At 32.6% G+C, this 72,089-nt stretch overlaps 3 protein-coding genes and 1 pseudogene across 4 annotated transcripts in view; all 4 read right to left on the bottom strand.

Annotated features, from left to right (window-relative positions):
- The window catches only part of LOC143248173 (hyaluronidase-1-like), a 5,370-nt pseudogene extending 560 nt beyond the window's left edge, over nucleotides 1-4,810 (bottom strand). Inside the window, exons 1-3 of the transcript XR_013026811.1 lie at nucleotides 4,408-4,810; nucleotides 2,196-2,440; nucleotides 1,254-1,406 (exon numbers count right to left, since the gene is read on the bottom strand). The product of XR_013026811.1 is annotated as a hyaluronidase-1-like (transcript). The remainder of the gene's footprint in view (nucleotides 1-1,253; nucleotides 1,407-2,195; nucleotides 2,441-4,407) is intronic.
- Nucleotides 4,811-18,184: 13,374 nt separating this feature from the next.
- LOC143249747 (hyaluronidase-1-like) lies at nucleotides 18,185-23,876 on the bottom strand. The gene is made up of 5 exons (XM_076500093.1): nucleotides 23,474-23,876; nucleotides 21,262-21,505; nucleotides 20,320-20,472; nucleotides 18,833-19,037; nucleotides 18,185-18,622 (listed from the first exon to the last, which is right to left on the bottom strand). The coding sequence occupies exons 1-3, from the start codon at nucleotides 23,762-23,764 to the stop codon at nucleotides 20,333-20,335; spliced, it is 675 nt and encodes a 224-aa protein (XP_076356208.1). The 5' UTR covers nucleotides 23,765-23,876; the 3' UTR covers nucleotides 18,185-18,622; nucleotides 18,833-19,037; nucleotides 20,320-20,332.
- A 10,220-nt stretch (nucleotides 23,877-34,096) lies between these two features.
- On the bottom strand, nucleotides 34,097-40,193 carry LOC143248174 (hyaluronidase-1-like). The gene is made up of 5 exons (XM_076496606.1): nucleotides 39,885-40,193; nucleotides 37,526-37,752; nucleotides 36,144-36,297; nucleotides 34,882-35,109; nucleotides 34,097-34,672 (listed from the first exon to the last, which is right to left on the bottom strand). The coding sequence occupies exons 1-5, from the start codon at nucleotides 40,176-40,178 to the stop codon at nucleotides 34,361-34,363; spliced, it is 1,215 nt and encodes a 404-aa protein (XP_076352721.1). The 5' UTR covers nucleotides 40,179-40,193; the 3' UTR covers nucleotides 34,097-34,360.
- Nucleotides 40,194-66,153: 25,960 nt separating this feature from the next.
- The window catches only part of LOC143249748 (myosin light chain 1-like), a 7,137-nt gene continuing 1,201 nt past the window's right edge, over nucleotides 66,154-72,089 (bottom strand). Inside the window, exons 3-6 of the mRNA XM_076500094.1 lie at nucleotides 69,236-69,376; nucleotides 67,884-68,051; nucleotides 66,774-66,860; nucleotides 66,154-66,444 (exon numbers count right to left, since the gene is read on the bottom strand). Coding sequence (XP_076356209.1) covers nucleotides 66,398-66,444; nucleotides 66,774-66,860; nucleotides 67,884-68,051; nucleotides 69,236-69,376 — 443 coding nt within the window. The 3' untranslated portion in view covers nucleotides 66,154-66,397. The remainder of the gene's footprint in view (nucleotides 66,445-66,773; nucleotides 66,861-67,883; nucleotides 68,052-69,235; nucleotides 69,377-72,089) is intronic.

Here is a 72,089-nt window from a genome sequence, read left to right on the forward strand (position 1 = left end):
AGACATTTCCAATAATTATTTCAGTCTTTATAAATTTTAGTGTTGAGACATAATTAACTTAACTAAAACAAAAGTGGTTTATGTTGTTTTACAACAACTAAAATATGAAAGCTAAATATTCATCAACCATAAACGAAATACATTTCAAAAGTTAAACTTATGCAAACAAGAAACATGAGACTGAGTAACACCAGATATTTTATCAAATATTTCTTTTAATTGATTTATAAAATATTGAACTAATTTTACGGATATTGTAAGCAAATTATTTTATAAAGTGCTAGAACAGCCTAAGTTAGCCTTATGAGTCCAGGTATTGTCCGAAATACCTTGTTAGCACTGGATAAGAAAGACAGAATGTGGATTCACATGCCGTTACATATTCTTGTTTACTCTCACTTTTCAGTTTTTTATTTACATTCCCTTTTACTGTCAAGCATAACATCTTAAAACTTAGCTTAAACTATAACAATTTGTAGAAACAGGTGACACACTAGAATTGTTTCATACTGCTGTTGTGACTCATTATGAAACAGAAGCATTGTATTAGAACTATCTTAGATTAAACTCCCCACAGATATGTTCTATTTTTTAACTCAGCAGTCAGACTGAAATAAGGAAATTAGTTTCCTACAAAGTTTAAATGCTTGCTAAATTTGTGTAAAAGAATACTTCATTCTGTTTGTTCACTACTTTACGAGCCCGCGTGGCTCAGCGGTTAGGATGTCTGGCTTGTTTTCTGAGGATCACGTGATTCCATTCTTTATAATGCGACGATGGATGGTGGTGATTAGATATTATCATATAAGTTATATTCATTGTTCAATTAAATTAACAATAAATTCGGTTCATATATCTCAGCCAAATGTATTCTATTGCCATCTGCAGTGTTTTATAATTAGTTTTAACGGACGCATTAACATATGAAATAAAATAAAACAATTTAAGAAACATTGAAAATGGCCTAACAGTATAGTGTAAACACGAATTCAAACAAGTTCCAAATTTAGAAAATAAATTACAGTTACAATAATCTAATTCAAAAAGGCGACTACAATTACAGCAATCTAGTTCTGAAAGGATACACACAGCTACAACAATCCAGTTTTTAAAGGTTAATCACCATTGTATTATATAGTTAATGATTAACGTCGTATTTTCGACCTAGTTATTTACTTAAGCAACAAAATTACATATAAATTATTGGAAGGGATATTCATACGTAAATACTTTAATGTAAGCATGCCACTTACTTGTTGTTTCCAGCTACAACACTTTCTCTACACAAGTATTCATCTGGCTGATCTTTATTTTTATAATTGTAACAGTCAGGAAATAAATAGTAGCACCATTTACCAAGAGGGCGTTCAGTTTTACCCATGAGTAACGTATCAAGCATCCAAACCCTATATTTTTGAAAGAAAAAAGTATATTACTAATAAAAACAAAATCCTGTCTACAGTAAATCGCAAACACAATCTTATAACTATAAATATACAATCTAGTTCAACAACATAAACTGAGTTATGAATTGAAAATCAATTTGAGATTTTCTCTCAACATGACTTTTAATTGTATTGAAAGTTTAACGGTAGATATTGTAGGTGAAAATATTCACATCACTGAAATTTGCAGTTTCCTAAACATATACATGTTAGAAACTAACAATAATCAATACTAGTTGCTTCGGTTGTGAAATCATTCTTTAAAATGAAACACGTGTGATATTAATCACATTAGCTTTAACTCGAACTTGTTGTTTTTGTTTGCATTGAAGGTCGTTTGCCATTCTAAAAACGTGATTCAGAATTTCTTTTTGAAGTTTGGTGATCTCTTTCTCCTGTCTATTGTGGTTGACTTTTAAACTGATAGATGCTTCAGTGCTGTTTCCATAAGTGAAAAACACCCAAATCTAAGATCGTTTTAACGATCATTATTACACACTGTAACCGAACACTAATGAATCTATCTTTCTGGTTATTTGATAAAGATAATAAAATTTTATTTATACTTTATGAGAATACCACAGGAAGAAATTTCGTTCATATTCAATCGCGAAGAATTCTCAATAGCAAAAAAGAACAACTTAGATATTTACGAACTTAAATTTACGAACTTATAATACTAGATTCGGGGCTCGATTCCCCGTGATGGACACATCAAGTTGGTTAACTCTTAACTAGTGTTAATCTTACTTGGCAGCCTCTTCCCATTCAGCTGCAGCTTTCTCGTCCACTTCTTCTGCTGACCAGTTTGGATGTTGTTCTTTTACAAGCTCACGTGATATTGTCTGGTACTGCCGAAAACCGCCCCAGTTATACTCCCACACTGGTCTCCAAGATTCCCAGTCGATAACGGCAAGACCATCAAAATCTTTACTTGGTATTTTCGTTTCAATATCGTTCTTAGCCTTCTCAAGGTGCTTATTCATATCACTAAGCTGAATAAAAGTTGTGGGGTCTAAAATTATAACTTACTTGGTTTGTTATATAGAGTTTATCTGAGAATCAATAGAAAACAAGCTTTACTGTTCTGTTCAGCAGTTATATCATATAACATATGATCGATTCACTAAAATATTAATTTCTATATGAGTAAATATATATAATAAGCACTAATAATGGATTTTGAAAAAAAAATTTAAAGCATATTTTATATTAAGTTCGTTATTCTTTTCGTGCTGGGTTTAATCTTCTTTTGAAAAGTAATGTTAATAATAATGATTAAGCTATTTATTTCATTTTGTATGCAGGGAGTGAACAAATGTTAATTATTACATCTTTTATTACATAACAGAAAATATATTAAAACTATGTATCTTAGAACGCACTCGACGAGATTTGTTCAAAGATAATCTCAAATACTATGTTTAACACTGGCTTTTGTAAATACTTGAATTTCTCGTTATTCATGTTACATTTTTTTTATAAAACGTTTTGTACACCTGATATTAATCCGATAAGAACATTTATGGCCTGCGTTAAACCGACTAACGAAAGATCGCAATCGAAACACGGAAGATGAACTTTTTGAAGTTCACAAAGAAGGATGGCAGCCACTCGCTCAGGAATATCAGTTTAAACTCAGTATATGTGTGAGCTATAACTATCGAACCATTTTACCTCAAAGGAATATTTGACCTTTATGTCAGTAAAAATGTCAGGTAAAAAAAATGTCGTCAATCTGTTTAAACAGTATTACGTAAACAGATTTTGATAATTCACAGTCACTGTGCAACAACAGGGAATTTGACGCTTTTGATACTTCTTGTGTGTGTATGTATACGTGTATATATATATATATATATGTATTTTAACCACCGATATATATTCAAAAGAACTGTAGTAAATGGTGGATGTTCCGGCATGGCCAGGCGTATTCAGGCATTCGACTCGTAATCCAAGGGTTGCGGGTTCAAATCCCGCTCATACCATATATGCTTTCAGCGTAAAGGCGTTTTAATGTTATGGTCAATCCCACTATTCGTTGGTGAAAGACTAGCCCCAAAGTTGGCGGTAGGTGTTGATGACTAGCTGCCTTCCCTCACGTCTTACACTGCTAAATTATGGACGGCTAGCGCAGATAGCTTTCGCTTGGCGTTTTTTTGTGCAATTAAAATCGTGAAAATTCAGGTATTTACCAAAGTCAGCGTTAAAATTCGGATTTCAGACCATATGTGGACAGATCTTGTCGAGTGAATTCTGTTATCTAATAAAAAATATAACAAAGTAGCAACATTTTCAAGGGTAGCCACTTTCTTTTGTCCGCATTCTGTATATATAATGTATTAAAACGAAATATTTTCCAGTTAAAAATCTATGTCAAACACATAAGAAAAACAATAAATAAAATAATCATGGAGTGATATTTCTGTGCGTTATAGCAATTGAAATATTTCATTTCAAAGCAATAGTTTCACAAAAAATCTCTGATTGTTTTCATTTCATCTTTACGTCAGTACACCATGTGAAGTAAAAATATTGTCCGGTAGAGAATTTGCCCTCGATATGTCTAAATGCACAATTCCGTCAGCAGATATTCGATACTTCACAACTGCTGGGAATTGTATGACTTTTCAGACACCTTATGAATGTATATATACATATTTATACACATTCAAATTAACTGTAGAATATTATGGATGAGAACCTAAAGAAATTTCAAAAATAACCTAAAGAACATAAAAATGAGAACCTAAAGAAAATATTCAGCAATTTTAAAGAAACTTTATCAACGAAACAGTAATATATATATATGTCGGTGTATTGTTATTCTTATTAAATTAAGATACTTTATGAAGGTATGTCAATTAGTGTTACTTTTCGGAACATTCTTTTTACAAAACATTATACCAGTTATATACAAGAATGGGATTATTTATTTCTCACATCAGTAAATAAAACATACCTGAGGGTGTCCGCCATTAATGTACGAACCTTCTTCAATCCTTGGATAAAGTCCAAGGTCCTTTGCATAAAATATTGTAATAGAGTCTCCCCTGAACTTCTCTGCAGTATTCACAAGCACCCCAAACTTTCTTAGTGAGTCGGTGACATTTATTCCATATTTCTTTGAACATATATAAGACGGAACATTCCAAAAAACTTTAAAGTTTATATCTTCTTCGGCAGCGTACTCATCAAGACTTATGAGTAATATAAACGTGAGACAACAAATCAAGGAAAGCTTTATCTGCATTTTATAGAAAGAGTTTTTTTTTGTGTTTTTTTCGTCCAGAAATTACTTCGTCTGAGATAATGCTACACTTGTTGGATGTGAAAACACTTATCTTGTCTAATGCTTGTGAATGGTCGACTACTACAGAATTTATAGGATTAATGTAACAAGTGTTATTAAAGGACAGCTGGTTTTGATGAATTATAGGTATTGTTCAGAAACATATGGTACCCCTTCTCCAAGAAAGAGGAACATCACCTGACTTATTGCTTAACCCCCGCCCTTCAATATGTTTTGTTAAATATGTTTTGTTGCAAAATGGTGACTCACCATGAACTGATGAAGATTAGACAAAGTTAAGATGAGAAGTTTATCTAATTCGGCCAAAACACACTAAATATTAGATTTGTTTTGACCAGCTCAAATATTTCTCGTGTGTGAGAAATTCGAGACTTTAATTCAATCTTTCTGAAAATATTAGAAAATTCTATTTTTCAGCGATTTTTTATCATTTCTTCAATAACGTTACTTATCATTTTCTCTATGAGTAACACTTTTCTTTCATAAGTATTACTTTAATATTTTAGTTTATATGTGTATTGTTACTCAGTCTAATATATTTAATATGTTTAACAAATATTTTACTTTTACTTCTATCTACATTAAGTGTTTTTGTCTAATCATGAATCTTCCAGTTCTTGTGGACTAGGCAGGTGGATTGAGGCTCTCGACTTGCAATTGAGAGTCGCGGGATCGAATCCCCGTCACACCAAACATGCTCGCCCTTTCAGCCCTTTCGTGTAGCTTTGCGCGAAATTCAAAATAATCAAACAAGCAATTTTCTGGACTTCACTTCTCATACAAACACATATTATCGTAAGCCTCATTATTTTAAAACGACGTTTACCCTTTATTGTTTTTCATTTTTTGAATTTCGCGCAAAGCTACTCGAGGACTATCTGCGCTAGCTGTCCCTAATTTAGCAGTGTAAGACTAGAGGGAAGGCAGCTAGTCATCAACACCCACCGCCAACTCTGGGACTACTCTTTACCAACGAATAGGGGATTGACCGTCACATTATAATGCCCCACGGATGAAAGGGTGAGCATGTTTGGTGCGACCGGGATTCGAACCCGCGACTCACGGATTACGAGTCGAACGTCTTAACACACTTGGCCATGCATGGCCCCCTTTATAAATTAAATGCCATTTTACAGCTTATGTCCTTCTTAGAAACGTGAAAAACGCACTTCAGAAACAACAACCACACATCTGAGCAACATGTTTACAACAGTCATTTATCCATCAGGATAATTCGATTATGTTTTATAATAGTCTCAGGTTGAAGATGAGGAATTTGTACGTTAATTTATTGTGTTTAAATTTATATTTTAAATTAATGAACATCAATAAACAAAGATATTTGTATTTCTACATCTCGTATATACAATTTCATATATCTATCATAATAAAGCAAGGATGAGGAAACAATAGATTTAGTATGTGGGCGAGAAAACTGGATTAAGAATTGGAACTCTTAATGAATAACATCTAGTTACACTTGAAAACAAATCAGGAACAGAGAAACAGAATGTTATAATTCTAAACTTACGTTATTAAATGAATTTCTACTTGAAAAACAACAACCATATTTTCGTTTCAAAACGTCTATGAACAGAAAACTAAAGCTGTCACAAACAGCATTTCCATAATGCAACAAGAATATTTTAGTACCAAGTATAACATGATTTTCAAAACCAGCCCCTGGCTTTAAGAAACAAACATTTGGTTCATGAAAGTGAGCTCACGAGAAATTAAGATTGATAATCGTAAACTGTTGTAAAGGACATATAAAATATAATGATGTGAGTTTTGTTACCTGATTCAAGCTTTACGTATTTCATATTGCAACTAAATATGCAGCTTCCAAGATTAACTTGGAGTAATCTTGCATTAATGGGGAACTTATATTATTGATTGTTGATCGTTTTAAGTGTTCGTATATGGAGAATTCATCGTACTTTCTAAGAACAATTTTCATATGATAATACATTTTAATTTTTTTTCGTTAACTATGTAATAAATATATTTTTATGAAACTCTTGCGCGATCCCCGTAATATAAATGTTATAACGTTGTTCGCAGTTAAAACGCCAGATGTCAGGCACGTTGCCAGAGGGCGTCGCACACGTGTCAACCTCACGCAAAGAAGAGGGAGATGAAATTGGTAAAGACAGGTTGTGTTGTCACGCTTAACATTACCAAATTCCCGTATATCTTATAATAGCTGCATTGGTGTTTACGTTCTAAAACTAAAACTCTCTTATATCTAAATAAATACGCTTTGAAGACGTTCAACAATACATAGATCTTGGTAAGTTGTTATTGTAAACAGTTGTGGTTTTAAAAGACAAATGTGTGAGTTCTAGATCGAAAACAGAATGCAGCAACTTAGAAACATGAAATAATTTTCTCGTGCACTATAATGTATTAATAATTTCATAAAATGCATTTAGTTTTTCTCTAATTATCAAAAGCTCAAAACTAAAAGTTAATCTTATTACTTGGGCGAATGGTTTTATGTAAATTTATAAACTGATTTAACGTAAAAGAAGAGTGTAGTGTGTTATAGTCTGTTGTTAGTACATCGGTAAAACTACCGATTTACAATACTAAAATTACGGGTTCGATTCTCCTCGGTGGACTCAGGAGATAGCCCGGTGTGGCTTTTCTGTAAGAATACATACACATGTATTTTATTGTAGACCATATTTTTTGTTATGAGATACACAACTCAGAAGTATATCACAATATTTAAAAACGTCCATTTTAACGTTCATGGGGCCCGGCATGGCCAAGCGTGTTAAAGCGTGCGACTCGTCATCTGAGGGTCGCGGGTTCACATCCCGTCGCGCCAAACATGCTCGCCCTTTCAGCCGTGTAGGCGTTATAATGTGACGCTCAACTCCACTATTCTTTGGTAAAAGAGTAACCCAAGATTTGGCGGTGGGTGGTGATGACAAGCTGCCTTCCCTCTAGTCTTACACAGCGAAATGATGGACGGCTAGCGCAGATAGCCCTCCAGTACCTTTGTGCGAAATTCAAAAAACAGTAACAACAACTTCTCTTTCCCTTTGTCTAAGGTTGATACGTCATTATTGCCATCTGGCGGCTTGTATTTAAAGTGAAAACCTAAAGAATGTCATTCTGTTAAACTACACTATGTAACATAATTTTTACTTTTACTTGTTCCTGGGCAGAAAGTTATTTCCCCATTGCTTATGCTTAAAGTAAATGGAAAAGACATATTTTTCTCTTCAAACTTTGCTTTTGTGACCTGGAAGCGTATAACGAAAACATGATGGGAGACTATATTTGGGGGCTGATACGTGAAAGTGATTTACATTACAGTCGCAAATCTCGAAAAATTACTCACTTCTAACCATTTTTGTATAACTTTAGTATAAATACACGTAAATCTTGATTTATATGTTGTTTTATTCAGACTTTATATAAATGAACACGTGCGAATTTGCCCGTTTTTACATAGAAGATAGGTTAATTTCTAAATTTCAATATCCAGGTCACAAGAGCAACGTTTGAAGGGAATAATGGTCATATTCTGAACTTTTGCAACATAAGCAATTACGAAATAACATATACCATCAAAAAACAAAATTTGTGTTACATAGTGTTATTTAATAAAACAATGCGAAGTCCAGTCCACAGAACTTAATAGATTAATTCATTTCTTACTCAACGCTTCTAAACGTTGTTTTTATTTGCACACTGTTCTAACTTGTGTGACTGAACATTTTTACAAATCACATTGCGACGAAAATACATAACTAATTTCGCTACGACTAATTATAGACAAAATAAATTCATAATTTTAGAGCAACTCAATTGAGTAACATAATATATACGCAATAATTAATAATGATCCAAATCTTTAATCAAAGCAACATACTTCACTGAACCAAATGATACTATCAAATGAAAACTAATTACCAATCACAACTGTCTCGTTTTTTCAATGGTATTTTCTAAAAAAATGGCAGCAAATTAGAAGCATTCTTGGTATTTTAAATCAATTCTGATAAATAGTTTTATTTTAATATCTTACGGCTTATAACTGAAATTTAAATCATTACATAGAAAATATGGTTTATAAGAATACCAATACTTAAAAGTGAAAACCACATAAAAGAAGCAAGCTTTGAGAAGTTTGATATTCTGACGCATGAATGGACATAAATTGGTTGATAAACGCCTATACGGCCCCTGAGAGAAGAGCACATGAGACTGAAACGGACGCAAGAATGTGTCTGAATTTTTCTTTCTAATGTCATACCTCTGACAATTTGTTCCATTTATTGTGGTTTTCCTCTGATAACTATGCACGGTTTTGTGTTCTTTTATCATTACTAACAAAGTGAAAAAGTGAGATTTTACCAACGCTGTTATTACATTAAATGTATTAATTATAATTACAGTTTCTAACTGGCGTATACATATCTTTCTAAACTCATAAAATGATAATTCCAGCTTTTCTTTAGCCTCTGAATATTGCGGCTTTTCATAATCCAAAGAAAATTGGAATTAGTATTCTACAACCCTTCAAACGTTTTGATTAATCATTACGCAAAACTCTATATTGTATTACATTCAGAAACTGTCTAAGCTAATGCATTAAAGTTGTTTTCCAAGCTTCACAAAGTTAATTAAGATTAAGTTCAAATTAGCATTTTATGCATTTAGTTTCAAATCATCAAAAATAGCAATCAGATCAGATTGACTTTATGTTTCCCACAAACAGCATCCAAGAGTCCCTTAGCTAAATATAACATCAAGACTCATCATCTAGGCTGGGTCTATAACACTCAAAATTATTTGTCAAATTCATTTAGATTGATTAAAAAATATATAAGTGAACCCATGAAGCTTTTTGGAGTAAAACTAGTTTTTTATTTACAATGTTTTCAATCAGTATTATTTTTTTATAAAACAATCAGAACTGTCTAACCGGAGTATGTAAAAAAAATACATATTCAGTCAAAATTGATTTATTATTTGCATCTGAAATGTTCGCACTTTATTATGTTTCATAATGAAATGTTCGCACTTTATTATGTTTCATAACGCTTATTACCTTCTAAATGTAAAGAAAGAGCTGCTTTAAGGTTTTTAGTGAACGAACGAAAAATATTTTAAATTCCTTATAGTTTGTACAAAGATCAGATACAACTTTTTTTTCGGTTTGATTATTTTAGATAAAAGTCACATTGTTCCCACGTCGGGAAATTCAATCCTATATTTTAGTGTTGTTATGTCGGTAAACTTACCATTGATCGTCCGAGAAACGCTATTTTGAGAATCTTAACGTACACAAATTAATGTTTGCTGTTGCAAACTCAATTTACATTTTTTAACTTTTTCGACGTCTTATTTTAACTATTTATACCTATGATGCTCATCAAATGTATTTCATTTTTCTATCATTTGTAAAAGTAGGAAAGAGTGAAAAAACACTGGGAATGCACAATTTATCTATCTCAAGCTGTAGCATTTATCATAAATACAACGAAAGTAGCGTGATCTGGCGATAGGTTTTATAAATATTATATGGCAGGTATGAAAGGGTCATGAGAAACAATTTCCTTCTAATAGCGGTTCTTTATAGGAGTAGACATAATGCTGTGTAAATTGATATGTAAACATGAATCTTTATGCAAATAATAAAGGAAAACACTTAAAACAATGGTATTGAATTATATGTACAATTTTTAATACTGGAGAAAAATAAAAAAAATATTAATTTCAGATGCACAGTCGATTTAAGCTTCTTTAAGTGCACTGTCTCAAATACTGAACTCACTGTCTACATAGTTGTAAGAACAAATGCGCTGCATACATGTTTAAATTTATATAGAATTTATATTTTCAAATAAAAATTTATTTCCCCCAAAAAATAGTTTCAGGAAGTTACATTCACTAACAACAGAATATTTTTCCATGAAAAAAGAAGAGTAATAATAAATATGAGATTTCCTCTTGTGTGTGTTTACAAAATAGCGAATTTACACAAATTTACGAAAAACAAATACGATTATTATTAAGAAACAAAGTGGATGAAACTTGCATTGACAGAATCACATTTGCTTTTACTGGATTGTGCTTAGCTTTATTTTTCTTTCTCAGGCTAAAGACGATGATAAGGTAGAACTACAGGTAAAATTCATATAACAATGTACTTGTATGCAACAGTTAAATTTCGTTCCTCAGAAAGGCTACTACAGATATTAACACTTTTATAAATAAAGGAGAGAAGAAAATTTCGACTTTCCTAAGTCATCTTCTGGTTAATGTTTTAGTTAATTACTGCTCAAAGCTAATACAAAACACTTTATTCTATTAAATGCAGTGCACAAACTGTCTAAGTTAATGTATTAAAATTGTTTTCTAGGCTTCACAAAGTTAATAATAATTAAGTTAAAATAATATTTTATGGATTTAGTTCCAAATCTTCAAAAATAGCAATCAGATCAGATTGAGTTTTTTGTTTTCACAAACAGTATCCGAAAGACCTTAAACTAAATACAACATCAGAGTTCGTCAGCTAGGCTGGGTCTTTAACACCCAAAATATTTGTGAAATTAATTTTGTATTGAATAGAAAATATATTGGTTAACCCATGAAGATTTTAAGACAAACGCCGTGTTTACATTTGCATTGTTTTCAATAAGCACTTCTTATAAAACAATCAGAATTGTGTAACCAGAGGGTGTAAAAAATACATACGCAATCAAAATTGATTTATTATTTGCATCTGGAATGTTCACATTTTATTACGTTTTATAACAGTTATTACCGTCTGAATCTAATGAACGAGCTGCTAACGCTCTTTAGTGAATGAACGAAAAATATTTTTAAATCCTTACAGTTTGAATAAAGATCAGATATAACTTTTTTAAATTTGTTTATTTTATATCAAAGTCACATTGGTCAATCTATTGTTCCCATCTTGGGGAAATCAATCTTCGATCTTACTGTTGTTAAATCAGTACATTTACCACTGATCCACCAAATGTGCCTCATTTCTTTATAATTTGTAAAATAATAAAAGAGCGAAACGTCTGAGTAGGCATACTTTATCCATCTCACTTTGTAGCATCTACCAAATGTTCAATCTTGGCATCTTCTTTCTGGTAATTTCAAACATATTATTCATAGAGAAGGCTATAAGAAGCAATTACCTTTTAATAGGGCTTCTTTACTTGGTTGACTCGGCACGGCCATGTGGTTAAGGCACTCGACTCATAATCCGAGGGTCGTGGGTTCGAATCCTCGTCACACCATACATTTGCGCCCTTTCATTCGTGGGGGTGATATAATGTGACTATCAATACCACTATTCGTTGATAAAAGAGTAGCCCAAAGGTTAGCGGTGGGTGGTGATGACTAACTGCCTTTCCTCTAGTCTTACACTGGCGCAGATAGGTATCGAATTGCTTTGCGTGAAATTCAATATAAAATAATAAACGTTTTATTGTTTTATACAGCGTTGTGTAAATGGGATATATACACCTGAATGTTTGTGATAATAATAAGGGAAATAAGACAATAAAAAATATAAATGACATTTACTACAAAAGAGCAAGAAAGAACAGTAAATTTTGATATACCGTCGTCTTAAGCTCCTATGATGCAATTTCATAAATACTCAATTCACTGTCTGAATAACCCTCAGCTCAAAACTACTGCATACATATTTAAATGTATATAGAAAGAATATTTTCAAGTAAAAACTGATAACACAAGATGTTTCCAATGAATAAGAATAACAATTTTAATCCTGATAATGTAACTCAGTTCTCCTATTGCGTATATAAAATAACGAGTCCACAAAATTACTAAAAACAAATACGATATTTATTATCAAACAAATAAGAGAAGTTTCATTGACAGAATGACATTTGTTTTTACTTGATTTTGCTCAGGTACACGTTTCTTTTTCTCAGGCTAAAGACCATGATAAATTGGCCTATACTACTAGAACTACGGGTAAAACTGAATTAATAGTGTCCTTGAATTCAAGAGATATCTTTTGTTTCTTTGTTTAATTGACACTGTTACCTTAAGACCTTTGTTCTTGTTGTGTCTATAAGGTCATTTAATGTAAGAGCTTTATTTAGTTTGTAACAGGTAACAGGTGGCTTTGTTTGTTTTGAATTTTAGCACAAAGCTACTCGAGGGCTATCTGTGCTAGCCGTCCCTAATTTTGCAATGTAAGACTAGAGGGAAGGCAGCTAGTCATCACCACCCACCGCCAACTCTTGGGCTACTCTTGGGATTGACCGTCACATTATAACGTCCCCACGGCTGAGAGGGCGAGCATGTTTAGCGCGATACGGATGCAAACCGGCGACCCTCTGATTACGAGCGCATGTCTTAACGCGCTCGGCCATGCCGGGCCACAGGTGGCTTTATTTCTTAGTTATTGGAGTTTGATTTCAAATCCATTTACAATAGATTTGCATTAAATCTGGATATATAATTACGAGTGGAGTACACTGACTCGAGAAACTTTACGACTAGAATAAAGAATCGATTCAGACACTGAAATTCCAAATAAAAGCAACACTTTTAAAAATATATTCAGATACTCATCTACATGAAAATTACTTGTTCTTGTTGTGTCTATAAGGCCATTTAATGTAAGAGCTTTATTTAGTTTGAAATAGGTAACAGGTGGCTGTATTTTTTAGTTATTGAGTTTGATTTCAAAGCCATTTACAATAGATTTGCATTAAATTTGGATATATAGTTACGAGTGGAGTACACTGACTCGAGGAACCTTACGACTAGAATAAAGAATCGATTCAGACACTGAAATTCCAAATAAAAGCATCACTTTTAAAAATATATTCAGATACTCATCTACATGAAAATTACCTAAAGTATCCATAAAATATCATTATTACAACTATTAAATTAAAAAAAAACACAGGTAACTGTTCTTTGATTAATCTTTTTTGTAATAGCCATTAAATTACCTAAAACTGCCGGCAAACTACCATTTAACCCATTGAAAGCAATTTGTTCAGACATAACTTATTAATAAACATAACACGTTCCATTTTAACAAAGTTACTCGATTCTGATAGTGTGTGTGTTTTTCTTATAGCAAAGCCACTTTGGACTATTTGCTGAGTCCACCAAGGGGAATTGAACCGCTGATTTTAGCGTTGTAAATCCGTAGATTTACTGCTGTACCAGCGGAAGGACCGATTCTGTTAGAAATAGCAATTATTAGTTACATCAAAATTGAAGCAGAATTTTGAACCCCTTCAAAAACTGAAGTCTTTATTATCTTCTATATCTTTCAACAGAATCATGAAAACTTCTTCAGGACTGGGGAAAGTCTAACTCTTTTACATTAAACAGAGATTACTATACCACATTTTATGTCATCCTAGAACCTTCAATATAATGTGCACGTCTAAACCACAAAGTAGACATTTAATTGCATCAATTTTGCAAACTCATCATGATTTCAATAACCAAAAATAAAAGTACTTCAATAACTGGTTATAATCAACAATGATCAGTTGACAGCTTATTTGCTTGTATTTCTCTTCGCCTTTTTAACATCAATGCTGCATCAAAGTTCCAAATAATCCCTTTTTCAAAGTTGTGTCCACATTAATATAAACTTCTCTAGATTTTTCTCTATTATGGTGTCATCAGTCTATTGATAAACATCTTGTCTCCAGTCGTTAAGTCTATAGATACACTTCCACGACTGTGATAACATCAGTTTATAGATAAGATAAACATCTATTTATTTGATACGAACTGGAATCTATCTTTGATTTATACTTGACACACGTTTCCTTACTTGATTAATCACTCTTACGAATTCACTAAATTTGCGCAATTTTTTCCTTTTATTCTATATTTAATACACATGTATGTACCACAAGTAGAATATTTTTTGTGATATGCATAATTTATATTTTCCCAGTTCTTGAATCATTTGGAAATGGCCAAAATGCAATAAACCCTTCATTCTTCCCTTCGTAAAAAAATGTTTATCTTTAAGAAAAATGTTACATTCTAAATTTTCTCTTTCTGTTTTACTATCATATATTGAATAACGTTTACAATAATTTGGTTGGGCATCTTATTATTCTTACAATATTCTAGTTTGAGAATATTTAGTCTCCTAGTGTTTACTTCTTGACTAAACTCATTAATCTTATTCGTTAAGTATTACCACAATACATTACGTAAATTAATCAATCTAACCTATTAACAAGCATCATCTATATATCTCTACTAATAATATAAATACTGATTACACGAGTTATTAAGGATTAGAATTTAACAGTTATACCTTCATATCCTCCCATAATGTATGAAATATACTTTACAACTTTGAATATGATATAATCGATTAATTAGTCATAATATAAATAAACTAATATTAATACTATTAAAGATAATCATGGGGTAGATTAACATAATCAAAAATCATTATAATTATATACCCGCCCCACATGGCCAAGCGTGTTAAGGCGTTCGACTCGTAATCCGAGAGTCGCGGGTTCGAATCCCGATTGCACCAAACATGCTCTCCCTCCCAGCCGTGAGGGCGTTGTAAAGCCACGGTCATCCCGCTATTCGTTGGTAAAAGAGTAGCCCAAGAGTGGGGTTGGGTGGTGATGACTAGCTGCCTTCTCTCTGGTCTTACGCTGCTAAATTAAAGACGGCTAGCGCAGATAGCCCTAGAGTAGCTTTGCGCGAAATTCAAAACAAACATACAAGCAAAATAATTGGATACCATTTTATGCTAATTCATTTTTCCACCACTGTTTTAACTACGTCATAAATGATTATTTCTGACATTAAACACACAGATTAATTACGTTCATTTAATATCATATATCATAAAACTTAACAAACTAATAAAATGCAACAAATTTTAGGCCATTGTTAAACAATACTTATTTCTCTGTTCTCTTCCTGTTTTTTCTAAAAAAGGGGAACAAACAAAATATTAAATGTTCATTGAACTGACGTACGTCCACTGAGTTTCTGTTGTATTAAATAATTATATTAATAAAATTTCACCTGTGATTTACCTTTCAATGTTCACAGAAAATATCGTGAAATCTAACTTTTGTACAGTATTATACATGTTTAATGCACCATAACCTGCTCAAATACACCCACGAATAAGAAACAGTTTTCTTTTACCATTATAATCAGTATGACATTTTTAGTTTCACTTATCTTATGGCTATCATTTCCTGACGCCCTAATTTTGTTCTTTCATTATGGAGTATTTGTTATTCTTTTTCTGTTTACCTTGATTTTAACACGTGCAATTTTTTTCTTTTGTTAAATTATCTTTTCGCAATAAGGACAACATCATATTTTGATTCAAGTTGAGATTGTGACACCTATGATTGTTTAAAAAAGCTGATAGTCTGTCCTCTCTTAGAATGGGCGTCCCCCAGTGGGTTTGGTTTGTTTTGAATTTCGCGTAAAGCCACAAGAGGGCTATCTATGCTAAGCGTACTTAATTTTGCAGTGCATGACTGGAGGGAAGACAGCTGGTCATCATCACCCACAGCCACCTCTTGAGCTTCTCTTTACCAAAGAATGGTAACCTTATAACGCCCCACGGCTGAAAGGGCGAGCATATTTGGTGTGACCGGGATTCAAACCCGCGACCCTCGGATTACGAGTCGAGTGCCTTAACCACCTGGCCATGCCGATCCGCCCCGCCTGGAAAGCTGTACGTCTACAGATTTACAACACTAAAATCAGGAGTTCGAATCCCCTCGCTGGACTAGACAGATAACCCAATGTAGCTTTGGTATGAGACAAATACACGCAATCCCTAAAATAGGTGATATATCTTTACATTTTTCTATTTTTTGTTCCGTTTAACTTCTTTATGTGGGTTTTTTGTAGCAAAGCCGCCTGGGACTATCTGCTGAGTGTCCTTTACTTTTATACTTGTGAGTACGTATTTAAGCATTACATATAAGAATGTTTCATGTAAATCACTGTTAAAGGTATATTATATGTTTTTCTGTGTTAAATGGTTTACTCTTTTTACTGTTATTTAATTGTTATTTAAAACTTGTAAATATATCTACTTCATTGGTGTCATTTTTATTTGATAACATAAACAATTTGGTTTACGAAAGGTTTCTTTTTTTGAAGAAGTATTTTATCTTAACGTACGAATAAAAGCTGTTTTTTTTTCGTTTTAGTTTGTATTATCGCACATGGTTATCAACTACAAACAAAGTGTTTCTTTTTTATCATAATTGAATGTTATTTCATATTAAGTTCTTTAAAGTTGAAGGGCTGTATTATAATTCAAGATATATTTTCAAATAAGTGCTATATACTATTTCTTGTAGTTGCATTCAAACTCTTTGATAAACAGTTGCGTTTCAAAGGTTATTGGTTTTAAAGTTAACTTTAATTGTTGGCTTTAGAATAAGCCTTAAAAATAGAATGAAGAAGAAAAGTGTGACATATTATATATATATATACGTTCTATGCCTGGTTTTCGTTTATTTAGTTTCTCTGCAATTGTATCACAAACGCATGATTCAAACAACTTTTGAAGTGTGACTTGATTTACTAGCTTTGTTTCTTTTCTTTACAGTAAATTGTGTCTTTTATGCTCGAGGAGACATTGCAGCGATTCTGAGAATCTGTATTGAAAGCAACATCAACTTCAAACACTTTACTGAATGAATGAAAAATGTCTGTGTTTTACTGTCATCGAATGCTGTGAATAACAAAAGACATGGGTTAATTTGCACACTGGACGAAGATAACGAGTGTATCTGTTATACTGCAAGTATGCCTTATTTGTTCACCTCTTAATGTTTAGCTTTCAACTGAGATTCGAATGATTTCACTTTTGATTCGGTAGGGAAGGTTTAAGCATCACAATAGTCAGCAGTAGGATGAGCAGACAGGAATACTTTGAAAGTAGCTACAGGCAAATTATTGTACAGATCTTACTGCACAATATTTACCGAGGAGGTTCTAACCAGTTCCTGAATAACTGTGTGTGTTATTTTGAAACTTCCATGATTCTTGTGTTTGGCCGTTAAGCCCGTGATACATTGATGGATTTCAGTCACCTTCTTTCCTAAAATCAAACATTTTCAGTCTCAACCGTAAGTGACTATACGAAGTGTCTAATTTTTATTCAGTAAAAATGCCTAAGTAATTTATCTCAAATTAAAAAAAACCGGATTGGATAGTTTTCAACAATAATGTTTCCCACTGGCTCGTAAGGACCTTGTTAATTCTGTTCTCGGTTGGTATATTTCATTAAACAGTTGATACGTATTTTATTGCGTTTAGTAAATGCATTTCAACATCAAGGTGTTTATTTGATCTTCTGATAATAGTACACATGAAAATCAAATATGTTTAGTATTAATCATGAAGTAATCAATAACTGTTTGTTTTCTGACTAGCAGTGGTTTATTTTAAAGCAACGTGCTCAGGTTGGTGCAAGTACAAGTAAAGACCCTTAACAAATAAAATTATACTTAATTAGACCTGCAGTTACAGTCTGTAGTTTACAAGTTACTGTTTAGAAACATTAGTACACGTTATATCATTAAACGAAAAGTGAGGGTCGGTTGGATTCGTTAATTCTCGCCATCCTGAGTAGGGGTTGGCCAACCAGGCGCAGCGACCCTGTCCTTGCACACGGTTTCTGCACATTTTAAGACGTTGCTTGTTATTGTTTTTGTTGCTGGACCAATTACAGACGTTACATATTCGTCCAATGTGTTACAGTCTTTTGACTGGCAATATGAAAGGAAGATCCCCAAACTACAACACCTTCCATACCCAAGCCTGCTGTCTGAGCCATCATTCGGTAAAAATCTTCCTAAAGAAATGAGAAGAACAGTATTAATATACATAACATACACACACTATAATGTGCTGATAAATGACTTTTTAAAGTATAATTATAAATATGCTTTTCTTCATCTATGTAGAAGCTCCAAGTTATAGTGAATATTTGAAAGATTTATGATAAAATTTTGACAAGCAAAATATGTTTTTGGATTCAGAACTGAACGAAAAGAAAACTAACCTCAGGTACAGTTGAGTCACTACCGAGCGGAAAGTAATTTATGTATGGATAAATAGGAACATCAGAGCTTCGGACGCGTAAAGCTTCCGCCAAACGACCGTGGGTAAACCAAATACGTTGTGTAAAATTTGTCGCATCCAGTTTCTTCTTGTGAAGATAAATTGACGGACAGAGGGCAGTACTTGTTTCCCAAAGCCACCTTAACCTGATAAAGACATCAAGATTAAATTTCAGACATTTCCAATAATTATTTCAGTCTTTATAAATTTTAGTGTTGAGACATAATTAACTTAACTAAAACAAAAGTGGTTTATGTTGTTTTACAACAACTAAAATATGAAAGCTAAATATTCATCAACCATAAACGAAATACATTTCAAAAGTTAAACTTATGCAAACAAGAAACATGAGACTGAGTAACACCAGATATTTTATCAAATATTTCTTTTAATTGATTTATAAAATATTGAACTAATTTTACGGATATTGTAAGCAAATTATTTTATAAAGTGCTAGAACAGCCTAAGTTAGCCTTATGAGTCCAGGTATTGTCCGAAATACCTTGTTAGCACTGGATAAGAAAGACAGAATGTGGATTCACATGCCGTTACATATTCTTGTTTACTCTCACTTTTCAGTTTTTTTATTTACATTCCCTTTTACTGTCAAGCATAACATCTTAAAACTTAGCTTAAACTATAACAATTTGTAGAAACAGGTGACACACTAGAATTGTTTCATACTGCTGTTGTGACTCATTATGAAACAGAAGCATTGTATTAGAACTATCTTAGATTAAACTCCCCACAGATATGTTCTATTTTTTAACTCAGCAGTCAGACTGAAATAAGGAAATTAGTTTCCTACAAAGTTTAAATGCTTGCTAAATTTGTGTAAAAGAATACTTCATTCTGTTTGTTCACTACTTTACGAGCCCCGCGTGGCTCAGCGGTTAGGATGTCTGGCTTGTTTTCTGAGGATCACGTGATTCCATTCTTTATAATGCGACGATGGATGGTGGTGATTAGATATTATCATATAAGTTATATTCATTGTTCAATTAAATTAACAATAAATTCGGTTCATATATCTCAGCCAAATGTATTCTATTGCCATCTGCAGTGTTTTATAATTAGTTTTAACGGACGCATTAACATATGAAATAAAATAAAACAATTTAAGAAACATTGAAAATGGCCTAACAGTATAGTGTAAACACGAATTCAAACAAGTTCCAAATTTAGAAAATAAATTACAGTTACAATAATCTAATTCAAAAAGGCGACTACAATTACAGCAATCTAGTTCTGAAAGGATACACACAGCTACAACAATCCAGTTTTTAAAGGTTAATCACCATTGTATTATATAGTTAATGATTAACGTCGTATTTTCGACCTAGTTATTTACTTAAGCAACAAAATTACATATAAATTATTGGAAGGGATATTCATACGTAAATACTTTAATGTAAGCATGCCACTTACTTGTTGTTTCCAGCTACAACACTTTCTCTACACAAGTATTCATCTGGCTGATCTTTATTTTTATAATTGTAACAGTCAGGAAATAAATAGTAGCACCATTTACCAAGAGGGCGTTCAGTTTTACCCATGAGTAACGTATCAAGCATCCAAACCCTATATTTTTGAAAGAAAAAAAGTATATTACTAATAAAAACAAAATCCTGTCTACAGTAAATCGCAAACACAATCTTATAACTATAAATATACAATCTAGTTCAACAACATAAACTGAGTTATGAATTGAAAATCAATTTGAGATTTTCTCTCAACATGACTTTTAATTGTATTGAAAGTTTAACGGTAGATATTGTAGGTGAAAATATTCACATCACTGAAATTTGCAGTTTCCCTAAACATATACATGTTAGAAACTAACAATAATCAATACTAGTTGCTTCGGTTGTGAAATCATTCTTTAAAATGAAACACGTGTGATATTAATCATATTAGCTTTAACTCGAACTTGTTGTTTTTGTTTGCATTGAAGGTCGTTTGCCATTCTAAAAACGTGATTCAGAATTTCTTTTTGAAGTTTGGTGATCTCTTTCTCCTGTCTATTGTGGTTGACTTTAAACTGATAGATGCTTCAGTGCTGTTTCCATAAGTGAAAAACACCCAAATCTAAGATCGTTTTAACGATCATTATTACACACTGTAACCGAACACTAATGAATCTATCTTTCTGGTTATTTGATAAAGATAATAAAATTTTATTTATACTTTATGAGAATACCACAGGAAGAAATTTCGTTCATATTCAATCGCGAAGAATTCTCAATAGCAAAAAAGAACAACTTAGATATTTACGAACTTAAATTTACGAACTTATAATACTAGATTCGGGGCTCGATTCCCGTGATGGACACATCAAGTTGGTTAACTCTTAACTAGTGTTAATCTTACTTGGCAGCCTCTTCCCATTCAGCTGCAGCTTTCTCGTCCACTTCTTCTGCTGACCAGTTTGGATGTTGTTCTTTACAAGCTCACGTGATATTGTCTGGTACTGCCGAAAACCGCCCCAGTTATACTCCCACACTGGTCTCCAAGATTCCCAGTCGATAACGGCAAGACCATCAAAATCTTTACTTGGTATTTTCGTTTCAATATCGTTCTTAGCCTTCTCAAGGTGCTTATTCATATCACTAAGCTGAAAAAAGTTGTGGGGTCTAAAATTATAACTTACTTGGTTTGTTATATAGAGTTTATCTGAGAATCAATAGAAAACAAGCTTTACTGTTCTGTTCAGCAGTTATATTATATAACATATGATCGATTCACTAAAATATTAATTTCTATATGAGTAAATATATATAATAAGCACTAATAATGGATTTTGAAAAAAAAAAATTAAAGCATATTTTAAGATAAGTTCGTTATTCTTTTCGTGCTGGGTTTAATCTTCTTTTGAAAAGTAATGTTAATAATAATGATTAAGCTATTTATTTCATTTTGTATGCAGGGAGTGAACAAATGTTAAGTATTACATCTTTTATTACATAACAGAAAATATATTAAAACTATGTATCTTAGAACGCACTCGACGAGATTTGTTCAAAGATAATCTCAAATACTATGTTTAACACTGGCTTTTGTAAATACTTGAATTTCTCGTTATTCATGTTACATTTTTTTTTTATAAAACGTTTTGTACACCTGATATTAATCCGATAGAACATTTATGGCCTGCGTTAAACCGACTAACGAAAGATCGCAATCGAAACACGGAAGATGAACTTCTTGAAGTTCACAAAGAAGGATGGCAGCCACTCGCTCAGGAATATCAGTTTAAACTCAGTATATCTGTGAGCTATAACTATCGAACCATTTTACCTCAAAGGAATATTTGACTTTTATGTCAGTAAAAAATGTCAGGTAAAAAAATGTCGTCAATCTGTTTAAACAGTATTACGTAAACAGATTTTGATAATTCACAGTCACTGTGCAACAACAGGGAATTTGACGCTTTTGATACTTCTTGTGTGTGTATGTATACGTGTATATATATATATATATATGTATTTTAACCACCGATATATATTCAAAAGAACTGTAGTAAATGGTGGATGTTCCGGCATGGCCAGGCGTATTCAGGCATTCGACTCGTAATCCAAGGGTTGCGGGTTCAAATCCCGCTCATACCATATATGCTTTCAGCGTAAAGGCGTTTTAATGTTATGGTCAATCCCACTATTCGTTGGTGAAAGACTAGCCCCAAAGTTGGCGGTAGGTGTTGATGACTAGCTGCCTTCCCTCACGTCTTACACTGCTAAATTATGGACGGCTAGCGCAGATAGCTTTCGCTTGGCGTTTTTGTGCAATTAAAATCGTGAAAAATTCAGGTATTTACCAAAGTCAGCGTTAAAATTCGGATTTCAGACCATATGTGGACAGATCTTGTCGAGTGAATTCTGTTATCTAATAAAAAATATAACAAAGTAGCAACATTTTCAAGGGTAGCCACTTTCTTTTGTCCGCATTCTGTATATATAATGTATTAAAACGAAATATTTTCCAGTTAAAAATCTATGTCAAACACATAAGAAAAACAATAAATAAAATAATCATGGAGTGATATTTCTGTGCGTTATAGCAATTGAAATATTTCATTTCAAAGCAATAGTTTCACAAAAAATCTCTGATTGTTTTTCATTTCATCTTTACGTCAGTACACCATATGAAGTAAAAATATTGTCCGGTAGAGAATTTGCCCTCGATATGTCTAAATGCACAATTCCGTCAGCAGATATTCGATACTTCACAACTGCTGGGAATTGTATGACTTTTCAGACACCTTATGAATGTATATATACATATTTATACACATTCAAATTAACTGTAGAATATTATGGATGAGAACCTAAAGAAATTTCAAAAATAACCTAAAGAACATAAAAATGAGAACCTAAAGAAAATATTCAGCAATTTTAAAGAAACTTTATCAACGAAACAGTAATATATATATATGTCGGTGTATTGTTATTCTTATTAAATTAAGATACTTTATGAAGGTATGTCAATTAGTGTTACTTTTCGGAACATTCTTTTTACAAAACATTATACCAGTTATATACAAGAATGGGATTATTTATTTCTCACATCAGTAAATAAAACATACCTGAGGGTGTCCGCCATTAATGTACGAACCTTCTTCAATCCTTGGATAAAGTCCAAGGTCCTTTGCATAAAATATTGTAATAGAGTCTCCCCTGAACTTCTCTGCAGTATTCACAAGCACCCCAAACTTTCTTAGTGAGTCGGTGACATTTATTCCATATTTCTTTGAACATATATAAGACGGAACATTCCAAAAAACTTTAAAGTTTATATCTTCTTCGGCAGCGTACTCATCAAGACTTATGAGTAATATAAACGTGAGACAACAAATCAAGGAAAGCTTTATCTGCATTTTATAGAAAGAGTTTTTTTTTGTGTTTTTTTCGTCCAGAAATTACTTCGTCTGAGATAATGCTACACTTGTTGGATGTGAAAACACTTATCTTGTCTAATGCTTGTGAATGGTCGACTACTACAGAATTTATAGGATTAATGTAACAAGTGTTATTAAAGGACAGCTGGTTTTGATGAATTATAGGTATTGTTCAGAAACATATGGTACCCCTTCTCCAAGAAAGAGGAACATCACCTGACTTATTGCTTAACCCCCGCCCTTCAATATGTTTTGTTAAATATGTTTTGTTGCAAAATGGTGACTCACCATGAACTGATGAAGATTAGACAAAGTTAAGATGAGAAGTTTATCTAATTCGGCCAAAACACACTAAATATTAGATTTGTTTTGACCAGCTCAAATATTTCTCGTGTGTGAGAAATTCGAGACTTTAATTCAATCTTTCTGAAAATATTAGAAAATTCTATTTTTCAGCGATTTTTTTATCATTTCTTCAATAACGTTACTTATCATTTTCTCTATGAGTAACACTTTTCTTTCATAAGTATTACTTTAATATTTTAGTTTATATGTGTATTGTTACTCAGTCTAATATATTTAATATGTTTAACAAATATTTTACTTTTACTTCTATCTACATTAAGTGTTTTTGTCTAATCATGAATCTTCCAGTTCTTGTGGACTAGGCAAGGTGGATTGAGGCTCTCGACTTGCAATTCGAGAGTCGCGGGATCGAATCCCCGTCACACCAAACATGCTCGCCCTTTCAGCCCTTTCGTGTAGCTTTGCGCGAAATTCAAAATAATCAAACAAGCAATTTTCTGGACTTCACTTCTCATACAAACACATATTATCGTAAGCCTCATTATTTTAAAACGACGTTTACCCTTTATTGTTTTTCATTTTTTGAATTTCGCGCAAAGCTACTCGAGGACTATCTGCGCTAGCTGTCCCTAATTTAGCAGTGTAAGACTAGAGGGAAGGCAGCTAGTCATCAACACCCACCGCCAACTCTGGGACTACTCTTTTACCAACGAATAGGGGGGATTGACCGTCACATTATAATGCCCCCACGGATGAAAGGGTGAGCATGTTTGGTGCGACCGGGATTCGAACCCGCGACTCACGGATTACGAGTCGAACGCCTTAACACACTTGGCCATGCCGGGCCCCCTTTATAAATTAAATGCCATTTTACAGCTTATGTCCTTCTTAGAAACGTGAAAAAACGCACTTCAGAAACAACAACCACACATCTGAGCAACATGTTTACAACAGTCATTTATCCATCAGGATAATTCGATTATGTTTTATAATAGTCTCAGGTTGAAGATGAGGAATTTGTACGTTAATTTATTGTGTTTAAATTTATATTTTAAATTAATGAACATCAATAAACAAAGATATTTGTATTTCTACATCTCGTATATACAATTTCATATATCTATCATAATAAAGAAAGGATGAGGAAACAATAGATTTAGTATGTGGGCGAGAAAACTGGATTAAGAATTGGAACTCTTAATGAATAACATCTAGTTACACTTGAAAACAAATCAGGAACAGAGAAACAGAATGTTATAATTCTAAACTTACGTTATTAAATGAATTTCTACTTGAAAAACAACAACCATATTTTCGTTTCAAAACGTCTATGAACAGAAAACTAAAGCTGTCACAAACAGCATTTCCATAATGCAACAAGAATATTTTAGTACCAAGTATAACATGATTTTCAAAACCAGCCCCTGGCTTTAAGAAACAAACATTTGGTTCATGAAAGTGAGCTCACGAGAAATTAAGATTGGATAATCGTAAACTGTTGTAAAGGACATATAAAATATAATGATGTGAGTTTTGTTACCTGATTCAAGCTTTACGTATTTCATATTGCAACTAAATATGCAGCTTCCAAGATTAACTTGGAGTAATCTTGCATTAATGGGGAACTTATATTATTGATTGTTGATCGTTTTAAGTGTTCGTATATGGAGAATTCATCGTACTTTCTAAGAACAATTTTCATATGATAATACATTTTAATTTTTCTTCGTTAACTATGTAATATATATATTTTTATGAAACTCTTGCGCGATCCCCGTAATATAAATGTTATAACGTTGTTCGCAGTTAAAACGCCAGATGTCAGGCACGTTGCCAGAGGGCGTCGCACACGTGTCAACCTCACGCAAAGAAGAGGGGAGATGAAATTGGTAAAGACAGGTTGTGTTGTCACGCTTAACATTACCAAATTCCCGTATATCTTATAATAGCTGCATTGGTGTTTACGTTCTAAAAACTAAAACTCTCTTATATCTAAATAAATACGCTTTGAAGACGTTCAACAATACATAGATCTTGGTAAGTTGTTATTGTAAACAGTTGTGGTTTTAAAAGACAAATGTGTGAGTTCTAGATCGAAAACAGAATGCAGCAACTTAGAAACATGAAATAATTTTCTCGTGCACTATAATGTATTAATAATTTCATAAAAATGCATTTAGTTTCTTTCTCTAATTATCAAAAGCTCAAAACTAAAAGTTAATCTTATTACTTGGGCGAATGGTTTTATGTAAATTTATAAACTGATTTAACGTAAAAAAGAAGAGTGTAGTGTGTTATAGTCTGTTGTTAGTACATCGGTAAAACTACCGATTTACAATACTAAAATTACGGGTTCGATTCTCCTCGGTGGACTCAGGAGATAGCCCGGTGTGGCTTTTCTGTAAGAATACATACACATGTATTTTATTGTAGACCATATTTTTTGTTATGAGATACACAACTCAGAAGTATATCACAATATTTAAAAACGTCCATTTTAACGTTCATGGGGCCCGGCATGGCCAAGCGTGTTAAAGCGTGCGACTCGTCATCTGAGGGTCGCGGGTTCACATTCCCGTCGCGCCAAATATGCTCGCCCTTTCAGCCGTGTAGGCGTTATAATGTGACGCTCAACTCCACTATTCTTTGGTAAAAGAGTAACCCAAGATTTGGCGGTGGGTGGTGATGACTAGCTGCCTTCCCTCTAGTCTTACACTGCGAAATGATGGACGGCTAGCGCAGATAGCCCTCCAGTACCTTTGTGCGAAATTCAAAAAACAGTAACAACAACTTCTCTTTCCCTTTGTCTAAGGTTGATACGTCATTATTGCCATCTGGCGGCTTGTATTTAAAGTGAAAACCTAAAGAATGTCATTCTGTTAAACTACACTATGTAACATAATTTTACTTTTACTTGTTCCTGGGCAGAAAGTTATTTCCCATTGCTTATGCTTAAAGTAAATGGAAAAGACATATTTTTCTCTTCAAACTTTGCTTTTGTGACCTGGAAGCGTATAACGAAAACATGATGGGAGACTATATTTGGGGGCTGATACGTGAAAGTGATTTACATTACAGTCGCAAATCTCGAAAAATTACTCACTTCTAACCATTTTGTATAACTTTAGTATAAATACACGTAAATCTTGATTTATATGTTGTTTTATTCAGACTTTATATAAATGAACACGTGCGAATTTGCCCGTTTTTACATAGAAGATAGGTTAATTTCTAAATTTCAATATCCAGGTCACAAGAGCAACGTTTGAAGGGAATAATGGTCATATTCTGAACTTTTGCAACATAAGCAATTACGAAATAACATATACCATCAAAAAACAAAATTTGTGTTACATAGTGTTATTTAATAAAAACAATGCGAAGTCCAGTCCACAGAACTTAATAGATTAATTCATTTCTTACTCAACGCTTCTAAACGTTGTTTTTATTTGCACACTGTTCTAACTTGTGTGACTGAACATTTTTACAAATCACATTGCGACGAAAATACATAACTAATTTCGCTACGACTAATTATAGACAAAATAAATTCATAATTTTAGAGCAACTCAATTGAGTAACATAATATATACGCAATAATTAATAATGATCCAAATCTTTAGTCAAAGCAACATACTTCACTGAACCAAATGATACTGTCAAATGAAAACTAATTACCAATCACAACTGTCTCGTTTTTTCAATGGTATTTTCTAAAAAATTGGCAGCAAATTAGAAGCATTCTTGGTAATTTAAATCAATTCTAATAAATAGTTTTATTTTAATATCTTACGTCTTATAACTGATATTTAAATCATTACATAGAAAATATGGTTTATAAGAATACCAATACTTAAAAAGTGAAAAACCACATAAAAGAAGCAAGCTTTGAGAAGTTTGATATTCTGACGCATGAATGGACATAAATTGGTTGATAAACGCCTATACGGCCCCTGAGAGAAGAGCACATGAGACTGAAACGGACGCAAGAATGTGTCTGAATTTTTCTTTCTAATGTCATACCTCTGACAATTTGTTCCATTTATTGTGGTTTTCCTCTGATAACTATGCACGGTTTTGTGTTCTTTTATCATTACTAACAAAGTGAAAAAGTGAGATTTTACCAACGCTGTTATTACATTAAATGTATTAATTATAATTACAGTTTCTAACTGGCGTATACCTATCTTTCTAAACTCATAAAATGATAATTCCAGCTTTTCTTTAGCCTCTGAATATTGCGGCTTTTCATAATCCAAAGAAAATTGGAATTAGTATTCTACAACCCTTCAAACGTTTTGATTAATCATTACGCAAAACTCTATATTATATTACATTCAGAAACTGTCTAAGCTAATGCATTAAAGTTGTTTTCCAAGCTTCACAAAGTTAATTAAGATTAAGTTCAAATTAGCATTTTATGCATTTAGTTTCAAATCATCAAAAATAGCAATCAGATCAGATTGACTTTATGTTTCCCACAAACAGCATCCAAGAGTCCCTTAGCTAAATATAACATCAAGACTCATCATCTAGGCTGGGTCTATAACACTCAAAATTATTTGTCAAATTCATTTAGATTGATTAAAAAATATATAAGTGAACCCATGAAGCTTTTTGGAGTAAAACTAGTTTTTTATTTACAATGTTTTCAATCAGTATTATTTTTTTATAAAACAATCAGAACTGTCTAACCGGAGTATGTAAAAAAATACATATTCAGTCAAAATTGATTTATTATTTGCATCTGAAATGTTCGCACTTTATTATGTTTCATAATGAAATGTTCGCACTTTATTATGTTTTATAACGCTTATTACCTTCTAAATGTAAAGAAAGTGCTGCTTTAAGGTTTTTAGTGAACGAACGAAAAATATTTTAAATTCCTTATAGTTTGTACAAAGATCAGATACAACTTTTTTTTCGGTTTGATTATTTTAGATAAAAGTCACATTGTTCCCACGTCGGGAAATTCAATCCTATATTTTAGTGTTGTTATGTCGGTAAACTTACCATTGATCGTCCGAGAAACGCTATTTTGAGAATCTTAACGTACACAAATTAATGTTTGCTGTTGCAAACTCAATTTACATTTTTTAACTTTTTCGACGTCTTATTTTAACTATTTATACCTATGATGCTCATCAAATGTATTTCATTTTTCTATCATTTGTAAAAGTAGGAAAGAGTGAAAAAACACTGGGAATGCACAAATTATCTATCTCAAGCTGTAGCATTTATCAAAAATACAACGAAAGTAGCGTGATCTGGCGATAGGTTTTATAAATATTATATGGCAGGTATGAAAGGGTCATGAGAAACAATTTCCTTCTAATAGCGGTTCTTTATAGGAGTAGACATAATGCTGTGTAAATTGATATGTAAACATGAATCTTTATGCAAATAATAAAGGAAAACACTTAAAACAATGGTATTGAATTATATGTACAATTTTAATACTGGAGAAAAATAAAAAAATATTAATTTCAGATGCACAGTCGATTTAAGCTTCTTTAAGTGCACTGTCTCAAATACTGAACTCACTGTCTACATAGTTGTAAGAACAAATGCGCTGCATACATGTTTAAATTTATATAGAATTTATATTTTCAAATAAAAATTTATTTCCCCCAAAAAATAGTTTCAGGAAGTTACATTCACTAATAACAGAATATTTTTCCATGAAAAAAGAAGAGTAATAATAAATATGAGATTTCCTCGTGTGTGTGTTTACAAAATAGCGAATTTACACAAATTTACGAAAAACAAATACGATTATTATTAAGAAACAAAGTGGATGAAACTTGCATTGACAGAATCACATTTGCTTTTACTGGATTGTGCTTAGCTTTATTTTTCTTTCTCAGGCTAAAGACGATGATAAGGTAGAACTACAGGTAAAATTCATATAACAATGTACTTGTATGCAACAGTTAAATTTCGTTCCTCAGAAAGGCTACTACAGATATTAACACTTTTATAAATAAAGGAGAGAACAAAATTTCGACTTTCCTAAGTCATCTTCTGGTTAACGTTTTAATTAATTACTGCTCAAAGCTAATACAAAACACTTTATTGTATTAAATGCAGTGGCACAAACTGTCTAAGTTAATGTATTGAAGTTGTTTCCCTAGGCTTCACAAAGTTAATTAAAATTAAGTTCAAATTAGTATTTTATGGATTTAGTTCCAAATCTTCAAAAATACCCATCAGATCAGATTGAGTTTTTGTTTTTCACAAACAGTATCCGACAGACCTTAAACTAAATACAACATCAGAGTTCGTCAGCTAGGCTGGGTCTTTAACACCCAAAAATATTTGTGAAATTAATTTTGTATTGAATAGAAAATATATTGGTTAACCCATGAAAATTTTAAGACAAACGCCGTGTTTACATTTGCTTTGTTTTCAATAAGCACTTTTTATAAAACAATCAGAATTGTGTAACCAGAGGGTGTAAAAAAAGTACATACGCAATCAAAATTGATTTATTATTTGCATCTGGGATGTTCACATTTTATTACGTTTCACAACAGTTATTACCGTCAGAATCTAAAGAACAAGCTGCTAACGCTCTTTAGTGAATGAACGAAAAATATTTTTAGATCCTTACAGTTTGAATTAAGATCAGATATAACTTTTTTTAAATTTGTTTATTTTATATCAAAGTCACATTGGTCAATCTATTGTTCCCATCTTGGGGAATTCAATCTTCGATCTTATTGTTGTTAAATCAGTACATTTACCACTGATCCACCAAATGTGCCTCATTTCTCTATAATTTGTAAAATAATAAAAGAGCGAAACGTCTGAGTAGGCATACTTTATCCATCTCACTTTGTAGCATCTACCAAATGTTCAATCTTGGCATCTTCTTTCTGGTTATTTCAAACATATTATTGATAGAAAAGGTTATAAGAAGCAATTACCTTTTAATAGGGCTTCTTTACTTGGTTGACTCGGCACGGCCATGTGGTTAAGGCACTCGACTCATAATCCGACGGTCGTGGGTTCGAATCCTCGTCACACCATACATTTGCGCCCTTTCATTCGTGGGGGTGATATAATGTGATAATCAATACCACTATTCGTTGATAAAAGAGTAGCTCAAAGGTTAGCGGTGGGTGGTGATGACTAACTGCCTTTCCTCTAGTCTTACACTGGTGCAGATAGGTATCGAATTGCTTTGCGTCAAATTCAATATAAAATAATAAACGTTTTATTGTTTTATACAGCGTTGTGTAAATGGGATATATACACCTGAATGTTTGTGATAATAATAAGGGGAAATAAGACAATAAAAAAATATAAATGACATTTACTCCAAAAGAGCAAGAAAGAACAGTAAATTTTTGATATACCGTCGTCTTAAGCTCCTATGATGCAATTTCATAAATACTCAACTCACTGTCTGAATAACCCTCAGCTCAAAACTACTGCATACATATTTAAATGTATATAGAAAGAATATTTTCAAGTAAAAACTGATAACACAAGATGTTTCCAATGAATAAGAATAACAATTTTAATCCTGATAATGTAACTCAGTTCTCCTGTTGCGTATGTAAAATAACGAGTCCACAAAATTACTAAAAACAAATACGATATTTATTATCAAACAAATAAGAGAAGTTTCATTGACAGAATGACATTTGTTTTTACTTGATTTTGCTCAGGTACACGTTTCTTTTTCTCAGGCTAAAGACCATGATAAATTGGCCTTTACTACTAGAACTACGGGTAAAACTGAATTAACAGTGTCCTTGAATTCAAGAGATATCTTTGGTTTCTTTGTTTAATTGACACTGTCACCTTATGACCTTTGTTCTTGTTGTGTCTATAAGGCCATTTAATGTAAAAGCTTTATTTAGTTTGTAACAGGTAACAGGTGGCTGTATTTTTTAGTTATTGGAGTTTGATTTCAAATCCATTTACAATAGATTTGCATTAAATTTGGATATATAGTTACGAGTGGAGTACACTGACTCGAGGAACCTTACGACTAGAATAAAGAATCGATTCAACACTGAAATTCCAAATAAAAGCAACACTTTTAAAAATATATTCAGATACTCATCTACATGAAAATTACCTAAAGTATCCATAAAATATCATTATTACAACTATTAAATTAAAAAAAAAACACAGGTAACTGTTCTTTGATTAATCTTTTTGTAATAGCCATTAAATTACCTAAAACTGCCGGCAAACTACCATTTAACCCATTGAAAGCAATTTGTTCAAACATAACTTATTAATAAACATAACACGTTCCATTTTAACAAAGTTACTCGATTCTGATAGTGTGTGTGTTTTTCTTATAGCAAAGCCACTTTGGACTATTTGCTGAGTCCACCAAGGGGAATTGAACCGCTGATTTTAGCGTTGTAAATCCGTAGATTTACTGCTGTACCAGCGGAAGGACCGATTCTGTTAGAAATAGCAATTATTAGTTACATCAAAATTGAAGCAGAATTTTGAACCCCTTCAAAAACTGAAGTCTTTATTATCTTCGATATCTTTCAACAGAATCATGAAAACTTCTTCAGGACTGGGGAAAGTCTAACTCTTTTATATTAAACAGAGATCACTATACCACATTTTATGTCATCCTAGAACTTTCCATAAAGTGTGCACGTCTAAACCACAAGGTAGACATTTAATTGGATCAATTTTGCAAACTCATCATGATTTCAATAACCAAAAATAAAAGTACTTCAATAACTGGTTATAATCAACAATGATCACTTGACAGCTTATTTGCTTCTATTTCTCTTCGCCTTTTTAACATCAATGCTGCATCAAAGTTCCAAAAAATCCCTTTTTCAAAGTTGTGTCCACATTAATATAAACTTCTCTAGATTTTTCTCTATTATGGTGTCATCAGTCTATTGATACACATCTTGTCTCCAGTCGATACACATCTTGTATTATCGCACATGGTTATCAACTACAAACAAAGTGTTTCTTTTTTATCATAATTAAATGTTATTTCATATTAAGTTCTTTAAAGTTGAAGGGCTGTATTATAATTCAAGATATATTTTCAAATAAGTGCTATATACTATTTCTTGTAGTTGCATTCAAACTCTTTGATAAACAGTTGCGTTTCAAAGGTTATTGGTTTTAAAGTTAACTTTAATTGTTGGCTTTAGAATAAGCCTTAAAAATAGAATGAAGAAGAAAAGTGTGACATATTATATATATATATACGTTACATGACTGGTTTTCGTTTATTTAGTTTCTCTGCAATTGTATCACAAACGCATGATTCAAACAACTTTTGAAGTCTGACTTGTTTGACTGGCATTGTTTCTTTTCATTACAGTAAATTGTGTGTTTTATGCTCGAGGAGACATTGCAGCGATTCTGAGAATCTGTATTGAAAGCATCATCAACTTCAAACACTTTACTGAATGAATGAAAAATGTCTGTGTTTTACTGTCAGCGAATGCTATGAATAACAAAAGACATGGGTTACTTTGCACACTGGACGAAGATAACGAGTGTATCTGTTATATTGAAAGTATGCTTTATTTGTTCACCTCTTAATGTTTAGCTTTCAACTGAGATTCGAATGATTTCACTTTTGATTCGGTCAGGAAGGTTTAAGCATCACAATAGTCAGCAGTAGGATGAGCAGACAGGAATACTTTGAAAGTAGCTACAGGCAAATTATTGTACAGATCTTGCTGCACAATATTTACCTAGGAGGTTCTAACCAGTTCCTGAATAACTGTGTGTGTTATTTTGAAACTTCCATGATTCTTGTGTTTGGCCGTTAAGCCCGTGATACATTGATGGATTTCAGTCACCTTTTTTCCTAAAATCAAACATTTTCAGTCTCAACGGTAAGTCACTATACGAAGTGTTTACTTTTTATCCTGTAAAAATGCCTAAGTAATTTATCTCAGATTAACAAAAAACCGGATTGGATAGTTTTCAACAATAATGTTTCCCACTGGCTCGTAAGGACCTTGTTAATTCTGTTCTCGGTTTGTATATTTCATTAAACAGTTGATAGTACTTTATTGCGTTTAGTAAATGCATTTCAACATCAAGGTGTTTATTTCATCTTCTGATCATAGTACACATGAAAATCAAATATATTTAGTATTAATCATGAAGTAATCAATAACTGTTTGTTTTCTGACTAGCAGTGGTTTATTTTAAAGCAACGTGCTCAGGTTGGTGCAAGTACAAGTAAAGACCCTTAACAAATAAAATTATACTTAATTAAAGCTATAGTTACAGTCTGTAGTTTAGAAGTTACTGTTTAGAAACATTAGTACACGTTATATCATTAAACGAAAAGTGAGGGTCGGTTGGATTCGTTAATTCTCGCCATCCTGAGTAGGGGTTGGCCAACCAGGCGCAGCGACCCTGTCCTTTGCACACAGTTTCTGCACATTTTAAGACGTTCTTTGTTATTGTTTGTGTTGCTGGACCAATTACAGACGTTACATATTCGTCCAATGTGTTACAGTCTTCTTGACTGGCAACATGAAATGAAGATCCCCAAACTACAACACCTTCTATTTCTAAACCTGCTGTCTGAGCCATCATTCGGTAAAAATCTTCCTAAAGAAACGAGAAGAACAGTATTAATATACACAACATACACACACTATTATGTGCTGATAAATCATTTTTTAAAGAATAATTATAAATATGCTTTTCGTCATCTATGTAGAAGCTCCAAGTTATAGTGAATATTTGAAATAATTATGAAAAATTTTGACAATCAAAATATGTTTTTGGATTCAGAACTGAACGAAAAGAAAACTAACCTCAGGTACAGTTGAGTCACTACCGTACAGAAAGTAATTTATGTATGGATAAATAGGAACATCAGAGCTTCGGACGCGTAAAGCTTCCGCCAAACGACCGTGGGTAAACCAAGTTCGTTGTGTAAAATTTGTCGCATCCATTTGCTTGTTGAGAAGATAAATTGACGGACAGAGGGCAGTACTTGCTTCCCACAGCCACCTTAACCTGATAAAGACATTAAGATTAAACTTTAAACATTTCCAATAATTATTTCAGTCTTTATAAATTTTAATTTTAGTGTTGAGACATAATTAACTTAACTAAAACAAAAGTGGTTAAGTTTGTTTCTACAGAACTAAAATATGAAAGCTAAATATTCATCAACCATAAACGAAATACATTTCAAAAGTTAAACGTATGCAAACAAGAAACATGAGACTGAGTAACATCAGATGTTTTATCAAATATATCATTCTGATTATTCACTACTTTATGAGCCTGGCGTGGCCAGGTGGTTAGGATGTCTGGCTTGTACTCTGAGGATCACGTGATTTCATTCTTTATAATGCGACGATGAATGGTGATGATTAGATATGATCATATAAGTTCCATACTCGAGCCCTCACGTGATGAGACTTTTCAACATTAGATTTGAAGTTCTCAGTATAAATCAGTAAATAAACGTATAACATTATAAAAGAAAAGCATATTTTCCAATGTAGAAAACCAGAGAAAATACGTATTAATTAAAATAATAAAAACTAGGTCAAGTTATATTCATTGTTCAATTGAATTAACAATAAATTCGATTCATATATCTTAGTAAAATGTATTATATTGCCATCTGCAGTGTTTTATAAGTAGTTTTAACGGACGCATTAACATGTAAAATAAAATAAAACAATTTAAAAAACATTGAAAATGTCCTAACATTTTTGTGCAAACACGAATTCAAACAAATTCCAAATTTAGGAAATAAAATACAGTTACAACAATCCAATTCAAAAAGGACGACTACACTTACAGCAACCCAGTTCTGAAAGGCTCATCACAGTTACCACATTCTAATTCTGAAAGGATACACACTTCTACAACAATTCAGTTATAAAACAATAGTCATAGTTACAACAATACACTTTTCAAAGGTTAATCACAGTTGTATTATATAGTTAACGATTAACGTCGTATTTTCGAGCTAGGTATTTAATTAAGCAAAAATTTACGTATAAATTTTTGGAAGGGATATTCATACGTAAACACTTTAATTTAAGCATGCCACTTATTTGTTGTTTCCAGCTACAACACTTTCTCTACACAAGTATTCATCCGGCTGATCTTTATCTTTATAATTGTAACAGTCAGGAAATAAATAGTAGCACCATTTACCAAGAGGGCGTTCAGTTTTACCCATCAGTAACGTATCAAGCATCCAAACCCTATTTTTTCGAAAGAAAAAAGTATATTATTAATAAAAACAAAATCCTCTCTACAATAAAACGCAAATACAATCTTATAACTATAAATACACAATCTAGTTCAATAATATAAACTGAGTTATGTATTGAAAATCAATTTGAGATTTTCTCTCAACATGACTTTTAATTGTATTGAAAGTTTAACGGTAGATATTGTAGGTAAAAATATTCACATCACTGAAATTTTCAGTTTCCCTAAACATATACATGTTAGAAACTAACAATAATCAATACTAGTTGCTTCGGTTGTGAAATCATTCTTTAAAATGAAACACGTGTGATATTAATCACATTAGCTTTAACTCGAACTAGTTGTTTTTGTTTGCACTGAAGGTTGTTTGCCATTCTAAAAACGTGATTCAGAATTTCTTTTTGAAGTTTGGTGACCTCTTTCTCCTGTCCACTGTCGTTGACTTTTAAACTGATAGATGCTTCAGTGCTGTTTCCATAAGTGAAAAACACACAAATCTAAGATCATTTTAACGACCAATATTACACACTGTATCCGCACACTAAATATCTTTCTTTCTTATTACACATACAGTAGCTTTAATTCAGGAGTTAAAGGTTCTCACTTCTAGGGACAATGTAAATAATTAATTATATTATCTTTGATGGTTTCTCAATTTAATAATGTTGCTTTAGTGACGTAATTTTTATGCGGTAAAGACCTACTTAAGTAAGGAATTGAAATAAAACACATTTTTACTTTAGTACATTCATAACAGTTGCTATAGAAGGTTAAAATACGGCCTCTAAATGAATTATTTGTCTTCGTCTTATTTCACCTATATATTATCATTATTGTTGACAGTATAATAGGCTTAGCATTTCTTCTGTGATGATGAGGTTTCCATCTGCACTTTAATTGTTCAAACACATTCACGAAATGTCGGTTACCGAGGGAAATCTGTTTATTGGACAAAGATAATGAAATTGTATTTATACTTTATGAGAATACCACAGAAAGAAATTTCATTCATATTAGAGTTGCGTAGAATTTTCAATATCAAAAAAAGAACAATTTAGATATTAAAAAAAATGTACTAACAATGTATTCAAATCGTTGGAACAGCAGTAAATTTACGGACTTATAATGCTAGATTCGGGGCTCGATTCCCCGTGATGGACACATCAAGTAGGTTAACTGTTAACTAGTGTTAATCTTACTTGGTAGCCTCTTCCCATTCAGCTGCAGCTTTCTCGTCCACTTCTTCTGCTGACCAGTTTGGATGTTGTTCTTTTTACAAGCTCACGTGATATTGTCTGGTACTGCTGAAAACCGCCCCAGTTATACTCCCACACTGGTCTCCAAGATTCCCAGTCGATAACGGCAAGACCATCAAAATCTTTACTTGGTATTTTCGTTTCAATATCATTCTTAGCCTTCTCAAGGTGCTTATTCATATCACTAAGCTGAATAAAAGTGGTGGGGTCTAAAATTATAACTTACTTGGTTTGTTATACAGAGTTTATCTGAGAATCAATAGAAAACAAACTTTACTGTTCTGTTCAGAAGTTATATTATATAACATATAATCGATTCACTAAAAAAATAATTTCTATATGTATAAATATATATATAATAAGAACTAAGAATGGTTTTGAGAAAAAGTTAAAGCATATTTTATATTAAGTTCGTTATTGTTTTCGTGCTGGGTTTAATCGTCTATTGAAAATTAATGTTAATAATAATGATTAAGCTATTTATTTCATTATGTATACAGGGACAAATGTGTGAACAAATGTTAATTATTATATCTTTTATGACATAACAGAAAAATTATTAAAATTATGTATTTTAGAACGCACTCGACGAGATTTATTCAAAGATTATCTCAAATCCTATGTTTAAAACTGGCTTCTGTAAATACTTGAATTTCTCGTTATTTAAGTTACATTTTTTTATAAAAAGTTTTGTACACCTGACATCAATCCGATTGAAAATTTATGGAGTGCGTTAAACCGACTAACGAAAGATCGCATGCCAAACACGGAAGATAAACTTTTTGAAATATACAAAGAAGGATGGCAGCCATTCGCCCAGGAATATCAGTTTAAACTCAGTATATGTGTGAGCTATAACTATCGAACCATTTTACCTCAAAGCAATATTTCACCTTTATGTAGGTATAAAACGTCAGGTAAGAAAAAAATACCGTCACAGTATAATATCTAAATAATGTCTAAACAGTATTATGTAAACAGTTTTTTGATAATTCACAGTTACTGTGCAACAACAAGGAATTTGAGGCTTTTGATACTTCTTGTGTGTGTTGTGTGTGTATGTATACGTATATATATATATATATATATTAACCACCGATATATATTCGAAAAAAAAACTGTAGTAAATAGTGGAGGGTCCGGCATTGCCAAGCGTATTCAGGCGTTCGACTCGTAATCCGAGGGTTGCGGGTTCGAGTCTCGGTCGCACTAAGTATGCTTTCAGCGTAAGGACGTTTCAATGTGACGGTCAATCCCACTATTCATTGGTGAAAAAGTAGCCCCAAAGTTGGCGGTGGGTGTTGATGACTAGCTGCCTTCCCTGTGGTCTCACACTGCTAAATTAGGGACGGCTAGCGCAGATAGCTTTCGCATAGCTTTGCGCGAAATACAAAAACCAAATAAAATGATAGATGAGGACCACTTTTACGTTCCATAATTGGAAATAAACTTGTTTTATCAAATATATACTCTAACTGCAATAAGAAGACCTGAGAAACTACGGTGGGCGAACAATACTTTTTATGTAGTTAAAATCGTGAAAAATTCAGGTATTTACGAAAGTCAGCGTTAAAATTAGGATTTCAGACCATATGTGGACAGATCTTGTCGTGTGCGTTCTGTTATCTAATAAAAAATATAACAAAGTAGCAACATTTTCAAGGGGAGCCACTTTCTTTTCTCCGCATCATGTATATATAATGTATTAAAACGAAATATTTTCGAGTTAAAATCTATGTCAAACACATAAAAAAAACAATGTATAAAATAATCATGGAGTGATATCTCTGTGCGTTATAACTATCGAAATATTTCATTTCAAAGCAATAGTTTCACAAATAATCTCTGATTGTTTTTCATTTCACCTTTTCGTCAGTTCACCATGTGAAGTAAAAATATTGTCCTGTAGAGAATTTGTCCTCGATATGTCTAAATGCACAATTCCGTCAGCAGATATTCGATACTTTACAACGGCTGGGAATTGTATGACTTTTTAGACACCTTATGAATGTATATATACATATCTATACACCTTCAAATTAACTGTACAATATTATGGATGAGAACCTAAAGAAAATTGAAAAATAACCTAAAGAACATAAAAATGAGAACCTAAAGAAAATATTCAGCAATTTTAAAGAAACTTTATCAACGAAACAGTAATATATATATATGTCTGTGTATTGTTATTCTTATTAAATTAAGATACTTTATGAAGGTATGTCAATTAGTGTTATCTTTCGGAACATTCTTTTTACAAAACATTATGCCAGTTATATACAAGAATGGGATTACTTATTTCTCATATCAGTAAATAAAACATACTGAGGGTGTCCGCCATTAATGTACGAACCTTCTTCAATCCTTGGATAAAGTCCAAGGTCCTTTGCATAAAATATTGTAATAGAGTCTCCCCTGAATTTTTCTGCAGTATTCACAAGCACACCAAACTTTCTTAGTGAGTCGGTGACATTTATTCCATATTTGTTTGAACATTTATGAGAGGGAACATTCCAAAAAACTTTAAAGTTTACATCTTCTTCGGCAGCGTACTTATCAAGACTTATGAGTAATATAAAAATGAGACAACAAATCAAGGAAAGGTTTATCTGCATTTTATTGAAAGATTTTTTTTTTAATTTTCGTCCAGAAATTACTTCGTCTGAGATAATGCTACACTTGTTGGATGTGAAAACACTTATCTTGTCTAATGCTTGTGAATGGTCGACTACTACAGGATTTATAGGATTAATGTAACAAGTGTTATTAAAGGACAGCTGGTTTTGATGAATTATAGGTATTGTTCAGGAACATATGGTACCCCGTCTCCAAGAAAGAGGAACATCACCTGACTTATTGCTTAACCCCCGCCCTTCAATATGTTTTGTTAAATATGTTTTGTTGCAAAATGGTGACTCACCATGAACTGATGAAGATTAGACAAAGTTAAGATGAGAAGTTTATCTAATTCGGCCAAAACACACTAAATATTAGATTTGTTTTGACCAGCTCAAATATTTCTCGTGTGTGAGAAATTCGAGACTTTAATTCAATCTTTCTGAAAATATTAGAAAATTCTATTTTTCAGCGATTTTTTTATCATTTCTTCAATAACGTTACTTATCATTTTCTCTATGAGTAACACTTTTCTTTCATAAGTATTACTTTAATATTTTAGTTTATATGTGTATTGTTACTCAGTCTAATATATTTAATATGTTTAACAAATATTTTACTTTTACTTCTATCTACATTAAGTGTATTTGTCTAATCATGAATCTTCCAGTTCTTGTGGACTTGGTCAGGTGTATTAAGGCTCTCGACATGTTTGGTGCGACCGGGATTCGGACCCGCGACTCTCGGATTACGAGTCGAACGCCTTAACACACTTGGCCATGCCGGGCCCCCTTTATAAATTAAATGCCATTTTACAGCTTATGTCCTTCTTAGAAACGTGAAAAACGCACTTCAGAAACAACAACCACACATCTGAGCAACATGTTTACAACAGTCATTTATCCATCAGGATAATTCGATTATGCTTTATAATAGTCTCAGGTTGAAGATGAGGAATTTGTACGTTAATTTATTGTGTTTAAATTTATATTTTAAATTAATGAACATCAATAAACAAAGATATTTGTATTTCTACATCTCGTATATACAATTTCATATATCTATCATAATAAAGCAAGGATGAGGAAACAATAGATTTAGTATGTGGGCAAGAAAACTGGATTAAGAATTGGAACTCTTAATGAATAACATCTAGTTACACTTGAAAACAAATCAGGAACAGAGAAACAGAATGTTATAATTCTAAACTTACGTTATTAAATGAATTTCTACTTGAAAAAACAACAACTATATTTTCCTTTCAAAACGTCTAAGAACAGAAAACTAAAGCTGTCACAAACAGCACTTCCATAATGCAACAAGAAAATTTTAGTACCAAGTATAACACGATTTTCAAAACCATTCCCTGGCTTTAAGAAACAAACATTTGGTTCATGACAGTGAGCTCGCGAGAAATTAAGATTAGATAATCGTAAACTGTTGTAAAGGACATATAAAATATAATGATGTGAGTTTTATCACCTGATTCAAGCTTTACGTATTTCATATTGCAACTAAATATGCAGCTTCCAAGATTAACTTGGAGTAATCTTGCATTAATAGGGAACTTATATTATTGATTGTTGATCGTTTTAAGTGTTCGTATATGGAGAATTCATCGTACTTTCTAAGAACAATTTTCATATGATAATACATTTTAATTTTTTTTCGTTAACTATGTAATACATATATTTTTATGAAACTCTTGCGTGATCCCCGTAATATAAATGTTATAACGTTGTTTGCAGTTAAAACGCCAGATGTCAGGCACGTTGCCAGAGGGCGTCACACACGTGTCAACTTCACGCAAATAAGAGGGGAGATGAAACTGGTAAAGATAGTTTGTGTTGTCACGCTTAACATTACCAAATTCCCGTATATCTTTTAATAGCTTCATTGGTGTTTACGTCCTAAAACTAAAACTCTCTTATATCTAAATAAATACACTTTGAAGACGTTCAACAATACATAGATCTTGGTAAGTTGTAACTATAAACAGTTGTGGTTTTAAACGCCAAATGTGTGAGTTCTAGATCGAAAACAGAAGGCAGCAACTTAGAAACATAAAATAATTTTCTCGTGCACCATAATGTATTGATAATTTCATAAAAATGCATTTAGCTTTCTCTCTAGTTATCAAAAGCTCAAAACTAAAAGTTAATCTTATTACTTGGGCGAATGGTTTTATGTAAATTTATAAACTGATTTAACGCAAAAAGAAGATTGTAGTGTGTTATAGTCTGTTGTTAGTACATCGGTAAGACTACCGATTTACAATCCTAAAATTACGGGTTCGATTCTTCTCGGTGGACTCAGGAGATAGCCCGGTGTGGCTTTTCTGTAAGAATACATACACATGTATTTTATTGTAGACCATACCTTTTGTAATGAGATACACAACTCAGAAGTATATCACAATATTTAAAATCGTCCATTTTAACGTTCATGGGGCCCAGCATGGCCAAGCGTGTTAAAGCGTGCGACTCGTCATCTGAGGGTCGCGGGTTCACATCCCCGTCGCGCCAAACATGCTCGCCCTTTCAGCCGTGGAGGCGTTATAATGTGACGGTCAATCCCACTATTCGTTGGTAAAAGAGTAACCCAAGAGTTGGCGGTGGGTGGTGATGACTAGCTGCCTTCCCTCTAGTCTTACACTGCGAAATGATGGACGCCTAGCGCAGATAGCCCTCCAGTACCTTTGTGCGAATTTCAAAAACAGTAACAACAACTTCTCTTTCCCTTTGTCTAAGGTTGAACGTCATTATTGCCATCTGGCGGCTTGTATTTAAAGTGAAAAGCTAAAAAATGTCATTCTGTTAAACTACACTATGTAACATAATTTTTACTTTTACTTGTTCCTGGGCAGAAAGTTATTTCCCAATTGCTTATGCTTAAAGTAAATGGAAAAGACATATTTTTCTCTTCAAACTTTGCTTTTGTGACCTGGAAGCGTATAACGAAAACATGATGGGAAACTATATTTGGGGGCTGATACGTGAAATTGATTTACATTACAGTCGCAAATCTCGAAAACTATTCACTTCTAACCATTTTGTATAACTTTAGTATAAATACACGTAAATCTTGATTTATATGTTGTTTTATTCAGACTTTATATAAATGAACACGTGCGAATTTGCCCGTTTTTACATAGAAGATAGGTTAATTTCTAAATTTCAATATCCAGGTCACAAGAGCAACGTTTGAAGGGAATAATGATCTTATTCTGAACTTTTGCAACATAAGCAATTACGAAATAACACATACCATCAAAAAACAAAATTTCTGTTACATAGTGTTATTTAATAAAAACAATGCGAAGTCCAGTCCACAGAACTTAATAGATTAATTCATTTCTTACTCAACGCTTCTAAACGTTGTTTTTATTTGCACACTGTTCTAACTTGTATGACTGAACATTTTTACAAATCACATTGCGACAAAAATACATAACTAATTTCGCTACGACTAATTATAAACAAAATAAATTCATAATTTTAGAGCAAATCAATTAAGTAACATAATATATACGCAATAATTAATAATGATCCAAATCTTTAATCAAAGCAACATACTTCACTGAACCAAATGATACTATCAACTGAAAACTAATTACCAATCACAACTGTCTCGTTTTTTCAATGGTATTTTCTAAAAATTGGCAGCAAATTAGAAGCATTCTTGGTATTTTAAATCAATACTGATAAATAGTTTTATTTTAATATCTTACTGCTTATAACTGAAATTTAAATCATTACATAGAAAATATGGTTTATAAGAATACCAATACTTAAAAAGTGAAAAACCACATAAAAGAAGCAAGCTTTGAGAAGTTTGATATTCTGACGCATGAATGGATATAAATTGGTTGATAAACGCCTATACGGCCCCTGAGAGAAGAGCACATGAGACTGAAAGGAACGCAAGAATGTGTCTGAATATTTCTTTCTAATGTCATACCTCTGACAATTTGTTCCATTTATTGTGGTTTTCCTCTGATAACTATGCACGGTTTTGTTTTCTTTTATCATTACTAACAAAGTGAAAAAGTGAGATTTTACCAACGCTGTTATTACATTAAATGTATTAATTATAATTACAGTTTCTAACTGGCGTATACATATCTTTCTAAACTCATAAAATGATAATTCCAGCTTTTCTTTAGCCCCTAAATATTGCGGCGTTTCATAATCCAAAGAAAATTGGAATTAGTATTCTACAACCCTTCAAACGTTTTGATTAATCATTGCGCAAAACTCTATATTGTATTACATTCAGAAACTGTCTAAGCTAATGCATTAAAGTTGTTTTCCAAGCTTCATAAAGTTAATTAAGATTAAGTTCAAATCAGCATTTTATGCATTTAGTTTCAAATCATCAAAAATAGCAATCAGATCAGATTGAGTTTTTGTTTTTCACAAACAGTATTCGAAAGACCTTAAACTAAATACAACATCAGAGTTCGTCAGCTAGGCTGGGTCTTTAACACCCAAAAATATTTCTGAAAGTAATTTTGTATTGAATAGAAAATATATTGATTAACCCATGAAGATTTTAAGACAAACGCCGTGTTTACATTTGCATTGTTTTCAATAAGCACTTTTTTATAAAACAGTCAGAATTGTGTAACCAGAGGTTGTAAAAAAAATACATACGCAATCAAAATTGATTTGTTATTTGCATCTGGAATGTTCACATTTTATTACGTTTTATAACAGTTATTACCGTCTGAATCTAAAGAACGAGCTGCTAACGCTCTTTAGTGAATGAACGAAAAATATTTTTAGATCCTTACAGTTTGAATAAAGATCAGATATAACTTTTTTAAATTTGTTTATTTTATATCAAAGTCACATTGGTCAATCTATTGTTCTCATCTGGGGGAATTCAATCTTCGATCTTATTGTTGTTAAATCAGTACATTTGCCACTGATCCACCAAATGTGCCTCAATTCTTTATAATTTGTAAAATAATAAAAGAGCGAAACGTCTGAGTAGGCATACTTTATCCATCTCACTTTGTAGCATCTACCAAATGTTCAATCTTGGCATCTTCTTTCTGGTTATTTCAAACATATTATTGATAGAAAAGGTTATAAGAAGCAATTACCTTTTAATAGGGCTTCTTTACTTGGTTGACTCGGCACGGCCATGTGGTTAAGGCACTCGACTCATAATCCGACGGTCGTGGGTTCGAATCCTAGTCACACCATACATTTGCGGCCTTTCATTCGTGGGGGTGATATAATGTGATAATCAATACCACTATTCGTTGATAAAAGAGTAGCCCAAAGGTTAGCGGTGGGTGGTGATGACTAACTGCCTTTCCTCTAGTCTTACACTGGCGCAGATAGGTATCGAATTGCTTTGCGTGAAATTCAATATAAAATAATAAACGTTTTATTGTTTTATACAGCGTTGTGTAAATGGGATATATACACCTGAATGGTTGTGATAATAATAAGGGGAAATAATACAATAAAAATATAAATGACATTTACTACAAAAGAGCAAGTAAGAACAGTAAATTTTTGATATACCGTCGTCTTAAGCTCCTATGATACAATTTCATAAATACTCAACTCACTCTCTGAATAACCCTCAGCTCAAAACTACTGCATACATATTTAAATGTATATAGAAAGAATATTTTCAAGTAAAAACTGATAACACAATATGTTCCCAATGAATAAGAATAACAATTTTAATCCTGATAATGTAACTGAGTTCTCCCATTGCGTATATAAAATAACGAGTCCATAAAATTACTAAAAACAAATACGATATTTATTATCAAACAAATAAGAGAACTTTCATTGACAGAATGACATTTGTTTTTACTTGATTTTGCTCAGCTACACGTTTCTTTTTCTCAGGCTAAAGACCATGATAAATTGGCCTATACTACTAGAACTACGGGTAAAACTGAATTAATAGTGTCCTTGAATTCAAGAGATATCTTTTGTTTCTTTGTTTAATTGACACTGTTACCTTAAGACCTTTGTTCTTGTTGTGTCTATAAGGTCATTTAATGTAAGAGTTTTATTTAGTTTGTAACAGGTAACAGGTGACTTTGTTTGTTTGTTTGTTTTGAATTTTCGCACAAAGCTACTCGAGGGCTATCTGTGCTAGCCGTCCCTAATTTTGCAGTGTAAGACTAGAGAGAAGGCAGCTAGTCATCGCCACCCACCACCAACTTTTGGGCTACTCTTTTACCGACGACAAGTGGGATTGACCATCACATTATAACGCCCCCACGGCGAGCATGTTTAGCGCGACTCGGATGCAAACCCGCGACCCTCAGATTACGAGCGCATGCCTTAACGCGCTCGGCCATGCCGGGCCACAGGTGGCTTTATTTCTTAGTTATTGGAGTTTGATTTCAAATCCATTTACAATAGATTTGCATTAAATCTGGATATATAATTACGAGTGGAGTACACTGACTCGAGGAACTTTACGACTAGAATAAAGAATCGATTCAGACACTGAAATTCCAAATAAAAGAATACTTTTAAAAAATATATTCAGATACTCATCTACATGAAAATTACCCAAAGTATCCATAAAATATCATTATTACAACTATTAAATTAAAAAAAACACAGGTAACTGTTCTTTGATTAATCTTTTTGTAATAGCCATTAAATTACCTAAAACTGCCGGCAAACTACCATTTAACCCATTGAAAGCAATTTGTTCAAACATAACTTATTAATAAACATAACACATTCCATTTTAACAAAGTTACTCGATTCTGATACTGTGTGTGTTTTTCTTATAGCAAAGCCACTTTGGACTATTTGCTGAGTCCACCAAGGTGAATTGAACCGCTGATTTTAGCGTTGTAAATCCGTAGATTTACTGCTGTACCCGCGGAAGGACCGATTCTGTTAGAAATAGCAATTAGTAGTTACATCAAGATTGAAGCAGAATTTTGAACCCCCTTCAAAAACTGAAGTCTTTATAATCTTCGATATCTTTCAACAGAATCATGAAAACTTCTTCAGGACTGGGGAAAGTCTAACTCTTTTATATTAAACAGAGATCACTATACCACATTTTATGTCATCCTAGAACTTTCCATAAAGTGTGCACGTCTAAACCACAAGGTAGACATTTAATTGGATCAATTTTGCAAACTCATCATGATTTCAATAACCAAAAATAAAAAGTACTTCAATAACTGATTATAATCAACAATGATCACTTGACAGCTTATTTTCTTCTATTTCTCTTCGCTTTTTTAACATCAATGCTGCATCAAAGTTCCAAATAATCCCTTTTTCAAAGTTGTGTCCACATTAATATAAACTTCTCTAGATTTTTCTCTATTATGGTGTCATCAGTCTATTGATACACATCTTGTCTCCAGTCGTTAAGTCTATAGATACACTTCCACGACTGTGATAACATCAGTTTATAGATAAGATAAACATCTATTTATTTAATACGAACTGGAATGTATCTTTGATTTATACTTGACACACGTTTCCTTACTTGATTAATCACTCTTACGAAATCACTAAATTTGCGCAATTTTTCCTTTTATTGTATATTTAATACACATGTATGTACCACAAGTAGAATATTTTTTGTGATATACATACTTTATATTTTCCCAGTTCTTGAATCATTTGGAAATGGCCAAATTGCAATAAACCCTTCATTCTTCCCTTCATAAAAAAAAATTTATCTTTAAGAAAAATGTTACATTCTAAATTTTCTCTTTCTGTTTTACTATCATATATTGAATAACGTTTACAATAATCTGGCTCGGCATCTTATTATTCTAACAATATTCTAGTTTGATAATATTTAGTCTCCTAGTGTTTACTTCTTGACTAAACTAATTAATCTTATTCGTTAAGTATTACCACAATACATTACGTAAATTAATCAATCTAACCTTTTAACAAGCATCATCTATATATCTCTACTAATAATATAAATACTGATTACACGAGTTAATAAGAATTAGAATTTGACAGTTATACCTTCATATTCTCCCATAATATATGAAATATACTTTACAACTTTGAATATGATATAATCGATTAATTAGTCATAATATAAATAAACTAATATTAATACTATTAAAGATAATCATGGGGTAGATTAACATAATCAAACATCATTATAATTGTATACCCACCCCACATGGCCAAGCGTGTTAAGGCGTTCAACTCGTAATCCGAGAGTCGCGGGTTCGAATCCCGATCCCACCAATCATGCTCACCCTCCAAGCCGTGAGGGCGTTGTAAAGCCACGGTCATCCCACTATTCGTTGGTAAAAGAGTAGCCCAAGAGTGGGGTTGGGTGGTGATGACTAGCTGCCTTCTCTCTGGTCTTACACTGCTAAATTAAAGACGGCTAGCGCAAATAGCCCTAGAGTAGCTTTGCGCGAAATTCAAAGCAAACATACAAGCAAAATAAGTGATACCATTTTATGCTAACTTATTTTTCCACCACTGTTTTAACTACGTCATAAATGATTATTTCTGATATTATACACACAGATTAATTACGTTCATTTAATATCATAAAACTTAACAATCTAACAACAAACTAATAAAATGCAACAAATTTTAGGTAATTGTTAAACAATACTTATTTCACTGTTCTCTTCCTGTTTTTTCTAAAAAAGGGGAACAAACAAAATATTAAATGTTCATTGAACTGACGCACGTCCACTGAGTTTCTGTTTTATTAAATAATTATATTAATAAAATTTCACCTGTGATTTACCTTTCAATGTTCACAGAAAATATCCTGAAATCTAACTTTTGATTCTTTTCTAACTTTTTTACAGTACTATACATGTTTAATGCACCATAACCTGCTCAAATACACCCACGAATAAGAAACAGTTTTCTTTTACCATTATAATCAGTATGACATTTTTAGTTTCACTTATGTTATGGCTATCATTTCCTAACGCCCTAATTTTGTTCTTTCATTATGGAGTATTTGTTATTCTTTTTTCTGTTTACCTTGATTTTAACACGTGCAATTTTTTCTTTTTGTTAAATTATCTTTTCGCAATAAGGACAACATCATATTTTGATTCAAGCTGAGATTGTGACACCTATGATTGTTTAAAAAAAAGCTGTTAGTCTGTCCTCTCTTAGAATGGGCGTCCCCCGGTGTGTTTGTTTTGTTTTGAATTTCGCGTAAAGCCACATGAGGGCTATCTATGCTAAGCGTACTTAATTTTGCAGTGCATGACTGGAGGGAAGACAGTTGGTCATCATCACCCACAGCCACCTCTTGAGCTTCTCTTTTACCAAAGAATGGTAACCTTATAACGCCCCCACGGCTGAAAGGGCGAGCATATTTGGTGTGACCGGGATTCAAACCCGCGACCCTCGGATTACGAGTCGAGTGCCTTAACCACCTGGCCATGCCGATCCGTCCCCGCCTGGAAAGCTGTACGTCTACAGATTTACAACACTAAAATCAGGAGTTCGAATCACCTCGCTGGACTAGACAGATAACCCAATGTAGCTTTGTTATGAGACAATTACACGCAATCCCTAAAATAGGTGATATATCTTTACATTTTTCTTTTTTTTGTTCCGTTTAACTTTTTTATGTGGGTTTTTTGTAGCAAAGCCGCCTGGGACTATCTGCTGAGTGTCCTTTTACTTTTATACTTGTGAGTACGTATTTAAGCATTACATATAAGAATGTTTCATGTAAATCACTGTTAAAGGTATATTATATGTTTTTCTGTGTTAAATGGTTTACTCTTTTTACTATTGCATTTTTATAATTGTTATTTAAAACTTGTAAATATGCCTACTTCATTGGGGTGTTACATTTATTTGATAACATAAACAATTTGGTTTACGAAAGGTTTCTTTTTTGAAGAAGTATTTTATCTTAACGTACAAATAAAAGCTGTTTTTTTCGTTTTTAGTTTGTATTATTGCACATGGTTATCAACCACAAACAAAGTGTTTCTTTTTTATCATAATTGAATGTTATTTCATATTAAGTTCTTTAAAGTTGAAGGGCTGTATTATAATTCAAGATATATTTTCAAATAAGTGCTATATACTATTTCTTGTAGTTGCATTCAAACTCTTTGATAAACAGTTGCGTTTCAAAGGTTATTGGTTTTAAAGTTAACTTTAATTGTTGGCTTTAGAATAAGCCTTAAAAATAGAATGAAGAAGAAAAGTGTGACATATTATATATATATACGTTACATGCCTGGTTTTAGTAGTGTGGGATTTTTCAAAGTATTTCGTTTATTTAGTTGCTCTGCAATTGTATCACAAACGCATGATTCAAACAACTTTTGAAGTCTGACTTGTTTTACTGGCTTTGTTTCTTTTCTTTACAGTAAATTGTGTCTTTTATGCTCGAGGAGACATTGCAGCGATTCTGAGAATCTGTATTGAAAGCATCATCGCCTTCAAACACTTTACTGAATGAATGAAAAATGTCTGTGTTTTACTGTCATCGAATGCTGTGAATAACAAATGACATGGGTTACTTTGCACACTGGACGAAGATAACGAGTGTATCTGTTATATTGCAAGCATGCTTTAGTTGTTCACTTCTGAAGCATACTTTTGAGTGAAGAAAGTAGTTGAAATCATCTTGTTTTAATTCTTCAAATTACAGCATCAAATCGTGCATTTAAGGCTATCACACTACCAGGTACCTGAAAATAGTTGTCAGGCAATTCAGTTCGGCCATTCAATAAACCTTTGTATCCATTCCATTTCATGAAAACTTTAAATTCAAACTGGGTTTCCTATATTTCTTAGCTAAACAAAGAGTGATGTTTTGTAAACTTTCTTTTAAAAACTTTAATAATACAAAGCATTGTAACTCATAACTGATAAAATCATTTGAGCATTTTATTACTGATGTATTATTATTGTTTTATTACTTTACGCTACATTATGTGTAAAACATTTCAGTAATAGGAATATCTTCTCTTTAAAGTTTATTCACGTTGATGAAAGTGACCTTAAAGGTAAATAAAATTTTAATACTTCATGTTATAGGTTTTTGGTCATTTATAAAGATTTTCGTGCATGTATTTATATATATTCGGTTTTCAAACTTTGGTAACTCGAGAACCTCTTTTAATTAAAAACGTTTTGGCGGACTACTCATCTACTGATGTTTCTGCTTTGAAACAAAAAGATCAGGTGTATATATAATAGAACTACGGTATTTTTACATCAGTTCATATGTGCGTATGTGTTATTAGGACAATGACGGCTAATAACCTTACCTAAACCGGCTTGAAGCTGCCCTAAATAAAAGCTGGACCAATTAAAACTAATATGAAGTTGTACACCCTGAAAATGTACACATTATGTCGTCGTTAAAGCTACAAACTATACACAAATTAAAAATATGTATATTACATTTTCGAGCAGACAAAACTTGGTTAAATAATCTAAATTATTACATACTATAATATTTCCAGCTTTTTTTTTTTAAATTTCTAAACAAAACGTATATCGTGTCTTTCTATATAAAGAAATATTTGTGTTTAGAAAAGTTGCCAAAAAGAAGTTGATATCATTCCAACAAAACACAATTCATTCATGACTCTTTCTCGTTTTTTGTTTCAAGTTTCCCATTCATGAAAAGTGAAGAATAGGATAAAAAAATTAAAATTAAAAATATTTATTTTTATGAATTTCGAGCAAAGCTACACGAGGGCTATTTGCGCTATCCGTCCCTAATTTAGCAGTGTAAGAGTAGAGGGAAGGCAGTTAGTCATTACCACCCACCACAAACTCTTGGGTTACTCTTTTACCAACGAATAGTGGGATTTACCGTCACATTATAACGTCTCCACCGCTGAGAGGGCGAGCAGCTTTGGTGCGACTGGGATTCGAACGTGCGACCCTCAGATTAGAAGTCGAATACCTTAACCCACTTGGCCATGCCGGGCCGATTGAAAACATCCTAAATTATCGAACTTGAGATATATTTATCAATTAATTTCAAGACTCAAATTACTATTCTATCAAAGCTTTATTTTATTTGAATTTTTAAGAAAGTGAAATTATCTATTTGCCATGGATTGCACGAGCAGAACTAGATGTGAAGCTTCTTATATATCAAAAATCTTAGACAAACTGATATACACCCTTCTCCAAAATATCTTCAATAATGAATTATTTAATTTACACTGAAAACATTGCGGTTTTTTAAACTGAAAAGCACTACAGTATAATTAATACTTTAAAGTAATTTTATTTTAATGTTTTAATTTGGTATTTGGTTAAAATCTAACACATTTGATCTTTGACGCCTTTGACCTCTGATTCTTGACCTTGACAAAAAGTAATACAATTTTGACACCCTATTATTTATGATTTATGGGTTCGAACTCTTTTTGGTAATTTTTCTTTTGATAAAACAACTTGGCCGAATGAAGCAGAGAAACATCAAATTAATACGAAGCATAGAGATACAGTATTGGGAATTTATTAAAAAATAATTTAATAACGAAAGGAAAGAAATGCTGAAGAGAATATATTTTACAACCATAGCGCATTGATTATAGATTGTAATGATTAACAGTATGTTACATGATTATTGTTTTGTATTTATTTATAAGAGAAAAATAATTCTAACATTTGATGTTTATTTCATTACCGTTATATTTCGGAAAAACTGATTTACATGTATAAGAATTAAAAAGAACTTTACTTTTGAACTTTTTCTTAACCTAATGTTAGTGAGCGTGTTTCTAATAATCTTATGTTTAATAGTCTTTCGTTTCTTCCAAAACTTATGAAAATCCATCAGTTTTATATAGGTTTTGGAATGATGAGTAGCATATAAAAGGTACAACCACAGAGTGTATGTTATAGTGAAGATGCTTAGCAGGGGATATTAAATCAAAGCAAGACATGTTCCAGAAATAGAAAAGATGTAATCTGAACGCATGATACAGAACATGCGCAACGATAAATAACTGTATATTTTGGCACATTGCGGCAGGACGTAAGGCTCTGGAGATATGCCAAAAATATGATCAGTATATATGGAAATCTAGAACTCAGATGTTTGTAAACAGATGACGTTTATTCATTTCTCAATTCTCAGATGTTCAGTGCGTTCGTAATGAAATTATAACTATGTATATTTCATGACATTCCACAGTTCACGTCACATAACTGACAAATAAAATCACGATTGGGACATTGGGCCCGAAACGCAAAAATGAAAAATGAAAATAAAGCTGTACTAAATTTACGCATAGTTATATTTAAGTAAAATAGTATATAGTAGTTGTAGCTAAGTTAAATATAACTTTGCACTCATGCACACTAAGATTTTTTTTTCTTTCCAGTCCTTGAAAAATTCAAATAAAAGTGTTTGTCATCCACAAATAGAATCGAAGTATTTTATTTCGTTTTAGGTTACGTAAATATGGTTTAATCGCTAATAACATAAAATTAAGAATATTTGTAACAAAACAAATTTAAATTTAAATTAACAAACAATCTAGGATTTTTTTATTGTTTATCGTAAAAAAGTATCACATTGTTGATTTGATTATTTTAAAGCCCTTTCAGTCAAAGAAAAAATTAAGAAAAGGACACTGGAATATGTTATAATTCAAGACATAAATGACCAATTGATCACTAGAAGCCTAAATACTACTGGATGTTTTCGCTCTTGTAAAAGGTAAATTAATTTCATAAGAAAAAATACATGGTAAATTTGTTACCACCAGTTGACACTGACATCAGTGGTTTATCAACTGGTAAAACTCCAGATCTATTAGAAATTTTCATGTTACGTTAGGTGGAGTTTAACGTATAAATCCAGATCTGTTAGAAACTTTCATGTAACGTTAGGTGGAGTTTAAAGCATAAATCCAGGTCTGTCAAAAGCTTTCATGTAATGTTAGGTGGAGTTTGAACTACAAATCCAGGTATGTTAGAAACTCTCTCGTGTATTGTGACATATAATGGTAAATTGTAGTAAAAAATGAAATGTCCCCACACTATTCATTATATTTTTACGTCAGTAATATTATCATAAAGACTGTTCAATTTCTTAATTTTCATAGACTTGCTGAATATGGAATATATGTAATTCCCAAACATTCATTAAGGATGTTTACAATTGTTGCTGTGGGTTAATTATTCATTGCTAAGCCCTTTGATTAAACACAGGTATTTCACAAGATAATTAATGTACAACCATTAACCAAATGATAAGAAAGGTATGATAAAAATACTACCAGAAGAAAAAAAAAACACAATTTGTGGTGGTAAGCCACAACTTTCTAAACTTCCAAATATTATCTTAGCTTATCTGCATATATTGTTATTGTTTTATTATATCACTTGATTTCATACATTTTTGTTAAACCGTAAGGCCCACTATTATCTTATATTTTGTATTAATGTGTTGAAAAAAAAAAAATCTTATGTCTTTAAACTACATTCAAGAAAAACGTGGCGAAGGAAATTATTTCCATATATTCATGGATGAGTTAATAAATTCTGAGGCCCTAAACATGGTGAACAATAAGAACCAACCGCACAAATATCGAATGCGTGATAAAATAGACCAGTTTCATATCTACTCAATATTAATGTTACAACAAGTCATAGTACAATATATATATACTAAGGTCAAAAATGCTTCATTTTATGTCATACAAAGATAATTATTGTTTATGAGAAAATATTAATGATTTCAAACACATAGGTTGCGCACATATGTATCTGATAGAAATGGTTTGCATGTTTGATTATAAGTAATGCAGAGTATTTAAATGAACAAGAAAAAATAAAAACGCAATCCATGGGAATGTGTAACATCCATTTTAAGCGGTCTGTTTTAAAGGGTGCTCTCTGTTTGGTTGGAGTCCTGGCACAGACCCTGTGATCCAGTCGGTTAATCTTCTGCTTATACCCACATTCTTAAGATGCAACGTAATACCTGAATAGCAGCCAAAATCTTTCAGATTGCTTGAGAGGCGGAAGTCGAGAACTGTTTGGTTATAATACTACTACGCATGTGCAACTTTGATAACGAGTCCGACATTTCAATATAGTCCTATTGGCGTTCAAAAAATATAAAAATAGTATGTGATGAGTGTAGGTACGTTAACTTTAAGATACTTTTTGTGGGCCACTTAAATGTTTTTCCTTTGTTTTACCACAAGATACTCGAGACTAAACGCATCAATTATAGTTTTTATGATAATAATCGTAACGTAATATTACAATTAACATAAAAGTCGTGAAAATATGAACAAATAACAAACAATATCATGAATAATATCCAGTAAAGAAATTAGTGTTAAATATTTCGTGTAAAATAAAACTTCAACCATTTTTACTAATGCAATTCGAACACTTAAAAATAGTTTTAGGTTGCTGTTATAAATGGTAAGTCATGCATTGCGAGTCATGTGTAACTGTTGTACATGTATAAAAGTAATTAATATAACTCATACTAGTAAACAGAAATAAAATGTTTACTGTAAGAAATGTGACAGTAATACACGGTTTATTTAAAAAAAATTGTATAACCGTTAGTTATAAATTTATTTTTTAAATACCTCTTTTGTTATTCTAAATTATATTTTTAATGTTTAGCTAGATATTTGCTAGAAAGCACAAATATTTAAAATCTATTAACTTCGACTAAGTAGACGGATGTATTAGTTATAAATACAAGTTAGCAGTTAATAATGAATCAATTAGTTTTAAGTTGTTAGATTGCTAGAATCTGAGTGAAGTGTAATTCAATCAATGTTAACAATCTCGTATATACAGCTACTCGATCAATTAGCTAAAGTAAATTTATATTAATATTAATCACTCTATCACTTTCAAGGTATTTCCATTGAAACCCTATTTGTAAACTAAGACATGCGAGTTACAATAGTATAAAGAAAGAATGACAGTAGAAACGATAAGAAAAAAATAATTTGTTTTCCTTACATAGACTGGACTTGGCCTTATTATCGCTAAATAATTTAAAAGAACTAACCCAATGAAAGAACAATGTTACAAAAGTATTATATTTAAAATTAACACTTAAAATTTATATTCACAAACATAATGACCAACTATTTCGAATATTTATTTAACCTTTTTAGCACGTCGATTTTAAATAGTGTGATATTTTCAATGTGAAAACAGAATGGCTTTCAACGTAGAAATATACCGAAAGCAAGCACACTTTCTAACAAAATAATTTTATATTTGGCTGTACTGCATGTTTTTCACTCCTTTTAACTTAAAATTAATTTTTGGTATTTTATTCTTTTTTCCCTATAATTTCCAATACTGGAACATAGCAGTGCTCAGGCAAGTTTCTAACTTTCCTCGAAAGTGCTAATACAGTCAAGTGGGAATTAGGAGTCCTCTTGTACGATTCTCTTGTCAGCGTTATTCTTGGTGGAATATCAAGCAGTAATTGTGAATTGTCTCTTCCATGGTTTTTACTACCCATCAGCCAACTGATCTAGGAGGCACCAAGCACTACTTTTCATGCGTCAGAAATTCGAGAACTTACAGCCATGTGTATATAAAGCAATGTTGGAACCTAAGAGAACATGTTTCGCAGATTTCAAGGCAATTTCAGGAAAATTTATCAGGTTTTTACTTATATAAATCTTAAAATGATTTACGTAAAATAGTTTAAGCTAGAGTTCAAGTGTGTTTTCGTAGTATCTCTGCAACAGTACCTTCTATGGGAAAAACTATTAAAGTTTTTTGTTTTCAGTTTACTTACCAACTCATGTTCTGTTGTAGCTTTAGAATTAAACTTCGTTTTAATTTGCATTGGAGACATTTGGATTTTGTCTGTAATTTAATTAAGCAGTTGTTCCATCTTAGGAGAGAGTGAACTGTGTGTAAGTTATTCCTCAAGACAGATGGGGCATATGTCTTAATTTATCATTGTGGAGTTAAAAGAGACTAAAGCGATTATTAAATTGACTGTGTTACATTTTAACTTGAAGACACTTACAATGACTCTCCATTATACTTTGGCCCGACATGGCCAGGTGGTTAAGGCACTCGACTCGTAATCTGAGGATCTCGGGTTCGAATCCCTGTCACACCATACATGCTCGCCCTTTCAACCGTGGGGGCGTTATGAGTGACGGTCAATCCCACTATTCGTTGGTAAAAGAGTAGTCCAAGAATTTGTCAGAGGGTAGTGATGACTAGCTGCCTTCCCTCTGGTCTTACACTGCTAAATAAGGTACAGCTAGCGCAAATAGCCCTCGAGTAGCTTTGCGCGAAATTCAAACCAAACCGTTATACTCTAACATAAGTTACAAGACGAAGAACATGCACTTGGCAAGATCACGTTGTTTAATAAAGTTTTCATCACTCTTATTGTTAAACGTCTGTTACAAACACGTCGTCACTTGGCTCTGATTGTACCGAAGTTCATTGTTTTTTTCATGGTAAACTACGCAGATCTCCATTAAATATTTGATCCATTCTTTGTGGTCTATCCATTGCATACAAGATCTCTGAACTTTATGCTCTTGCGGACTCGGAATTCTCTGCTTTACAGGGAATTTTTAAGTTACTACAATTAGAAAGCTAATGCATTAGCAGTGTTAAGTAAAACATTTATATTCAAAACATAGATTTTATTTAAAAACATTCAAATCAGTTGATAATTTAACAAAGCACGTATACACTACACTTCAAAAGGTGAAGCAATATTTAATGACGTCATTCGTTTGCTCTACTCTTTGCTATTATATACTATCTTTACCACATATTTTAAGATGTTTTTCTTGAAATTTATTTTATTATCACATTAAAATATATTACATACATGAAATTTAAAAAAATACAGCTTCAAGTTTGAATATTATATTTTAATACTTAGTATATTAAAGATATTAACCAAATGCTAAAGTAAAATATATTTTATTTTTCAGTTCAAGAACAATTCAACTGTTATGATAATTATAACTGAAATATAACAAATATAATTTAATTGTTAGCCTTTGACTTTCTTTTCTAAGAAAATCATATATTTTAAGCATTTTATTTGGGTTAGTCGAATAAAGATATCTGTTTTGTATTAGTATAACCTTGTCCTCTTAAAGTGAAAGGTTTAATGATATATAATCAGTACTGTGAAAAAGTGTTAAGACAAAAAATATTTTATTCTTGTATTTATGTTACAGCGCTATTATTTCCATGCCATTACATAATATACATTTCTGCGCTATGGTGATACTTCAATGATCTCTGTTAACAATTGAATGAGTTAGGGTGAGAACGCTTATCATTCTTTAGAATTCCCATACACTTGTACCAAGGGCATGTCATAAGAGTTCTGGTTGAATGAACATACTGATCAAATTTATGGTATGAAATAACTGGCATTGTATCCCATACAGCGTCTTAACTATATAGGAAGAAGCTAGCATATGGTACTGGTATATGCTAGAATAAATCAAGTTAATGGCTTCTTTTATAATAACGCCATGGAATTTATATTAACAGTTTTTTGCTATCACCCTCAGTAGCACAGCGGCATGTCTGCGGATTCACACCGCTAGTAACCGGGTTTTGATACCCGTGGTGAGCAGAGCACGCATAACACATTGTGTAGCTTTGTGCTTAATTCCAATCAAATAAACATTTTGTTCCCACATGACCAGGTAGTTAAGGCACTCGACTCGTAATCCGAGGGTCGTGGGTTCGAATCCCCGTTGCACCAAATATGCTTGCTCTTTCAGCCGTGGGGCGTTATAATATGACGGTCAATCCCATTCTATTCGTTGGTAAAAGAGTAGCCCAAGAGTTGGCGGTAGATGCTGATGACTAGCTGCCTTTCTTTTAGTCTTACACTGCTAAGTTAGGCACGACTAGCGCAGATAGCCCTCGTGTAACTTTGCGCGAAATTAAAAAACAAACAAAAACTTTTATCACTCCCACACACTATGTACAGTCGTATCAAACAATATTATTTATACTAATTGCTTAAGCTAATACCATATGACGCTAAACGCTCTTTAGTTAGGGTAATATCATAAAATTTAGTAAATCTGTGCTGGAAAGTTGGCAATGAATAATAACCATTAACCTATATAATTCCTTCGAAAACTTGAGCTAGAAAACGCTAACTTAATTTATTTGGCCTAACCAGTACGTGTGTATGTTTACATCCTTGTAGTTTTGCTGCTCTAACTAAGCAGCATTTGATCCAAATGATAAAAAATTAAAACTGTTCACTTTTACTCTTAGATAAAGCTGTCGTAGAAATGTTAAACTCATAGCTTACATGACGTTTTACGTAGGCATACACAAAAAAAAATCATTAAATTTAGGCTTACATTTACACCAAATGAGACTACTAACTACAAGTTGTAGAAATTATCAGTGTACTAAGCTTGAAAAAATCCACAGAAGTCAGGTTTTTTTTATCAGATAAAATTTCCGTACTTTTGGTAAGAAGAAAACAGAAAGAAAGAAATTCAATCAAAATTGAGATGTTTTATTTCAGGTATTAATCAATGGATTGCCTTGAAATATGAAATGTCCAATAAAATTCATCCACTAAAAGCAATATATTGTGTAGTTAATATATTGCAAACTTTATAATACAAACAAGACGTGTGAAGTTAACTTAAGGAGAAGAAAGTGAAGTAATACTTGATGGCGACATACTAGTTTTTTTTAACAGTTTCTTAAATTTGAATCCATTTATTTTATAGAAAATAAATTAATAAAATAGAAAACGGATAAAGCCATGCATTAAGTTTAATTTAATTATTAAGGAATAGATTTCCAGATCTTCAGCCTCAGTTGTAATAATTAAATTTCCTATTTTGGATAACCATTGTTTCCAAGAGTGCAAGCGTGCTAAGAAACACCTACATAATGCTCTTTGAGCCTCAGAGGGTAAAATTACAATGTTGAAACTCCTATAGAACAAAAGGATCCACTGTGAGGTCAAGGGTTTATGATCGATGTTCTGTTATCACAAAATCACATTTGCACTTTGGAGCTGTTGGTGCATTGTATGAATTATAATCAAATTTTCAGTTAAAATAGTCCAGAAATTGGCTAGGTGTGTTGTTGATAAGTTACCTTCTATAGGCCTAATAGCTTAAAATTAGAACCGGCTATCTCATAGCTTTACGCAAATACCTAAAACAAACAGGTCACATGATATTTAGAATATAAGGAACCATAATATAGAAGTTTCAGATATAATTTTGCTAACGACGTATATCATCAAAGGTGAAACATAAATTCTTCAATAGCTTTAAAACCAAATAATTTTGGACTATATAACATTTTGTTGTTGTTGTTAACTCTAAACTTCAATATATCGTGCTTAAAAAACTAAAATACTTCAGTCTCAAGAAAGAACAGTTACGCTGAGATGTGAAACAAGGAATGAGGATACAGTTTGTGGATGAAGACAACTCCAGCCTCGTAATGTTTGTGTATATATATATATATATATATTAATACACTACATGACAAAACGTATATGGACATCGGACCATCACACCAAATGTGTCTGTTGAACATCTCATTCCAAAAAAACATGGGCATTTTATGGTGTTGGTTTCCTTTTGCTGCTATAACAGGAAAGTGAAGGCTTTTCACTAGATTTTGGAACATTGTTGCGGGGATTCGCACCTATTCAGCCATAAGAGCAGTCAACATTCCAATTCATCCTAAAGGAGTTCGATGAGGTTGAAGTCATGGTTCTGTGCAGACCAGTCAAATTCTTTCACATCAACCTCGGCAAATCATGTTTTTATAGACCACGCTTTGTGCACATGAGCATTGCCATGCTGAAACAAAAAAGATCGTTTCCCAAACTGTTGCCACAAAGTTGGAAGCACACAATTCTCTAAAATGTCATTGTATGCTGTAGCATTAAGATTTCTCTTCACTGGAACTAAAGGGTCTTGCCGAAAAAATGAAACACGGCCCCACACCATATTTCTCCTCCACAAAAGTTTACTGTTGGCACTATGCATTCAGGCAGGTAGTGTTCTCCTGGCATCCGCCAAACCCAGATTCGTTCGTCAAACTGCCAGATAATGAAGGGTGATTCATCACCCCAGAGAACGTGTTTCCACTACTCTAGAACTCAATGTCGGTGTGCTTTACACCATTCCAGCCAACACTTGGCATTACGTATGGTGATCTTATAGGCTGGCGTGCGGCTGCTCGGCCATAGAAACCCATTTCATGAAGCTCCAGACGAACAGTTCTTGTGCTGACGTTGCTTTCAAAGGTAGTTTGGAACTTGGTAGTGAGTATTGCAACTGTGGACAGACGATTTTACGCGCTATGCGCTTCAGCACTCGGCGGTCCCGTTCTGTGATCTTATGTGGCCTACCGCTTCGTGGTTGAGCTGTTGTTGATTCTAGACGTTTCCACTTTACAATATCAGCACTTACAGTTGATGGGGGCAACTCCTCTAGCAGGGAAGAACTTCGACGAACTGACTTGTTGGAAATGTAGCATTCTATGACAGTACCACATTGAAAGTCACTGAGCTCTTCATTTCAATCCATTCTACTGCCAGTGTTTGTCTATGGAGATTGCATGGCTGTATGCTTGATTTTATGCGCCTGTTAGCAATAGGTGTAGCTGAAATATCCGAACCCACTAATTAGAAGGGGTTCCTCATACCTTTAGCCATGTAGTGTGTATATAACATGGCGAATATCGAAAAACACTGTCATTGTTCTGCATATTGTAGCCTTTTCCCAAGGATACTTCAAACTTGTTGTGTTTGGCATAACATAATATAATTACCTCTAATTTACCTTCCACATTTAAGTCAGTCACGGAACCTGTCATTGCAACTTCTAATTAAATCTCATGAACATTGTAATGCTTGAACTTCATCAACAGTAAAAATAACTAACAAACCAAGAAACGAGAGAAGTAATACGTCAGACTACAGCGGTAGAAGATGGAGTATTCTGACAGTTTGTGATGAGAAAGTACTAGGTACAGCTAGAGTGTTAAATGTTCTCTTTGTGATGAGAAAGTACTAGGTACAGCTAGAGTGTTAAATGTTCTCTTTGTGATGAGAAAGTACTAGGTACAGCTAGAGCGTTAAATGTTCTCTTTGTAGTTTTAATTATCACACATACACGGATTGATTTGAAAAACAAACCTAAATGAAATGGACCGTATATGGTATTTTAAAATCCAGGAGAGAATTGACACTCGTACGATCACATAAGACAAAGGAAATTTCTTTTTTTTTTATAATGACAAGAATATTTTATTTTAATTTTCGCAACAGCTGTTTGTTTTCAAGCTTGTCGATCTTGAACTCTCGTTTTGTTTTTAATACCTTTTTACTGGTATAACAACAAACAAAGAACTAGTTACTTGCCTCAAAAGGTTTTAACATCATAGCGACATCACCTACCATAAAGACCACAAGAACAGAAATGTAAAAAGAATCAAATAATATTGGTAAAATAGAGAAATATATATATAACGAGAGACCTATCTTCTTCACTACTTACCAGAGGCACCGATAGGCACTGGCTCACGCATCATCTCCCGGTTCTATTTGACTGTGCTCTGAACCCCCAGTTGATATACTGAAAAAGCAGAATAGGAAACCAAGCTAGATATCATGGTAAAATGCCAAACATTCCCAAAGCTAAAGACCAGAGTTCCGAATTGTTCAGTACCTAGCTATACTTCTGTTTCCTTCCACAACATTAAGTCATAGAAACAAGTTTCCCCTAAAGAAGAAAGATCCACCTTCCGAAAACTCTCGGGTTATAGGGTTTTTATTCATTTCTATCAAGATTCTTCAACCAACTTGTTATTCTAACATAATGAAGTCACATAAACTGGAGGTTCTGCTTAAAATCATTCAACGATGTTCAAAATTATATCAGGCACCTTTTCCTGCCAAAACTAACAAACAAAATTCAATATAGAAGTAAAGCTACTCGTGATATATCAATAGTCATTGGCTAACAAATTTTATTTATTGCTTGTGGAGATTTATATATTTTTTTCCTTTCTTACTTTTCACTGACCAAAATACGTTTTATCATGTTTGTTTGAATTTCGCGCAAAGCTGCACGAGGGCTATCTGCGCTATCAGTTCCTAATTGAACAGTGCAAAACTAGAGGGAAGGCAGTTAGTCATCACTACCCACCGCCAACTCTTGGGCTACTTTTTTATCAACGAATAATGGGATTGACCGTTGCATTATAACACCGCACGGCTGAACTGACGAGCATGTTTGATGTGACGGGGATTCGAATCCGCGACACTCGGATTACGATTCGAGTGCCTTAACCATCTGGCCATGCCAGGCCTATTAAACGAGTAATGGTAACTACCAATGCGTTGATTAATAGTTTTGGTTTGTTTTGAATTTCGCGCAAAGCTACTCGAGGGCTATCTGCGCTAGTCTTTCTAATTTAGCAGCGTAAGACTAGAGGAAAGGCAATTAATCATCACCACCCACTGCCAACTCTTGGGTTATAATTTTACAAACAAATAGTGGGAAAGAACGTCACGAACAGCTATAAGGGTGAGCATGTTTGGTGTGACGGGGATTCGAACCCGCGACCCTCAGATAATGAGTCGAGTGCCTTAACCACTTGACCTTGATTAATGGTATTCACCACATTATTGCAACAAACTGTACACTTTGAATAACGTCTGGCTATTTTATATGTGAGCTCTTTACTTTACAAAGATTATTACAGACTTATTTTCATGTAATTTATCAGTGTGCCGCTGCACAGCATTGTTCTTGGTGTACTGTATTGCTCTATATCATTCAGCAAAGTTACTTGATCGTCTTCTGTCCTTTTAAGGTTATACATAACCCCATAGATCATCAAGATTATTAACAATAGGAAGTTGTCAGTGTTTCATTGGCTTCTTTTCCTTTAGGATATCGTTCCATTATATTTGCTATATACTTGTAATCATTGTCTTGCTAGAAGACGAACCCATGTCCAATGAGTCAGGGTGCCATCAGTTTTGTTAAGGCCATCAACGTTGTTGACTGAGAAAAGTCTCAACGCATCCTTATTACTCATAATGCCTCACTGTATATGTTATACATCAAATGTGATACCGTTTTTCACCCTGTTATCGAACAAAACGTTTTTTATTTTCATCAAAAATTAGAACTTAGATTCATCTGTAAGAGAACTCCTCTCCAACTTTACCCATTAATTGCTTAGGTTGTGATGCAGATTTCAAACTCAGAAGTGTTTTTTAAGTGTTTTAAGGTCATTTGAGACGACATTGTGTTAATATATGACATACCTCAATATTCTTCAGGTAATACTTACAACAAACTACCTGGTTAGATTTGAGTTTGACTGTCATTTATCGTTTAAAGAAGATATCCTATGATACCTAACAAAAAAGTAAATAATGTTTTAAAAAGTTATAAAGAATCTCAATTATAATTTAAATTAAATGTATAGCCCTTTCTGCAATACGTTGTTCAGAGATTTATTTGGTGCAAACTTTCAATATTAGACTTGGAATTTTCACCGGACATAATTTAACTTAAGTCTAATTATACTGAAGTAAGTCCCGATCATATTTAATTAAACATAGCGATTTTGTTTATTTCTTTGGGTATGATTTTCTTGTAATTTAATGACACAGGTTAATGATTTTGTTAACTCTTTGTTCTTTTTTGTCACCATGTTTTCCACTCACTAAAAAGCTTTCCCCCAAATTCCAAATAAGACAAAACAAATCCTAGCTTTATCGTGTATGTGAAATGTGGAAGAACTCTCGTTTATTGAACTTCAAACTGTTTTATCCTAGAGCCAGTGTGTAGCGTAACCACGTTTTTCATATAGTCAGTACCGTAATCACGTTTATCCCAAAACCAGTAATGCAATTATATTCATCCTAAATATTCTAATCACTTTCATCTAATACTTGGTAGAATAATAACATTCATACTACAGTCGGTACTGTAACCACATTTATCTTACAGTTAGTAGTATAATTACATTCATCCTACAGCCAGTACTGCAACCATCTGTACCATTCAGTCAGTAGTATAACGACATTCATCTAAAACTCAGTACTGTAACCACATTTACCTTATAGTCAGTAGTAATTAGAGCCAATACTGTAATTACATTTACCTTACACTCAGTAATGTAATGACATTCATTCAGCTGGCATAACCAATGCATACTGTAGCTGCAAATATGAGCAAGTACAATGACGTCATGGAGAAAACTTAAAACTCTCCCTTTTAGTATTAAGAAAAAATAATCGTAAATAACTAAGCCTTGAATGAGAAAATTTGAACCTGATAATTATAGCTTGTCGATGTACAGAAGTAAAATAATATCTAGATACCTTTTATTTAAAGCTTTTTTACAGACTATACAATAGCGAGATGAATATGGAAGATAGGTAAGAAAGTGTATGAGAGATATGCCACAGTATCATAATTACGTTAATAACTAGTTTTTATGAATAATGTTATTTTAAAAAATCACTGACGATTAATAGGACCGAACTCCCTAAGCCTAATATAAATTGCACATAAGGTGACATTCCATTGAATAAACATTTGTGGAATTATAATTAATGAATTAACTGAGCATAGTTATGAACAACGACCCTATTAAATTTATTCAAACAGTTCTGAAGTGCAAGTTATCATTTTGGGAATCGCTGTTTTTGTAACGCCATTTGCCCACTCTATAAACCAGGTTTCGATACCGTGGAGGGTAGACTACAGATATCCCATTGTGTAGCTTTGTGCTTATTTTCAAACAAACAAAAATTAAATAACAAATTAACTAACACCACTTATATGTTGTTGTTTTAATACATTTTCATTTAACTTGGTTTTGCATAAAGTTCACTAAGAAAATATTACTCCGCAACTGAAAATAGTTTCTGATTACTACTTGAACTCTGATGTTTTACACTAAAGATCTAGAAAAACTATCAAAATAAACAACTAAGTAAATAAATTAATTTTTTATTTGTTAAAAAGCAGTAGAACAAAATCTGCCCTACGAACACATTTTATTCGTTGTTTCTATACAGTTGTTACTCTTAAGATACAAGCATGAGGTGCGTCTACACTTTAAGAGATGATAAAAAATTTACACAATAATATTGTCTTTCCTTAAAGCTTTTCGTTTGATGAAACAGGAAAACGACAGAAGAGTTATTCTGATAATTTAGTAGACTAAATGTTCTTTCTTTACTGTTCTTCCGGAAAAGGTCCACTCATAACTGCCTTGATAAATGCTATGTAAAAAAAAATATATATATATATATATAAATAATTATTGAAAAATATTAGTTCTCACAATATTAAAATTATCTTACAAGTATCGTAGGAAAAGCTGCCAACAAGGAAAAGCTTTTTACTTTTGTTATTAGCCTCTCCACAAATATATTTATGCTAAAAGAAGATAAGAGGATAATACAGTTTTGACCTGTATCTGCTCCATTGAAAAAAATTAACACATATTTACACACATAAAACAAATGAAAAATAAAGACACTGTTAGGAAAATGCAGACAGATCCAAAATAGTGGTGAGATATTTAAAAGTTACGTATCTTCAAACTTACGTTCGTATTTGATAAAACCGTCGTCATCTTCCTGTCCTGCGCATGTCTTCATTACCTCGTCACACTCAGGATCAGTCAACCTTTCACCTGAGGTTTCAAATAACAAACTTTCATACTTAAATATACTTAGAATATTATAGATGGCAAGAAATTAAAATAAAATGGAATAAATATTTTAAGAGTCTGCAGAGAAATCTACCTCAGCAACTGCCACGTGTGTTTAAATTCAATAAACTTGTATAACATATTGTTGGAGTTAAATAATCATCCTTTGATTATACAAACTCTCTTATACCAAAGATAACACCGCCCTGCATAGGTTTTGCTGACTTGAAAGTAAGTTGTTTTTATAGGGAAAAAATACGCTGAATTCGAAAATAACTTTAGTTTTTTGGTATCAGATCAGGTTTTCCCAGAAAACCCGGAAAACGAAAAAAATACATTTATTTTTATCATTGATTATACTATGTCCATACTTTCAATATATTAATTATATTTTTTAATATTAATTATGCTTTCATATTATTTATACTTGAAGTAATAAATAGCTGTTGTTTTTTTCAGATTGAATTTTAACTGTAATAAGTATAGTGGTATAATGGATCGTAAAAAGTGCAGATATAGTCCAAATATATTCTGCTATATCTGTGGCAGTTTTGCAACTGAAAACCAAAAAAGTAAAATTAATTACTTTGTGAAAAGCGCCTACTTTTGATCATATATTTTAACCGGTTCGTAACAGAGGTAATCAGTCATCATGGATTCCCGTACGATGAAAATTTACTATACTAGTGAAATCTTTAAACGTAATTTGTGAAATACTCAGACCTGATAGAGAAAACAGTAAATCATTTCCAAATTTAGGGTCATCGAATTAACTATAATCAGGTCTTAAAACTAAATCAACAGTAAAAAGTTTTCAGATGCAGGCTAGTGTAATGTTCACTTTAAAATATGGATATCACAGTGTAATGTTCACTTTAAAATATGGATATCACAGTGTAATGTTCACTTTAAAATATGGATATCACAGTGTAATGTTCACTTTAAAATATGGATATCACAGTGTAATGTTCACTTTAAAATATGGATATCACAGTGTAATCGTACCAAGAGAAAGGAGAACATGAGCCAGCTCTGCAGCCAACATTGTTCCGTTTTCAGACTTGTCGTACACCTTCAAGCCTTCCATAAAATCTTCTTTCGTACCAATGTCTTTCTCCTTCTTCAACTGACTGTAGATGGGCAAAAACTCTTCGAATGTTATAAGTTTCTGCCCTTTATAAAAATAAAAAACAACTATGTATTAAATAGTTTAAAAATAAAATATAGTAAAAGCTAGTGCATTTTATTTCAGGATGTAACTCAACTGTTTTTGTCATACTTAATAGTGTTAAGAAAGAATTGAAAAATATTATTCATATTCACCATACGATAAATTGTCCTGCTGTATTTTATTAATATAAAACATCTGTGTACATGTGTATTTGCTTTTTAGTTTCGCGCAAAGATACACGAGTGCTATCTGCGCTAACCTTCTCTTATTTAGCAGTGAAAGACCAGAAGAAAGTCAACTAGTCATAACAACCCACCGCCAACAGTTGGGCTACTCTTTTTACCAACGAATAGTGTGATTGACCATTACATATAATGCCTCAACGGCTGTATGGGCGAGCATCATTGGTGGAACAAGGATTAAAACCCACAACTTTCAAATTGCGAGTTGAGCGTTCTAACCATCCGGCCGATGAGTATACAATCTCGGTTATCACAACAGCTAATGAATCAAATATTTTTCATGTAAGCAGAAAAATATTAAAATGGACGAAAATGCTAGACGTTTCTAGCTGAAATTAACCATCAATAACTTCCTTTTGTGTTACAAAAGAAAAAATATGCTTCTAGTTTTCTTTCATATTATTGGTGCAATAAGTAAATACGTAAATTATTCTCAATTTTGTGTAGAAGATATAGTTTTAGTCGTAGCTTGCCGTTCACCTTTGCAAATTCTTGCTACTTTACATGATACACAATCAGTGAGCACTTCTTTGTTTGATATATTTAAGCATACCATCACACGTTTGGTTTGTTTTGAATTTCGCGCAAAGCTACAAGAGAGCTATCTGCGCAAGCCGTCCGTAATTTAGCAGTGCAAGACTAGAGGGAAGGCAACTAGTCATAACCACCCATCGCCAACTCTTAGGCTACTCTTTTTACCAACGAATAGTGTGATTGACCGTCACATAATAATACCCCCACGACTGAAAGGGCGAACGTGTTTGGTGTGACGGGGTTCGAACCGGTGACCATCGGATTACGAATCAAGCGTCATGTCAAGCCGCCCATCACGCGTAGCATCTATAATAAAATTAATTTCTTTATTAACTAAATAGCCCTAGTTCACATACAACAACTGAAGCAGTGTTAACCATTTTTAAACTGAACAAGCAAAAATCTGTTACCTTTCTTTTTAGTTCCACCGTTTTTCATAATAGTGTCCAGTGTGGGCTTTAAGTCAAGTGATCGGAGCAAATCGCCGAGATCTTTTGCATCGACTTTAGAGATGCCTTCGAAATCGTATATTTCAAAGTGTTCCTTTGCCTCTGTTATGAAATAAAATAACTTTTACTGAGTGTTTTGGAAAAGAGAAATAGGTAAATAATTTGTTTGTTTATAATTAAACAAAACGGGCTATCTCTGTTCTGCACACCATGGATATCGAAATCCTGTTTTTAGCGGTGTGAATCCGTTGTGGCACTAGGATATAGGTAAGTAATGAACAGTTAAACTACAAACACTGCACTAATTTACCTTACTTCTTGTAAAGGGATTGAAACTTTCGCATATTCCTTTTGTTTAAATGAGACAAATCATACCGATATACAATATTAAGTTACTTTTAATCCACGGAATACACTTACTTTCAAATAACATTTTTAATCCGAAATATTTGGGTATTGCATCATTTATTTTTAGTGCAACACAACGCTACTTAATAATAATAATTATGTGTGTGTAACATTTCTGAAATGTAAGAAACTTGGTAGTTTTATTACTGTTCCCCCCCTTCTTCTCGTTGCACGCACCTGAAACCTTGCATTTGTAAGGTTTCCGGAAAGTTGATGAGCTAGTTTCATTTTGGATTATCATCTGGAAATAAACCACGAGAATAATTATCTATAATAAAATAGTTGTGACGTTTCATTAAATTTTAGGGAGGGATTGTATGGTGATTTATTATAAAATGGTGTTAATATGATAAAGGATATACGTATTGAAGTTTGATCGATAAAACATTAAGAAAAACCACTTTATTATAAAAATCGTGACAAGAAGTAATGTGGTAGAAAAGTCACTCAGTACTAAAAATATTCGAAGTATTTCAAATGATACGTAATGAGACTAAAGCACCAGCATGCCCAGAAGCACGCATTGCATATTGACCCTACTCCTAAAAAGGAATGGAAGTGAAAGATGATACTGAAACTATTTTTAGTTCAACATAATGTGCCAGAAATATTATATATGCACCGTATGGTTGTGGATAAGGTTAAAAGTGCTGGCTGGAAATATACAGACCGACCAACGTATCGACTTCTTATACTGTTAACACCCGATACACTCTTAGCATCTTATTTAAACCACAATAATCTTAAAACGTTATTAAAATATGTTATTTTTATGTACATCACTTTTAATTTCATAAAATTTCCACAGATACTGATAGTTTTTAATATTTTCAAGCACTTAGATATATATATATGTAACAGCCAAATATCCATATGTCTTTTACGCTCTCTATCTTCTAAACGGTTAATTGTAGAAAAACACACATAGATAGAAAAGACTTTTTAACAAGAGCACATTAGGTGAAACTTATTCATTTTTTTCCGAATTTCCAAAAATTTTCATATCGATACCAAATCGTTCCGGTAAATTTGAAAAACAAACTTATTAATAATAATAATGTTCATTTTTTGTGAGGGAGTTTCACGAAAAACGTAATTTTATCTGTCAACTGATTAAAAGAAATAATCCCAAGATTTGTTTGTTTGTTTTTGAATTTTTTCCAAAGCTATGAGGGCTATCTTCACTAGCCGTCTCTAATGTAGCAGTCATCACCCCCCAACCGCCAACTCTTGGGCTATTATTTTACCAACAAATAACGGGATTGACCGTGCATTATAACACCCCCTCTGGTCGAAAAGGCGAGCATGTTTGGTGTGACGGGGATTTGAACCTGTGACCCTCATATTACAAGTCGAGTACTTTAACCACCTGGCCATGCTTGACCAATACAAATATAGGAGCATAAAGAGAAAAAAAAACGCATAAAGAAAAAAGATGTTTGAGTATATATTTGTTGTCGTTCGGTTTATATACATATATTTTTTTTATTTCAGTATTACATACAATCATGATTTTATTGTGCCATGCCAAATAAAATTTGAATTGAAATTAATATTTCTCCTTTGATATTTAAATATAAATGACAACTATCAAAACATGCTCACTTCAGTGATGGTCTTTTCTTGCGTTCTCTGAATGACAAGGGAGAAAGGTATTCAGAAACAATAATACCCGCGACTACTTCGATAAGCAGAGCACTCTGGTGGGAAGAATAAATATAAATAGCGACAATTTTAACAACTGTATTGCACTTTAATAACAAAATTTTGTTCGATTTATAAATTTCGGACAAAGCTACTCGAGAGCTATCTGTTATAACTGTTTCTAATTTAGAAATAATAGTTGTTGTTGTTTTGAATTAAGCACAAAGCCTCATAATGGGCTATATATGCTCTGCTAACCACGGGTATCGAAACCCGGATTTTAGCGTTGTAAGTTCGCAGACATATCGCTGAGCCACTAGAGGGGCAAGAAATAATAGACCAGAGGAAAGGCAGCTAGTGAACTCCACCCACTATGAACTCTTGGTTACTCAGCCAATAGTGGAATTGACCTTCACATTATAACGTCTCCATAGCTGAAAGGGCAAGCATGCTCGGTTGTGAGATCAGAATCCGCCACTCATAGGTTGGGAGTCAAACGCCTTAACCACAAAATAACAATGAAAATGTTTAGTTTCGTATTTAATGTACTATAGCTTTCTCTCGAGCATGAACAATTAAAAAATGGTTAAAACAAAACTTAAAAGTTTGCATATGTTAAATGTTTACTTCTCTTGAATACCCACATCTTTTTATTAAATATTCTAGAAGTATATAAAATTCAAACCGTTCAAATAAAGTAATAACATGAAAACGATGGCAAAGTCAGGAGTAAAATCGAACGTTTATTTAACGGTGGATTTTT

Source organism: Tachypleus tridentatus, chromosome 4 (assembly GCF_004210375.1).
Source record: "Tachypleus tridentatus isolate NWPU-2018 chromosome 4, ASM421037v1, whole genome shotgun sequence".
NCBI lineage: Eukaryota > Metazoa > Arthropoda > Merostomata > Xiphosura > Limulidae > Tachypleus > Tachypleus tridentatus.

Bases quoted from the DNA above. Each gene is read 5' to 3' on its own strand.
- LOC143249747 (XM_076500093.1), bottom strand. From the start codon at position 23,764: ATGCAGATAAAGCTTTCCTTGATTTGTTGTCTCACGTTTATATTACTC. The intron at 21,506-23,473 runs GTATGTTTTATT...AACTTTTTTCAG, and splicing joins TTAATGGCGGACACCCTCAG to CTTAGTGATATGAATAAGCA. The intron at 20,473-21,261 runs GTAAGATTAACA...TCAAAAATATAG, and splicing joins GAATGGGAAGAGGCTGCCAA to GGTTTGGATGCTTGATACGT.
- LOC143248174 (XM_076496606.1), bottom strand. From the start codon at position 40,178: ATGCAGATAAACCTTTCCTTGATTTGTTGTCTCATTTTTATATTACTC. The intron at 35,110-36,143 runs TAAGTGGCATGC...AAATGTTTAAAG, and splicing joins TTGTAGCTGGAAACAACAAA to TTTAATCTTAATGTCTTTAT. The intron at 34,673-34,881 runs GTTAGTTTTCTT...TCGTTTCTTTAG, and splicing joins GTGACTCAACTGTACCTGAG to GAAGATTTTTACCGAATGAT.